This window comes from Mytilus edulis, chromosome 2, assembly GCF_963676685.1.
Source record: "Mytilus edulis chromosome 2, xbMytEdul2.2, whole genome shotgun sequence".
Taxonomy (NCBI): domain Eukaryota; kingdom Metazoa; phylum Mollusca; class Bivalvia; order Mytilida; family Mytilidae; genus Mytilus; species Mytilus edulis.
In genome coordinates, this window is record NC_092345.1 from 99,228,166 (window position 1) to 99,286,230 (window position 58,065).

General features: G+C 32.1%; 3 protein-coding genes and 1 long non-coding RNA gene across 5 annotated transcripts; 2 read left to right on the forward strand and 2 right to left on the reverse strand.

The window, feature by feature from the left end:
- Positions 1-12,101: 12,101 nt before the first annotated feature.
- LOC139513620 (UV-stimulated scaffold protein A-like) lies at positions 12,102-25,317 on the reverse strand. Of its 2 annotated transcripts, none has more exons than XM_071302281.1 (15): positions 25,166-25,317; positions 23,497-23,649; positions 22,672-22,847; positions 22,052-22,206; positions 21,157-21,277; positions 19,759-20,624; positions 19,186-19,321; positions 18,469-18,552; positions 18,036-18,213; positions 17,304-17,465; positions 16,943-17,009; positions 15,412-15,534; positions 15,080-15,179; positions 14,292-14,499; positions 12,102-13,741 (listed from the first exon to the last, which is right to left on the reverse strand). In XM_071302281.1, exons 2-15 carry the CDS (start codon positions 23,625-23,627, stop codon positions 13,639-13,641), a joined length of 2,610 nt encoding a protein of 869 aa, XP_071158382.1. In that variant the 5' UTR covers positions 23,628-23,649; positions 25,166-25,317; the 3' UTR covers positions 12,102-13,638. The 2 variants fall into 2 exon arrangements, with proteins under 2 accessions (XP_071158382.1, XP_071158383.1); XM_071302282.1 differs by lacking the exon at positions 25,166-25,317 and adding an exon at positions 24,527-24,574.
- A 3,128-nt stretch (positions 25,318-28,445) lies between these two features.
- LOC139513621 (uncharacterized) lies at positions 28,446-32,041 on the reverse strand. The gene is made up of 3 exons (XR_011662485.1): positions 31,938-32,041; positions 30,923-31,119; positions 28,446-28,840 (listed from the first exon to the last, which is right to left on the reverse strand). It is a non-coding gene; the product is annotated as an uncharacterized lncRNA (long non-coding RNA).
- An 849-nt stretch (positions 32,042-32,890) lies between these two features.
- On the forward strand, positions 32,891-38,516 carry LOC139513622 (uncharacterized). The gene is made up of 6 exons (XM_071302283.1): positions 32,891-32,968; positions 33,624-33,986; positions 34,313-34,450; positions 35,839-35,940; positions 36,880-36,954; positions 38,302-38,516. The coding sequence occupies exons 1-6, from the start codon at positions 32,929-32,931 to the stop codon at positions 38,466-38,468; spliced, it is 885 nt and encodes a 294-aa protein (XP_071158384.1). The 5' UTR covers positions 32,891-32,928; the 3' UTR covers positions 38,469-38,516.
- Positions 38,517-43,334: 4,818 nt separating this feature from the next.
- LOC139513624 (uncharacterized) lies at positions 43,335-50,990 on the forward strand. The gene is made up of 3 exons (XM_071302284.1): positions 43,335-43,550; positions 49,202-49,665; positions 50,144-50,990. The coding sequence occupies exons 1-3, from the start codon at positions 43,434-43,436 to the stop codon at positions 50,640-50,642; spliced, it is 1,080 nt and encodes a 359-aa protein (XP_071158385.1). The 5' UTR covers positions 43,335-43,433; the 3' UTR covers positions 50,643-50,990.
- The last annotated feature ends 7,075 nt before the right edge of the window (positions 50,991-58,065 follow it).

Genomic DNA, 58,065 nt, shown 5'->3' on the forward strand with positions numbered 1-58,065 from the left:
GACCGAATCACCAGCACAGGACGTTCTCTCGCAGGACAACCATACCCACCGTGATTACTGAAAAATATTATACAAGGGTTTTCGATATCACAAACTAGTCAAAACATTTACTAAATTTTATCATCGGCACAAGGACATCATTCGTAAATATAAATCAACATGCAGACATTTTATACTTTCAAGTATTTCATATCCAATCTTTTATGGTAGCATTCTTTACAAGGCCCAAAAATGTCGGCGTTCACCTCAAAAGCTAACCAAACATTTGAACAGACATCTATGGCTTATTTTGGTATAAATATTGATTCACTCATAGGGTCTTTGCATCGGACTAGATACATTTATTCTAAAATCAGTTGTTGGTATGATACGGTTGTGTTCTTCTCATATAATATTTAATATTTAATGATGGTATGATATTAAACTCCTAACGAGAGGGATTGCTTTATTTCATATGATGAAGACATACTCTTTCAATCAGATTGATCGAGGTCTGGAGCTGGCATGTCAGTAACTGCTAGAAGTCATATAATCAGGATTTCATGAAACTCTCTCAGAATCTGATATAATTAGATTGTTCACCTTTTATATTGTTTTTATGAAAAGATATCTTTTGTTTTTCTCTTAGCAAATCATTTTACCAACTTCAAACACTACTATATTCGGGGGGGGGGGGTAATTTTATTAGTCTTGTTTTCACAGTACAAGATTACTTTAATTTATGTACATCAAATACAAAAAACTCAACTTTTGACAGACTTTCGGCAAATTTTGTAAATTTTGAAAGTTATCGAAAAAAAGTACGATGACAATCTAAATAAACAACAAATAAAATCGTCGGCAATAAAGCAATGTTATGCTTTAGGAAACATTTTTCATTTTGAATATTAAAGATCCTCAACAAAAATCTGACAGAAATAAACAAGATTATTTTGCAATTTTGTATCAATCTGTTGAGAAAAAAACTTTTAACATTTTATTGAAAAAAGGTTCTAAGTACATGATACAATATACTCTTTTATACACGAATAGGATTTGAAATCCTTTACTTCTACCAAGGATTTGTATAGCAAGGATTTGTATAGTATAGTCTTACTATACAAATCCTTGCTTCTACTTCTAATCTACCTCTACTTTGTAGACCACCATCTTCAACACTTGTACCGTGCATTGCTTTGTGGAGACGTATATACAGTAAAAAATTTAACATTTTTATTTATAATTAAAAAAAACCAAAAATTGATTGTCACATATTTACATAGTGGTAGTGCATATTTTTATTTCATTTATTTTTAATATTAAGATAAAACTATTTACACATGATGAATTTACTGGCTGTAGGTGTAGGTTGATATGGCTGTTTTGAACGACTCTAAAGAGTCGCTCTTACAATACTCAAAGGAAGGCTGTTACAGATTTTTAATTGTACGTGGAAAGAATGATTGTTGGCGTATTTGTGTTGTGCAGGATGGAATCTGATATGAGAGTGCGTGTATGTTCCTGGACTGTCTGAGCGGTTGTGTTAGTCTGTCTGTTTTGTGATGGCGATGAGGTGGTAAGTGATTTTGTAAAACATGACAAGGCGTCCATCAGTTCTTCTGTATGCTAGGTCTCTCCATTTTAAGTGATCAATCATGTCAGTAACACTTGATGTGTTTCTGTGTCGGTAAGTGACAAATCTAGCAGCCCTTCGTTGTACCTTTTCTAGTTTGTTATATCCACAGTAAGGTAAGGATCCCATACTGGACAGGCATATTCTAGTGATGGTCTGACTAAAGATTTATATGCCTGTTCCTTTTTCCTTCTTAGAAAACCTAGTGTACTGTTAGCCTTATTACAAATGGTGTTTATGTGACTGTGCCATTTTAGGTCTGATTGTATTGTCAATCCTAGGTATTTTGCCTTGTTAACATGTTCTAGAACATGGCCGTGAAGAGTGTAATTGTAAGTGAATGGATTTTTATTTCAACTGATGGACTTAACATTACACTTGTCAGGATGAAAAGCCATTTTCCAAGTATGTTCCCAGATGCCTATTGAGTCTAGATATTTTTGTAGGGTTTCGAAATCGCTGTTAGATTTTATAACCAGATAAGCAATAGTGTCGTCTGCGAATATGCGTATGGTGAAATTAAACCCAACTGGTATATCATTAATATAACATAGAAACAGACTTTGGCCCAGAACTGATCCTTGAGGCACTCCTGATTTCACAGGGACATACCCTGAAGTCTCACCCTCTAAGATAACTGCATGGGTGCGACATAATAAAAAGCCCTGCATCCATGCATTAGTTTCCCCCTGTATCCCATAGTAATTTAGTTTATGTGTTAATAAGTTATGACTCACTTTATCAAAAGCTTTGGAAAAGTCCATTATAAGTACATCTGTCTGTTTTGAAGTTTCAATATTTTTAGTGACAGGGGCGGATGCAGGAATTTTCGAAAGGGGGGGTGCTAACCCAGGGCAAAGGGGGGGTGCAGGGGGGGGGGGGGGTGCAAAACATATGTCCCGATACAAATGCATTGATCGGCAAAAATAAAGGGGGGTGCGCACCCCCGGAACCCCCCCCCCCCCCCCCCCTGGATCCGCCACTGTCACACATCGTCTATAAATTCCAAAAGCCGAGTTTCACAAGATCTATTTTTTCGAAAGCTGTGTTGTAGGGGATACATGATGTTATGGTTGTCTGCCTGTGTCATGATTGCGCTAACTACAACATGTTCCATAATTTGTAACATATGCATGTTAAAGAAATAGGCCTATACTTCTCTGTATTATATTTGAACCCTTGCTTGAAGATGGGAGAAACATGTGCAGTACGCCAGCTTGATTTCTGATATATGAGGCACCGATACAGTTACAGGGGAGGTAATGACGTTGCTAACGTAAAATGTTATTTTCGCGACGTCAAACTATGACATATCGGGAAAAGATGCATTTTCGACTGATTTTTATCGTTCAAACTGATTTAATTTGAAAACGAGTGCATGGACCCCTATTTTTTAAAACGACATTTTGTTTCATTTTGCAGGGAGATTATGTGGACCAAATTTTATAAAACTGTAAATAGTGCATTTTTTTTAATTTTGATAAATATACGGCACAAAATTACGTTTTTTTCTCAATTCATGACCATTTGATAAATGTGAGTTATTTTTGAATAAAAAATTGCATAAATTTTTAGGATACTTATAAAATACAGAAATTACAAATTATTTATCAAAAAACAATTTGTGTTTATCTTTTCATTGGCAATCATACTATGTCCTGTTTTATATATAATATAAAAGTGGAATTTACCCTATCTGTTTAGATGGAAGTTGAGTCAGTTAAAGTCGTACACTAGTATACATATATATAGACGGACAATTTATATGGAATGACAGTAGAAATCCATTTAAAAAAAAACTTCTTTTAAAGATTTAGTGATGTAAGTTAAGCTAGATTAAAGATTATTTTAATTAAATCATCAATGTTATTGTTAAAGCAGCTAGTTTCTTTTCCTTATTAACCGCTCGTCGGTTTCCAAAGTTTCATGTAACAAACTATTATAACGTATTCTCTCCAAGTTAACGAAACACTGAAACATGTAAAAACATAGGCAAAGATTATTCACAAAATTTATAACAAGTTTTAAAAAGTTATCAAAACATATTTTCGTGATTTAATGTTACATTAGGAGATCAAATGTGTAAACCGATGCCAATTGTCATAAATTAAACTATCGTCGACATAAGTCGATCGCAAAACCTTTTTACATTCCAAAATCCATAAAACGTGCACGTAGAAAAATATTTCTAAAACTAATATTTGAACAATTAAATATTAGTCGTACAATTGAAACTAAAATAAATGTAATTAATCTATGGGATCTTTTACTTTTTGATTCTTTTGTTGAGTACCCTTTAAAGTATTTTTTATGCTTTATTTACTTTTTTCTTATCCATTGAAATTGTAAATCTTATAGGTTAGAAAAATAAATAGAAAATTGTTCAAATATTCGTTTACTTAACTTTTATATATATTATACATTTAGAATAGTCTTTTTGTTTACCCAAAATGAACACCAAACGTAATTGACATCCTAAATGAAATTGACACATTTAATTCACAACAAATGATTTTGAACTTTTGAAACACATGTTTGTTTTCCCTCGTTAAAATCAAATACGAGATATGAATAATCTCAATGTAATACTTTGTGGAGGAAATGGTCTTTCTACGTGTAACTTGGTCTACAATATTTATTGAAACTATAATTATAATATATAATAACACTTTCTATTTTTTTCTTGCTAAAATGATATCAAATAATAAGACACGTTCTTTAAAACTTTAAAATGTATATAATGCTAGGGGCCGTCTTAAACTTGCAGTGAGGTGAGAGCTTGTCCTGCTCCGTATTAAAGGCCTCTTTGTGACTTTGAGATGAAGAACAGCAACAAAAGCGCTGTTCCTTAGCATTTTGACTGGGTTTTTTTTTGTGAGCATTAACTGATATTGTGTCATGAATGGATACTCCATATCCTTTGGTTTTTTTTTTATTGTTTCGTATATAAATCAGGTCGTTGGATTCTGGTTTGAATTGTTTTAGACTTTCCTCGAAGTTCAGTAATTTTGTGAATTTACTTTTTTTTTGTCACGCCTCTCAATGATATCTATACTGTATGGGTTGTGATCACTGCGGAATTTACGGTTACTCTGGGAATAGAATATCAACTGTAATACTAGTATTGAAAGACAAACAATTTAAAGGTCTTTCCTGTTAAAGTGATGTTTTCGTAATGTACTTTGTATGACCTTTCGTTTGATATACGACAAGCATACCTTCTGAAACTTTTCGCTTTTTACACTTAATGACCACAGCCGCCTTCATTTTCGAGTTGATATATGTAACATATATTTGATGATCTTTCATTTGATATGCGACAACGCCATGTTCTAGAAAGTTTTATTTTTGTACTAAATAACCCCATCCAACTCATTTGTGGAGGTCAGGAATTTGATATTTCAAATGTACACATCATGACCTTTCATTTGATATACAACAACCTTATCTTAAAAGAAAATATATTTTTTGCACTCAATAACCCCACCCAACCATTTTTAGGGGGACGTCAACTTGATATTTGAAATGAACGCTTTGTGGACTTTCATTTGATATGCAACAACCTGACCATCTGAGAAGTTTGAATTTTTGCACTAAATGACCCCACCCTGCCCATTGGGATGAAAAGGGGGTTTAAATTTTTCAATTTTGAGTAGAGCTCATTAAGACCTTCAATTTGATATATCAAAATACCCCATTTTACAAAGTGCCAAAAATGACGCAATATCAATTTAATAAATAGAACTTAGGCAACTTACAAAGTCAATGCAAAACATGAAAATTTCATATTGACTTTTTGATCTTTTTTCCATGGAATGTTTTTGGTATTTGGTCAAACACATCACTATGTTAACTTCTTTAATTTCTAAATCATTTTAAGTGGTAACCTGTTGTTGATTCAGAAATGCATGCCTCTGCTCGCAAAATTTCAAACTGCAATTTCTCTAAAACGACAACAGATATCTCAAATCTGTTAAGTGATAAATGATCTGCAGTTGAAGGATAACATTGTAAAGTTCATCAAGGTCACAACAAATCATCAAATATATGATGCAATACAAAACTTGAGAACTGGAAGTGGTAGAGACATGGGACTACCACCATTCAACTCAAGACTACTTGACCTTTCAAATGTCAAAAGTTCAAGGTTATGGTTCACATTGAAGGTCAAAGGTTAAATTTCATCATGACCTGACATTGACCTCAAATTGAAGGCCTTGAATTACTGATCATCTTTGCAGTTTATAGTAGGTTGATATCTGTTACCCTTTCAAAGATATACACATGTTAATATACTTTTAAGAATTATGTTGATGTATCTTTTGAACAGACGGTCAGGCATTTTTGAGCTCGATTTATAAAATGTAGAGCTCGTCGAGAGGAACATTTTATACACAGTATGTATGCAGCAAACTCATGGTTTTCTTAATATGCAAGCTTGAAATTGCAGCGTAATTTATTTTTGCACTCAGTGACCTTTGACCTAGGGTGCAAATTGAAGGTCACGTGAACCTAAGATTGTTGGTGTAGGTCCCAAATCTCGCGTAGAGGGAAGACCTTAATTATATGTATATGTTTTATGTCCCAGGGTTACCTCAACTCCATTTGATTGTCAAGCATACCACATATACATAGTCTGTATGACACTGATAAACACTAAAACGTCAGTAAAATAGATTAGAATATTTTCTTTTTATCAAAAATGAAATGTTGACGTTTATCTTAATATTCGCATGTGCTACATGTGGAGAAGTTTTATTATAAGCTTGATCTAATATGATTTCATAAAAATTATAAAATAACAGTTATAATTATTAGTTAAATTTGCCTATATAGAAATATGAAATTAAAATTTATTCTTCTACGCAAAAACGTTGGTTGGATAAACAATCTTCTGTTTTTAAAACGAGGTTTTTCAATAAAACGTTTAAGATCGCAGGGAGTATTGTTTTGAAAGTAGAAAGATTTACAAAAGTTGGATCAGAATATTGACATTTAAATCTAATTTATTGATCGGACCAATCATTTCTTATTTTAAAGGATAAACTCCAATATCTGACTTTGATTTTAAACACTCTGCTGATGTGAAATACATATCGTGTAAGCTTTATAATTATTGAAGGACCTTTCAATAAAAATATGATAAATTTCTCACGAATATCTTAAACGGCACAACGTGAAGTTGCAGAAATCCTTATTAATTACTGATAAAGGACCAAAACTGATTGAAAAGTTTTGTTTTGTCAAATTCAATATTTGAAAATCGATGGACTTAAAGATATCAAGAAGTTCAAACAATAAGTTAGGCTTTTTGTTTGTAAGAACCATACACGATAGATATAAAGGATTTATCAACTGACACAAGTTTTAATATTACATTGTTTGTAACAAGGAATATATCGGGAAAGATACAACATTCAAGTGTGGCAAACTTTTAATAATTCTATTATTACGACGAAAGTTAATATTAAATTTGTTGTAATCTTTTCTTTTTGAAGATAGAGTTTATCAATTGTTCCACTTTAATCTAAGTTATTGGAACTGGCCGAGATCTGAGTGGAGACAATGGAACTACGTCTATGATTCTTTTGTACAGGAGATTTCTGGATAAGAAAAGAGTAATTAAAAAACGACATACATAAATATTTATATCTGTGACATTTATTCTAAAAGATTAAGACGGAACACTGTGATATTTTCTGATAGAAATATAAGATTGAATGACTCAACAGCTTCCGAAATGTAAAACGACACGAGTTACCTTCTGTAATTGTGAAGTTCCGTACGGTCAGATAACGTCAGTCTGAATCAAAGCTCGCAGAAAATTGGAACATATCCGACCGTGTGATTATCAAGATCTCCGAGTTTAAATGTAATACTTTTCAGATTGTTCAGGTTGAGGAGGGTTTATTACAAAGTTGAAAGTTTGTGACAATAAATCACTGTTTGAAGCAATACCTGCTGATTTAGTAATGGGGAGACATTTTTCTGAAAGTGAGGTGTCTGCTATGAGCAGAAATAAAGTAGAGGACAGAGGGTTGAAGGAACGTCTGTTCCGATTACACGAGGAAAAGACAATGACTTATGATAACTATGCCAAAGAGAAGAAAAGAGTAATGGATCTGTTAAAACTAAATAAGCGAACATCTGGTAACATTGAGGCTGAGTTTGACGATTACGATGTTCCAGAGGAAAGTTTTAAGAACGTTTTGTTATCACGTCGGCCATGGTCGTGTACGCCAAAAGAAGCAACTTTTAATGTGATCTTTAGAGAGGCTACAGACCCAGCTATCTTAAAGGCTTCATACCTGATGAAAGAAAAAGGTAAGAAAGCTCATTCAATTTCAAGAAGAAACTCTACCAAAAGTGCCCAAAATGGGAGTAGGTCGCTGGCAGCTAGCCGACAATCAACACGGAGTGAGCCATTGCACAATCGACAGTTTTCTTACGGTACACCTAAAGTGAGAAATTCAGCTAACCGACCTATAACCGTCGGAAATTCTTTTAAAGCAACTGTTGTAACTTTTCATAATCAAGAACCAGAATTAGAGTTACCAAAAGAAAATAGAAATCTGAAACCGACAGCCACCGTTTGTGTGGAGGACAACAACACGGAAGACCAACAAACGAGCCTGGAGCCAGGCAAGGGAATACTGAACTTGGGGAACCTTACACCCAAAACCGATGAAGATACAACACAAGGTAGCAATGACCCAATCTATTACGAATCACCAAGACACAATAACTCCACTACGATAAAAGTATGTGTAAGTCCTACTAGTATTAGGCATGAACCAACGGAACAAAGAGGAGACTCTCCAACAAAAATTAGAATTAACAAACGTTTATCCATACAAGAACCAACGTTAAAAAAAGTTGAAGAAAACAAATTAGTTTCTATAACAATTCATGAAATTGGAGATACTCGTTTTTCACTAAAAGAACCAATGAGTTCTCAGGAAATCTGTGACAAAGACTTGGATAAGACTAGGGTAACAGAGGAAAATACCACTGAAAAAATTAACCAAGCAAGTAATTCTGAAAACCTTCAATCGGAATCGGGTACCACATTGAAAAGGGAAAATGGAAATGAAGCTGGGGAATCACAGCCAGAACTAGCAGATCGTCAGATTTCACGAATTAGTACTACAGCAGGAGCAGATTCCATTGAAGTTGTTGATTTTTGTTCGGTGCAAAACGAAAGTATAGACAAAAACTACATAAGATATAAAGGAAAAGTAATCCACAACTATGTGAAACCACAGTTAAGATATAAATACGACCCGTTTGTTGCTAAAAGTCGGGAAAAATTATTACGCAAATTGACTTCTGATATTCCCGTTTACTTCGAGGAAGAAAAGAGTAGCTCAGTCAAAATTCACAGGATGTACTCAAAAGGAGCAAGGAAAAGAATGTTAAAACAACTCATCGAGGACAATAATTCTCAAAATAAAGGCGCAGGTTTTAATTTGGAAAATGGTAAAATAGAGGATAAAATGAAGGACTTTTTTTATTCAATATCTGAATTCTGTCGAGAAAATTGTTCCTGACTTTTACTTATTATCAGTAAATAACGGTAAAATAAAAGTGATATATTAACTGTTTCTATGTATATTTTTTTATGAATCCTCTTTTTAAATTTTTAGTGTGTTTTTATTTCACTTAAAAAATGTTCCAGTAATCATCCGGCGCTGAGGTCATCCATCATGAGTAGAAGAAATGGAGCGAGTATCCATATTTGCTATAATGTATACATGACTAAAGACTTCGTTTTTATTCCAATTATCTTGTATCATGTATGCCTAGCACATGTATTTGCACGGAAGTCACAACTGTTGATTTAATTTTAAATTCACATTACGAATCTATATCAAAGTAACATCCAAATGCGTGTCTTGTCAACATACCAAGCAATCATAGACCTACATAGTATGGAAAACGAGGAGAAAGTTACACACATTAAAAGAGTCTAAAAACATGCATACTAGTATACAATATTCACTTTTAAGAGAGTGTGAAGAAATACTTCGAAATGATATTTTAAAAGAAATGGATACAGGTATCTCTTCAAACCTGGTTTTGTTGTAAAACTTTACCGCTGTTTGAAGTGTTTGCGGCTTATTATTTTCATAGTTGTTGGGTGCTTGTCACAGTCTTGGGACAATTTCTTTTAGTTACAAAACTTCATCGTAATACCGATATAAACAATTACTGTCAGAAACGTTATTTTGTTTTTTGAGTTTTGGGTCCTCTGCCTTAGAACTCTTTAAAACAACACATGGTGGGTTAGGAGATGACACGCAATTTTGCCAGAGAGGAAAGAGCTATGATCCAGCTAATAGTAGGAGGACCGGATCGTAACCATTGCCTGAAGATGTTTGAAACGTTTCTTTCTTTATTTAACATACCTTCTTTTTAGTAGCAGTCCTAATTTCTAGTCCATTATCTTAAGTCTAACGACTCTGAAACCCTATCAACTGGTTTAGTTGTTCCTCCAATCCTATTTCTAAGTATTTTCTTTACCCTATTCCTCCCTTTGGATAATTTCTATGCAGGCCATAATAAATATTAATTTAAGCCTCAGAAAATACAAAGAGAACAACTAAAAACAATAAGTCGAAACCCACAAAGACTAAAAGAAACAACGATCAGCACAAATCTGAACAGGTGCTTCTGGAAAATTGAAATTATTTCTTTTTTTGAAGTTCTCAAACAACCCTAATTGTCAATTTCCAAATGCAAGTCAAGATATTAGACAATCTTTGCTGTATCTTTGGTTTATTTAGTTGGATCAGGATAGATGTAACATAGTCTGCAAATTTTGAATTATTCATTGATAGAATATCATTTTTATAGAGAAACATTATGCTATCTTCTTTTATTTTTTTCTTGAAAGATTGCTGTATGGTTTCTTCTATACACCTGGAAAAAAGTATTGCAACACTTCTATTGAAAACAATGTAAAATGACATGATTGTAGAATGTGTATGTTTTGGGTTTTACCAAATACTTTTGGTTCGTTTATGGTTTAAAATTGAATGTGTTATTAATTTACATTCAAAAGTTCTGAATGAGTTTAATGCATAAAAATCTGTATTTGTTGCAGAACCAATGTTTTGGAAAAAATGAGTCCTGCAAATTTGTATTTTTGTGAAAAGCACGAAAAACTATTTCACTGCAGCTGCTATTATGTCATAACCATGTAGCATTAATATTAGATGAAAAGTAAGTTAATACAATAGAATTCAATTTAGAATTTATGCATAAAACTCATTCAGATTTTTTGAATGTAACCATAAACTGACCAAAAGTATTTGGTAAAACCCAAAATATACTCATTCTACAATCATTTTACATTGTTTTCAATGAAAGGGTTGCAATACTTTTTTCCAGGTGTATAGTTGATGTGTTACCTCGGTTATAGTCACTTTAAGTTTGTAACCTGGATTTGTTTTCTCTCAATTGATTTATGACTTTTGAACACCAGTATTCTACTGTTACCTTTATTTAAGATATTTTTCCACTCAAGAAAGTTTAATTTTAATATTTTAAATGCAGGCTTGTCGAGCCTTTAAATAAGTAAAATGTAACTGTTCATTTGTTTTTACCAATTTACCATTTTTGACAACTTACTTGAAATCTAAATGGGACAGGTAGTATGATTGCCAATGAGGCAACTATCTATCTATGTTCAAGTGAAATGGATATCTGCTAGAAAGACTTAAAATGTAAACAGCAAAACTGATACAATGCATACACAAACAACTGCTTTATTGCAATCCATCTTAAAATATAATTTGAGGAAATTACGGTTATTTAGATTACCCCCTCTCAAAGAATCTTTGAAATATGTCTTGCTTAAAGTCAAACAGTCATCACATACAATAGATGTTGCTAGCAGCTATACCTAAAAAGTAAAATTACAAAAATACTGAACTTAGAGGAAAATCAATTGGGAAAGTCCATAATCACATGGCAAAATCAAATAACAAAACGCATCAAAAACGAATGGACAAGAACTGTCCTATTCCTGACTTGGTACAGGCATTTTCAAATGTAGAAAATGGTGGATTAAACCTGGTTTTATAGCGCTAACCCTCTCACTTTGATGACAGTCTCATCAAATTCCGTTATATTTACATTGATGCGTTAACTAAACAGACACAATAAATAAAATAGTCAAAATATGGGTACATCAGTCATCATTGTATAACAATTTTAAAAGGAACAATTTAACAGAACACAAAAACATCTATCTACAAACACATTCATTGATTTGTGTGTCTGACGTCAAAAAAGTTTATACGTCACATAGATTTGTCGTTCAATGTGTAAACAAACAATTTAACTGACTGTCCAAGAGTACAATTCAAATAGAGCTTCTTACAGAGGAATTGCTGGATAGGGACAATCTGATTAATTACAATGTGTATGATGAGATCACAACAGATGTCAACCATGGTGTATAAAAAAGGAATACAAAGCAAAATATAGGTAGACATCTTTTATTACCTTTAAATGAATAAGTAAAATTAATTAATATTGATCTCTTCATTACATAAATTATATAAATATGGAATATCAACATGATCAATTCTATACTGTAATGAAAGCACATATTTGTGGTGAGAAGAGTTTGACTCTGATCTTTAATGATAAAGATTCTCAGTGTATTTTGTTTTCTCTGAGTACACCAAATTCCATCACTAACATAAACTGTTTGCCATCATACAGCCAAGGGAATATAATGAAAGAGGCATTAAACGGACTTTCCGAATTGATTTTCCTCTGAGTTCAGTATTTTTGTGATTTTACTTTTTAAACACCAACAAAAAATCTAATTTCTACAGTCCAATTTTTTTAATGAGGTGATTAAAACATCTGAATATCATGACAATTTTAGAACCTTTAATATTTTTCTTTCTGTCTATACTAAAGATAGATTTTACTGATGACAAAGTGACAGGAAAATACATGTAGAATGCCTAATTGTTTAACACTAATGCTGAAAAATTTAACAGATTATTGTAATCACTAACAACATTTTTCTTGGTAAGGAAATTTCCATGGTGTGCTTTAAATAAAATCTCCTAAATAACATTTCCCTCTGTTTTTGGATTATCATAGATATACTTTTGACCAAAGCATTTAATTTAGGTACATAAAGAATTAGGTACTGAACATTTCTGAAATTTTTATTGGCATTTTTTCACTGGCTTGGAGAAATTTGTTGAAATGAAATAGACCAATCCTCAGAGAAAGACAGACAGGGTAAATAATGCTATCCTCACAGTTTATATGTATAAATCATCTAAAAGACCATAGAATGTATCTAATGGACAAATACAAATTATGACCAATAAATTTGTAAAAAACACAATTATGGCACTATTATCAAATATAACAGTTTATAAACATTTTCATATCTTGATATAAAAATTCTTTCAGTAAAATCTGAACCAAATAAATAAAAACAAATATTATACAATGAACTATAGTATTGAGCCATCATTAATGGAACAACTACTATAACTTCTGTGAAAAGGATTGTCTGCAATAGTATTGATTTTGTATGTATCTTACAAGTCTTTTTTCAATTTAAATTGTTATATTGATTCATATTCACAAAGTCATTTCTTCCTGTTTTCCTTTTTGTCTAGACATCTGTATTAAACCTGAATGTGTGTGGCACCAGGTAAGTGGTATCTATGGATATAGTTACTTGTATAATATAACTCTTAACAGAAGACAAAAATGAAAAAGAATAACTCAGCATAAGAAAAGGGTGGACTGTTGCCCAAATTGTATGCATCCATGATTAGAATTACAATTGAGGGGAGTTTCTCGGTCATTCATCTCAAACCTTTTCTGCCAAAAGCATTTCTCAAGTTTCAAATCCAACATAACACACAGAAGTTTGAACAATGGCAGACTAAGAGTAGTCTATGGTATATATCATTCATCCTTGAGACATCTGATACCATGGTTAATTGTTCATCTATGAAACAAATACTTTGGTATTTCATTCAACGTTGTGACATCTGATATACAAACTGATTGCCAAATTTATCTCTTGCCTTTTTATTGTCTAATTCATCCAAGTCAGCTGCAACTCTTTTCATTGTAGACCTAAAAGGGAAGCACATTCATATAACATTGAGAATGGAGAATGTGTCAAAGAGACAACAACAAGTATGTTATATATGTAAATACAAATGTACTGAAATAACACATTAAATCACTAATGAGTATAACTTAGCCATAACAATATCCTTAAAACCCCTCCTAACTGAAAGATCAACTCTTTAATCATTGTAAAAAGTGCAGACACTGAAGCATGACAAAGTGACTTAATTGTTACTGTTTTACTTTGTAAGTATGTTGGTTGGTGTTTAACACTACTTACAGCAATCTTGGCTGTATCATGTCAGCCAAGTTTTATTGAAGGAGGAAACAAAGTGTCAGAAGAGAACCACAAACCTTTGGTAGGCTATCCTTTAAATGTAATATATCAGATTCTGATTCTGTATTATATTATATCATTCAATGTATTATATTATATCATTCAATGTATTATATTATATCATTCAATGTATTATATTATATCATTCAATGTATTATATTATATCCTTTTGTGTACTATATTTTTCTTTTTACTGTATAATATCATGAATATTACCTTTTAAATATCTTCTTCTCCAATCTATTCCTTGATGTATTTTTAACCTCTGTAATATCTGTTAAGTTTGGATATTTTTTCTGTTTACCTTTACCTTTGCCTTTTCCTTTCTTTTTACCTTTACTAGAGCCTAGGTCTATCCCTAATGCTGCTTCAATATCGGCTTCTAGTTCTGGATCTCTCCAATAGGACTGGTCATTGCTTGTTACTACAATTACACAAATAGACATGAGGTCACAGCAATATATTTCTTGTAGAACATGTGATATTCATATCTTCTTTAAGCTCCCAATAGATGCCTTCGGTAATGACAATAACAATATTAACTAAAAACATGTCAAGAATTGTGTAAATGTTTTAAGGCCGAAAAAGGTGAACAAGAGAACGCATCTGTAACAGCTAATTTTTCTTCTTCAGTTTTGACAATTTTGTTTTTACTATCATACTGCTCTAAACATTTTGACAAGTAATCATTGATGTGAACATCAACCTATTAAAATGAAGATATAAAACAGCTTGATAGTCAACTTTAGCAGGAGGTTAGAAGTGGCAAATTACCGTAAATATTTTGCTAAATTTGAAACTTCTCCCTCTTGAATATTTCCATCACCTATATCTATATGGATACATTAACGTTGCAATGATATGAAAAGATAAAATTATGGATAAATGTGCATTGGTGGAAATGTGAGGGAAAATCTAAGCAATTAACTGTACATTAATTTATTATACAGTGATTCAAATAAACTGAAAATAGTCTTTGTCATCATTAGATAAACTTATCTTACTATCAATATCATCATGTTGACTAGACAGAGAGGCTATGTCTTTTGGATCAGTCGGCTGTCCTGAGTCATTTCTGGCTATTATCTTTCCATGGAATGGACACTACAAAAAATACAAACATACAAAGTTGTTTTAGTTCAATAATCTATTGACAACCAGTTTTTAAAACATTTCTGTTAATATGTTTACTTATGTTAAAAACTTTAGTAAAGGTATCAAACGTTCACATATTTTGAAAGAATTCCTTCAATAGAGGTACTTTGTAATACTTTATACATCATTCAACAGTGATACCAAGTATCAGCAAAGATTTAACTACCCGTTATAAACGTACCTTAAATCTATCCATTCTTTCACAAAACTTTCCATTAGGCATAGGAGCTCTACATTTCCACTTTACAGCTTCAAATTTTCCTGCAAAACTTATGCTTCTATTCTTAAGTGCTGCCAAGCCATCCTGTTCAAAACATGTGAAGATTTTATATGTTAGCAAATTACATTTAAATGCGCTAGTGTACAATTGACAAATATAACTACATTTATGTTCAGCATACACCACATATAGTTCAAAGTAACAGAAAACAGGAAATATGTGTCTGACAGATAAAATAGTAGCACACACTTTACAATAAATGTATTTACACTATTATTTAGCTGAATTTTGTCTCTGAATGACCTTAACCTCCTAATAACCTTATGACGTCAAGCAACAGGAACTTTCTCTGAATGACCTTAACCTGCTCCTAATAACCTTATGACGTCAAGCAACAGGCACTTTCTCTGAATGACCTTAACCTGCTCCTAATAACCTTATGACATCAGGCAACAGGCACTTTCTCTGAATGACCTTAACCTGCTCCCAATAACCTCATGACGTCAAGTAACAGGCACTTTTTAATCTGAATGACCTTAACCTGCTCCTTATAACCGTCAGCAACAGGCACTTTTTAATTGTGATACAAACTTATAAAATTGTGATGTAAAAGTTTAAGGGAACTTGTGTGATTTGACGTAATGGCGGACAAATTTGTATACAAGTGTAAATACGTCTATTCATCTCTATTAAGTTGCTGAGCAGATGTAAAGTTATTCTGTCAAGTATTTGATAGGGAACAAAATTGTCAAGGTGAGGGCAAAATATGAAGTCTATCTATTTAGCAATTTTTGAGAAAAGAGTCATTTAAAAAATATTGAATGGTCTTTCAAGGGCAATAACTTCTAAAAGGAGTCTATGACAATTTCATTATGTTGTCTTATTTGTATTTATTATATACTTAGCATTGATATGATAGCTTTTGCTATGTGTAATGAACAGAAGTACACAAGCCATAATTTCGAACCAGGGCTGATAACCCATATCAGTGGCATCTCGTGCACAAAACCATAACAGTGCCCCATGTGCAAGTTACTTTCGATATTTCCGGTATTGTCTGTTTCATTTTCCATTGTAACGTCAGATATTTTTTATTATGATGTCAACATTTTACGGGAACTCGACTTCTTCTTGGGCTGATATGGGGGTCTCTGGACGATACCTGGGCCGATATGAAAGGGCCATGTATTAATCTCTATATATCTTATTCTGCTGATAATTTTTACTATTAACAGTTTCAATCTACTGCAAGATTATCGAACACATTTTTAAAATAGATATCTGAAGGATGATTATGATCATGTGTTGTTCAAATTGGACTGGTAGTTTCATAGACAGTTTTTGTGAAAGTTGCAAGCAATACGACTCCAAGTGATGAAAATATGTTGCATGATCCTTTAGGCCAAGTGAGCTAAAAAGGAATTGCTGGCGAAATAAAGCAGCTTCCCCAATAACAGAAAACATTGACCTCTACATAATGACCTCTACATACTTGGTCAGCTTTAGATTCCCCATTATCACGTTCCGTATACGCCCACACTGTATTTAGCCAATCATAACTGTAAATAAAAATTTAATTCAGAAATTATTGCAATGATTTTATTTATGCAAAAGATGAGAAATGCATAAACTCTCATTCATAATTGAGAAGCAATATTTTTTTCACAAAATTGGTCCAAGCAGATTGATAAGATTACAATTTTTTGACAGTGGTGCAGGATTTGCAATTATAAATGCATGAACTAATTTCTGAATTGACAGTAAAGAAATATATTCTACAAGTGACTGAACAAAACATTATTTCTTAAATTCTGTTTTGTCTGGGCTCTTCCAGTGTTTGTAAAACAACTTACTTAACAACCATTGGAGCCTCCATTTTGTCTGGATTTTCCCAGTGTTCTAAGTCTACTCCATATGGTACTACTGGTGCCTTCTCCAACAGTTTGTCTTTTTGTGAGTCTCCACTGACTTGTAATGGTACTTTAGGTTTGGACTGGTTACTTGTTGCTGATGTACTACAATTACAAAGATGTCAATTTTTACTTAATGTACAGAAATAAAGTTCACTATCTTTAAGTTATTATAAATTCTTTTACCCTTTGCTTTGAACAAATATATGTGAATCAGAAGATTATTTATATGCCATTAAATGCAATGCTGGAATGTCAAATGGAAACCACAAGAAAGAAAATATAATTAATGGTTTAATCTAAAAAAAGACCATTTAAATGGTTATTATTACTGACCAATAACTGATTGCTTGGATAGAAAGATAAATGGTGATAATTACTGACCAATATATAACTTATTGCTTGGATAGAAAGAATAGTTTTTTTTTTAAATATCTACTTTATCTAACAAAGTTACAGCTGTATGTTGACATATCCTTTAATTTATTTCAAGCTAGCCATATATTATCATACCTAGAGGTTTGTTGGTGTAAACGAGCAAAGTTAGCTAGCCATATATTATCATACCTAGAGGTTTTTTGGTGTAAACGAGCAAAGTTAGCTAGCCATATATTATCATACCTAAAGGTTTGTTGGTGTAAACAAGCAAAGTTAGCTAGCCATATATTATCATACCTAGAGGTTTGTTGTTGTAAACGAGCAAAGTTAGCTTTCATTGTGGTTGGATCACTTTCTGGTTTCTGTTCTATTGTTTTAGACAGACTCCAGAAACCAGAGGTATTCTTGCTTGTACTGGCTTTGGGTTTTTGTGTAACAGTCTCTGATCTTGTTGATGTTGGCAATGGGTCTAATCCTAAAAAGTAAGTAGGAAGATCTATAAACAAGTAGTTTAATTGAGTACTGGATATGTTTAAAAAAAAAAAAAAAAAATTAATTGGAAAGATTTTTTGTTTTTTTGTTTTTGTTCCATTCAGTAATTCAACTGTTATGTCAAACTATCAAAGTACTGGTTTATGTGTTTAGAAATTTGTTAAAGTAAATTATGTAAACCTATATTTTAGATAAAAAATATCTATTGTAAATTATGCCATATTTGTTTCAGAAATACCATATTCAGCTCTTTTGTGTGGAGGTATAGTTGGTTCATATCCTTCTTTCTCAGGAACATCTTCAAAGTCATCATCACTATCATCTATAAAACAAAATATTCATTTTAATGGCAGTTATCAGATGCATGTATTATCTAAGGAAGAAGTCAACCTTTCCAGACAACATAATAATATTTTGATAATACAAACTGTTTCCCTTTAGGTTAATTATTTGTGTTTTAGATATCTGTCAAAAATTTCAACCTTCTTAAATAATGTAAATTTAAGCTTGTCATTAATGAAATATTGCACATCTGTTCCTTTGGAACAAACAGTGTCCATTTGGCTCTGCTGTATGTATAAATTACAGACTTGTTTGGTGATACTGATAAGAATATTGAATCTGATGCCTTGAGCAGAGAGTGACATGCTCTCTGTTCATTAAAGAAGCCTTGCAACAACTCTTTAAGGAAATGGTATGGCCTGTTACAACCATTTAAAATTTTTCTCCTTCTGAAGATGAATGAAATATTTCCCCCTGATTATAAAGCAAATAACAATCAACCAATCAGTTAGCTGAGGTGACCAGAAGTGTATGGTCAAGAATTGATACCTTATACTAGATGAAGAAATTCACAGTTTAATCTTTCTCATTTATGCATAAAGGAAGTGTTTCAATGAAACCAAAACTGGTGCATGTAGTCAATCAATGATTTATAAAACGGTGATTTGATTACCTTCCATCTCTACATCAGGTTTATCATCAGGTATAATGTTCATCTCGTTATACTTAGACAATAAACTATCCAGGTCAGTTTTAACGTCTATCACACTCTTTGTTAGATCTTCTTTATCTCCATACTTTGTCAGATTCTGTACAATATTATAATAAATCAGGAATTATAAATATTTTTAACAAATACTGAAATGCAATAAGAACAGATAAATGTGAAGTGCATTCATTCATTGATTTATTCAAAACTAAAATTAAGCAACATCAGAACACAGTTAACAATATGTTCTCTACTTTACATTTGTAGAACTATGATTCCATTATAACGTTTGCTTAGTTACACTTAAAAATATACATGTATAGCATTCACAATAAGGTATAACGGCATCACAAATGATACATAACATTCTAACTTTACCATAATTCACATAGGTGAATTAATTATAGGTGAAAAGCAATCTCAAAAACACGAACATAGCTACTGTTCTTTATAATAATACATTAAATACTTGTACAATTATCCCAACTGATACAAAATATGAAGGTAGCAGCTTTATTATCATAATATTAACTTTACCTGTATCCATTTATTGACAATTGGTTTATATTTAGTAACAATCAGTCTATAATGATCTTTAAGTGTCTGGAGTAGATCTTTGTTATCGTCTGTTTCCTGCAGCGACACGACACCTGGTGTCATATCTATAGATAGATTATATTTAAAACTGTGTAGCCCATGTTCCTGTAGGACGTTCTCTTCCTCATCACTTTCACTATCATCGTCCATTTCATTCTCGGTACAATTTTCATCACTTTCAGAATCATTATAGACAGAATTACTTCCCTTGATGGAAGAACTGTTTGTTTTATCATCCGTAGCTATATCCTCACTACAATTTTCACTTTTAATTTTACTAGTTAATGTACCAATGGGTTTATCATTATCATTTTTACTACTAATACATGTGGATATATTATTAATTTCCAAGTCTGATGAATCTTTCACCTCACATTCTGGTTGATTACTGTTTGAACCAGAAGTCAGATCATCGTCGGTTGTTGTAGTCACTTTATCACCATCTGTCTCTGTACAGGTTTTTGATGATTCACCATCTGTCTCTGTACAGGTTTTTGATGATTCACCATCTGTCACTGTACAGGTTTTTGATAATTCTCCATCTATGACTGTACAAGTTTTTGATGATTCGCCATCTGTCTCTGTACAGGTTTTTGATGATTCACCATCTGTCACTGTACAGGTTTTAGATGATTCGCCATCTGTAACTGTACAGGTTGCAGTTCTACTATTCTCAACACATGATTTTGTTATTGAACTTGTGTCATCCTCTCCTGTCTCGATGAAGAAATCATCAGGACTAGGTAATATCAACTGGAAACCAGTTTTTGCTTCTGTTATAGTATTCTTGATGTCTTCTAGCATTTCTGTAAGATGATTTAATAAAGGGTTACTGTTAAAGTAATGGTGAAAATATACATTAAAGTGAGTACTGTAAATTCCAAAATAATTGTGTGCAAAAATTACTTAATCATTGATTCTAGACAATAATCCTGTTTAATTAATGTAAAAAATTTAAAAATGCAACTTTAAATTATTTCGATCATAACTCTGTCACTAATTTTTTTACAATAATAAAACATTGCAATATTTTCTGATTTTACATTATATGTTTGAGAATGAAAAATAATTTTGTACAGCGTTTAACTTTAAAGATTTATGTAAAGTATAAATAGTCTATAGTACAAAATCATTCTATAAACTTTGGATTTTATTCTTCACCGGGATAGGTTTGAAAGGGGACATGTCCCTCTATGAAGCAAATATGAATAATGCATATATTTGAAGAGATAAGATCTCAAGCAATTCTAAATTAGTTCATAATGGAAGAGGATGCAATTAATAAACAAAAAACTAGATTAAATCAGTCAAATGAAGTAGAAATTTCCATTTACTGACCATTCATTTGTTCTAATGTCTTCTCCATTCTTTCTTTGGCAATTTTCTTCAGTTTCTCCTCTTTCTCCTTTTCTTGTTTTTGCTGTAGTTCAGTTCTTGATCTAATGCCATTAAAATCAATCTAAAACATTTTGATTATATTGTAATTATCTTATAAAATACTTGTATAAAATAAACCTATAAACTTAAATTTACAATCATAAAAGTTGTTAACAAGAAAACATCCATTAAATCATAAAACCCTTTTCAATATTGAATTACTTATCAAAATTGCTATAGGATTTGGTTTATTGATATGAATGCTGCTTACATGCATTATTTTGAACCTAGATAATTATAAAAATTAATCAAAAATTTATAAAAGATTAATTAAACCATCAATTTTTTTTATGAAACATTACAATCAACTGTTACAATAATACTTTTTTAATATACCTCTTTATGGTTTTGTGTTTTTAGCATTTTACGAAAAGTTTTCAACTATGTATAACTTGAGGTCGTATTGAGGAGGAGTTCCTCCACCATTTTGCATTATAAAATGGAGAAAAGAGCTAGATTTTCAATGAAAAAAGCAGGACTGCAATTCATTTGTTACTTTCATTAAATTGAGGAAAAGAACATGATTTTATAATATTATTTTGACTATTCTTCTTTAAATAATTGATTGAAAATTCTTTAAACTTTTCCTTATAAGAGGAGATAACCCAGATAATCTTAATATTTAATAAAGGAATAAATTGATTTTTTTTGGAATTACAGCAAGAATTAAATATATTCTAATAATACAAAGCATTCTATAAGAAGCTATATATATCTTCTCATATTTTATTTAAAATTTCTGTCATTTAGTTTTCTTTTTATTCACATAATAATACTCTTCACAATATAATCCAACCTTTTTGCAAGTTTTGAGGAAATTGAATCCCAGAGTGAGTCTTTTGTATTCCTCCCCAAACTTATCATACCACTTCTGTATGGCTGAGTAAGCACTAGACTTCAATAAATCACTGGCGGCTTTAGGTGGAGGTAAAGGATTATCATAATCTGTTTCTGTAATGTCAGAAAAACTCATCTATTATAATAATACAATAACAATATCCACGAAGACTAAATATTACAAACATCATCAAAGAGTCAAGTTTTAACCAAGTAAAATAAACAAAAGTTCAATGCAACAATTTAAAGTACAGTCTTCATAACATAATCCAACTAATCTATCATTTTGATGATGATGGGTGTTTATGACCTTGACAGGCTATCCAGTCCTCGCATGGTTGGTCAGTCTCATGTTAAATATGCGAGACCATTTTTAAGGTGTACACAGCATTTTTGGTTATGTCTATCACTGTGTTTAATTTCCCCAAATATAAGTGGTCAGTTAAGGTTGATAAATTAAAGGAGGGGTGTATGCCAATGAGACAGTAACTTAACAACATAAAATACCAACATGTAGACAAAAACTTTTTCTGATGTGATGAAAGTAGATTTGAGATGGGACGCAATATTAGTACTCACCAACTGTAAGTTCTAAGAAATGTTGAAAGTTAGAAATAAGTAGTTCTCTGAAGCAGTGGGATCTGTTGAATAATTCCTCTATCATTTGGAAAGCTGATAGTCTTATCTCTGAATGTCCTTTCTCAAGCTGAGTAATCAAAAGGTGATATGCTTGTTCACAATACAAAGATGATACTCTGAAAAAAAACCAGGTGAAACAAAGTATATAATTTTATCTGCTTGTATTACACATTTTACTTGTCACAAAGAAAACACTCATCTGGTTTTAAATGTTTATTGATATCTTGAAAGTGATACCTATCATTTGTGAACAATTATGTCATACTTATAGCAGGACAAAAACTGTTTCTCATATTTGTCTTTGTAAGAGACTATTTAATATCAGCATACAAACAATCTGAAGTATGCGTCATGGTTATTCTAAAAAAAATGTGTCCTAAACAATAAAACTGGTATCAAAGTTTATAGCTATGCATTTGTACATTATTCTCAAAGTTTAGGAGGATCTTGCAAAAACACTTTATATTTCTCTTAAATATATTTATGAAAGCTGCAATTGAATGTTCAATTTTCTTATTTGTTTTCCTTTCTCTCTTTGGATATAACTTTGCATCTAAATTAAATGTATATCATATCCATGTATCCTCCGGGTGCGGGAATTTCTCGCTACATTGAAGACCTGTTGGTGACCCTCTGCTGTTGTTTTTTATTTGGGCAGGTTGTTGTCTCTTTGACACATTCCCCTTTTCCATTCTCAATTTTATATGTACCTATATCTATTGTATATTGTTCATTGTTAAGTAAATATAATGCAGAATATCCTACCTGCAAATTTTCTTGAAACTTTTCATGATATCAGGATTTAAGGCTGGTCTTCCACTGGTTGTTAATTCCTCAACATATTTGGCCATCTCCTGACATAAAGTATGGTCAAGCACCTCAGATTCCTTCGCCATGCTTACTTTTTAATGCACACAGCTAAAAATAAATGAAAACTCTATTTAAGCACAAACTTAAATGAACATACATTGTACAACAAAATGAACATGATAAATTCTTATTATTAAATAAACATTCACAGCTAGGATGTAGCTATCATAATTAGCAGGACACAAATATGAATTAAGTTTTCTAAATAAGGTAGAGAATTTTGTTGCTTAAAAGTAAATTGTATGATTTTACAATTTGTAGGCATTCAATAAAAATTGAATTTAACAATAAGGTACATTTAATTAAACCAACAAACTTTATTTTTATTAAACCTTCTTGTTCATGTTTTTGCAATTGGCTAGAGGTACAAAATGTATTTTACATGATTAATATTCAAAAAATTTCTGAGCATTCACAAGTTTATGCCTTCTTGTACTGTTTATATTTGCTGAATGAAACCTACTCATTTTTCATCTATTTGGTTATACATTTGTACTAAGACTACTAGTCTCAGATTTGTATGAGCTCTTGTCAGGAGCTTGTAATTATTTGGTTGTTCTTCAAACTGATTTAACCACACCACATTTTATCTGTGCCTATCTAAAGTTTTGCCTGTTTCAGTTTACAGAATGAAACAGTAGATGCAAAAGTCACTGTTCTGAAGAAAGGTAGTAAATATAAAATAAGCAATTTCTGTGGACAGTCATATCAGAAAATCACTTCAGATCCAGAATTTCAAAAGAGATACACCTTATCGCTATTTCTCCGCCATTGCTGGATATCACACAGGTTCCTGTAAAATATTGACGTCATAAAACAAAATATCTGACGCCACAATGGAAAAGTGATTGTTGTTGTCAAAAGTTCAAGCGGCCGGGTCAGCCGGGATTAGCGATAAGGTGTATTATAAATAAAGGTGTCTTACCTTTTTCCTTACATAGTTTTGTTCATAGCACATCACTAGATGTTCATGAAGTTCTGTCAATAGTAAAATAAATTGCTAATGGGAAGAAAATAGTGTATGTATATATAATAGGGCTCTTCACGGTTAGTTCGGCCATATTGGATAGGGGGCAGATTTTTTGGAAGGAGGTGAAAATGGTATGAAAGTGTGGGAAATCCTATGTGTGTTTCCAAGCAACAGCTCTGTTTTAATGATGTTTTCCCGTATTTTTCACACCATTTTTACCTCTATTATGAAAATCTGCCCCCTATCCAATATGGCCGAACTAACCGTGAAGAGCCCTATTATATGGATACTATTTTCTTCCCATTGCCAATATTTTATTACTTAGTATTGACAGAACGTATAGTGCCTGTGTTCATAGTTTGAAAAGTTGAGCTTAGTAATGTAAGTCAAAACATTTCAAATTGAGGATGTTTTCATAGATTGTTCTGCTCCTGTCATTTAAAATGGCAATAATCAACATACAGTCAAACTGAAAATTAATGCTTTGACTTTTTTTTTTTTATCAAATCACGAATGTTTAACAAAGAAAATAACAGCTGTGTGATTTTATTTAATTCTTGATTGAATTTTGGACTCTCGATTTATTTTTCTTACTGGAAACCAGCTTGTTAAAAACAGCCTTGATTTGTCAGTTATTTTAAATGAATGATAATGCTGTCCGACTGATCTGGCTCAGCATTTTGATATTTTTGTAAACAGGAAGTTGTGAAATGTTACTAGTATACATATAATTCCGGAAACGTTGTGAATTTCGGCCCATAACATTTTTTTTCTCAGTTCGCCACCTGCCCAGTTACATGATTCCGATATTTCCATTTTAACCAACCAGTCAATCATTCAATCAATTAGTGTGAGTTCGAGGTCTATTGGTTAAGAACGATGGCTACTGTTGATGATACCTTTGTAAATACGCGTGATTTTGACCAAGCGATGGTAATGTTTTTTTAAGAGAAGTAACGGTTTTAATTTTTATTTCGCTAATTTTATTATGAGTATAGCAAGATTTAGTATCTATAAAAGAAGAAATTCCGTATTTTTGAATACCCAAGTTAAACTGATTTTAGTCATTAGATATCTCTCACTAAGTAGTTTTTCCTTTTGTGTTTTGTGTTTGTTTTTGTTTTTTGTTTTTTGTTTTTGTTTTTGTTTTTGTTTTTGTTGTCTTTGTTGTTGTTGGTTTTTTTTGTTTTTTTGTTTGTTTTTTTTCATCTTATTTATTTATTAATTTTTATATATATATTTTTTATTTTTATTTGTCTTTTCAAAAGAAAATGAAAAATATTTCCAATTAAGATGTATTTATAATAATGACCGGTTGTATATATCATATATGTATTATATTGTAGGTATGTCACGTATATGTCATGTATATGTTGTAATTGTTGGAAATAAAAATATCAAAAGTAAAAAAACACAAACAAAAAACAGGGTAAAAACCGTTATGTTTGATCTATAACAAGATAAATGTTTCTCTATATCTTAAGCGCAAAACAAGACATACATATACATTGTCCAACTTATAATTCATTAGTGTTGATTTCAGTCTTCATTTTTTCAATAGTTCTAATGTATTTTGACTTACTGTACATATCAACTTTTAAAAACCTTGTATATGTATAGAATTTATTCTTTTCCTTTGTATTTTTTCAATAGCGTCCTTATATTCGACAAACCATTGTTGCGATCTAAAGACTGGCAAAACAAAAGATGTTGGTATTTGTAAGACTATATGGAAAATTAAAAACATTAAATTCCAAGATTTAGTTCAGACAATATAGTTCCATGAAAAGGACAGGGAATATTGATCAAACAATTATTAGACACAGCAAAATTTTACTTCCTTCCCATAAAGAACCAAAAAAGAGTCATAATAAAGGCATGAATTTAAAGACCCGAAGATATGTCAGATATATACCGTTATAAGATTAAAAATAAAAAATGCAACTGAAATAATCCAAAATTTTGGACAATGCAACAGACTACAGCAACCATCAACACAACATTAAAGAAGCATCAACGAACAACAAATCTTCCAAATAACCTAACTTGGTATTTTGGACCTTTTGGATTATAGCTCTTCATCTTTTATATAAGCTTTGGATTTCAAATATTTTGGCCACGAGCATCACTGAAGAGACATGTATTGTCGAAATGCGCATCTGGTGCAAACAAAATTGGTACCGTTAATTTTATTGGTACCGCCACACAGGTATTTGTCTCTGATTTATTTTTACCTTGTATATACCTTTATGTTATAAGATCTATATACTATAGGTTGAAACAACATATGAGACAAGTGCTTGTGTAAAGCCACGCAAACATGTGGTGAGACAAGTGCTTGTGTACAGCCAGGCAAACATGTGGTGAGGTTATTCCAGTTTTAACGTGAGCACTCACAACCTTTTTGCCTATCTATAGGCCGCATGTTTTAAGTGTAAATAAACACTACATCGTGATATGTCGTGTACAAGTTGCAATTTTGTACAGGTTATAACATGTACAAAAATATTGTACATGTTATAATTTTACAATGCTAAAATACAAGTTATAACATGTACAAAAGTACCCCGTACATGTTATAACATGTACAAAATGTTGCTTAAAAGTGGTTTCAACCTGTACAAAATTTGAAATAGTAATAAAGCAGAATATACATGCACGATTGAAATTTACTAAATAATAAAGAACGATAATCAAAAGCAAAAAAAAGTGCATTATTTACAGCATGCATTAAATACTACATGTTCATACATTTCAGAAACAATTTTGTTTTACTTGTTGCTACGAGACAGATAAATTTGAATCCTTGAGTTGCACAAAACGTTCATTCTCCTACATTTACACCTACCAGACTTACAAATGCCTTTCTTACACTGACAATGCACAATGTCGTGCCCTCCACTCAATGATAACTTACAAACTATTTTTCTCACACTCATATGTGGACTTCAGACACATATGAAGTTGCATTTGCAAAAAACTAAACCGGGTTTCTACTCAAGTATCCCTTTATTTGTCTAATTGTATAGCTGCCAATTGTTCATTCACATTCATCACCACCCCTTTTATGTTTCTCTCATCGGCCAGACCCCTATCAATGAACGGCCTGAATAGGAACGATAACGCTATCGCCTTGGGGTTTGGGAGGGAACGAAGAAGTATACCAGTAGGTTTCATGCTGAAACTTGCGTTATCAGCCATGTTGGCATCACTTAATTCAATTACCATTGTGTCTGTGTCTAACTCAATGGTTTGTTTATCTGGTGAATCATGACCATTTGCAATTGTAATGATGAATTTACCATCAGTTTCAGTGTTCGTGTCAGTAATAATGTCCGTCTCTGACATTGTTTTCTCAGTGTCGGTATTATGTTTTGTCTCTGTAAAAGGGTCTTCACTATCAGTATTATTGGCTACAGAACTTGCTTCAAAAATTGCTTCTAAGTCTTCTTCTGTTTGAATATCAGATGAGAATACCGAATAATGTTTATTGACTACATGTGTATCTTAAAAGCCTTTAAGGTATTAATTAAATATTAAAAGTATTTATTTGGTCATTAATTGTATCAAAAAGGCAGCACACTAACATGAATGGAAAATAACAAAAATATTATTGAAGTTAATGGCATGTGTTGTAAGAATATAAACATATTTTGTTTTCAAATTTTGTACAAGTCAAAACCATTTATAAGCAATATTTTGTACGCAATAAGATGTATGAGGTACTTTTGTACATGTTATAACTTGTATTTTAGCATTGTACAAATTATAACATGGACATTTTTTTTGTACACGTTATAACCTGTACAAAATCGCAACCATTACACGACATATATATAGCTAACAAACAACTTAATATATTAAAAAGACGACAAGACTCAAGCATGATTTATTGTATATTAAAAAAGATTTAATCTAACGGAATTTCTAAACTTTCAATAGCTATAAGGACAATGATCAGTCTAGAGTCAGTCTAGAAGCCAGTTTAATTGTAGATAAACAGACAGATTAATACAAAAAATAGACAACATAGTAAATTCAAGAAAATTGTAAAATAAATATAAATACAAATCAAGTTTTTTTTATCGTTATTCACATAAAAATTAAAAGGAATAATTCATGCCTAATTCTATTGGCACATGCAACAGATAGCAGCCAGATCCGAATTGTCACAGACGGAGCTTTTGGCATCCAAGCTCTTGAAATACTGGTCATATTCTGTACATGGTGTATTCAAAACAGAGTCATAGCATACTGCGTCTGTCAAATCTTTAGAAAATAGAAAGAAAATACAACTAACAATATCTCAATATGTAAAGATCGAGAAAGTGAAAATTAATATTTTGTTATTTATTGACGAACGAATCGACCTGACCAAGTCTTACATTATATTTTGCTGCATCAGAGACATATATAGTACAATACTCTTGTTGTATAATGAGCAGATAACGAGTAAACTGGTATAATAGAAGTGCATGTTTGTTAACCATCTGGTTTTTTTTTTACTCATTATGACACAAGTTAAAACTCGTTCAGTGTAGGTTATAACAGATTTCATGGGACGGTATAATCCTCTGCAATTACATAAACCATCATAAAGGTTTGTTGTCTCTATTACATATTCCACATTTTACTTCTCAATTTTACTGGAATCTAATAAATTATCTTGGTTAACATGTGCGAACCCATGGATATCTTTCCATGTCTTGACTTAAAAGACACAATTGTTCGATTATTGATGGGCGTTTCCATAGGAAAATATTTACTCCAATTTTCTTCTACACGCAGATGTCTTTTCTCGTTCATAATATCCCGACGAAACACTTACATTTCAAAACACATTATTACATCTATCAGACCTCGTCCTTACAGAAAAAAGTTACAAATATTCTATGTCCTCGATTACCAGTTCTGTGTAAAGTGTTCTAGTAAAGGAACCTAAAAATCAAAAGGATCCTATATGTTCGTGATAAGGCTAAAACTACTTTAATACTGTTGCCTGTATATACCAACCAATAAAGAAGTGTGGAAAACTGATGTGCTCTATGTTTTTAGTCCATGCAAAACAATCGTTCAACCAGAAAAAACTAACTATTAAAGGATAAGACAGTATACTATTTTATCTCATCAACTGATTCAGACCAACGTATTACTTACATGTTACAAGAAGGAGTCCAAAAATTACAAACAGAAATAATTTGTTCATTTTTTTTTTATCTGTTTCACTAAACTCTCAAACTTTAGAAGACGTAATGAATCAAATAAATGTTTGCTTGTTTATACATCCGAATTAATAATGAATTAGAAATCACATATACCAATGGCTTAACATAATACACTAACAATTCCCAAACGAATAACCCAGCTTTACAAAGAAAGCGGGTATTAATAAAACATAATCCATCGGATTTCGTATTTGCATGATACAAATGATTGAATGGTCAACATATCACGGTTTATGTCAAATGGTATATACTAATTTAGAAAAAGGGGGAGGTACATCTCCTAGCAGTCCTTTGTAAATTTATGTTGATAATTATCATTTTGCTTAGTTTCCTCCAAGACCAATTCTAAAATCGGACTCGGACTTCTTTTAAACCGAGTTTCACTGTATGTAATGCTGTGTTTGTGCTTCTTCCATATCGGCTAGAGATATGGAGGAGGTTGAGATCTAACACAATATATATTTAACCCCCGCCGCACGTATGCGCCTGTCCAAAGTCAGAAACATATAGCCTTTGTTAGTCTTGTGTTGTTGTTTTTTTTAATTCAATTACGTGTTTCGGAGTTGAGTGTGGCCTCCATTTTCGCTGAACTAGTATACATTAATTGTTCAGCCTCCGCTGTGTTGAGGAACCATTGATGGCCTTAGTCTGTTTTCTGCTCTCTAATCGAGAAATTTCTCTTTGACACATTTCTTGTTTTTATTTACATTTTGATATCAATTACAATGAGATGTTCGTCAGATATAACTTGCTATGGTTGCTTTTTTAAAACAAGTTTTATATAAACCTAACACAATTTTGTAAAATTTGCATCGAAGAACTCACCAGTAAACTGCGATAATTTTTATCGATAGATAATGAATAGTTTTCTGGTAACGGATGTCGTTCTTTTGATTTTTTTAAAAACACACAATTTGCCAAAATCTTGCAAATTTGCCGTTTTAAGTTATGATTTATAGTACTTATAATTAACTTATCTGTTTAAAAATAGCCCATGCAATAGACTGAAAGACTGAAAATGACCATAGCGTGAAATAATGAGGAAATTGGCCCCCTCTCTTTGTGGTACATCTAAGATTCATTGCTTTCTTAGGTGAAAATCATTAAAAAAAAAAGAGCCCCATACCTTAATGTGAGAAGGAAAGGCACTCTTCTTTTACTTTCTTCCATTGGTCAAACATAAGCAACACGTATGAGGTAGCTGGTCATTGTCACATATTGATTGTCCATACATTTCACGCGAAGCATCATCTAGTTCTTGGCACGAACTACTAAATATATAATCTACACATTCAGAAAATTCTACCTCACTGGACGCAACATCTGAAAAAGAATCAAGGGATTGCTAATTTGAAAACTAAAAAGCCTATTTCGAAACTTTTATTAGATTGCTATTGAGACAGCATATACATATAATACATGTACATTGTATTTCATTTTTCTCAAAGAGGTGTATATTAATATAGTTATCAAAGGTACCAGGATAATAATTTAAAACGTCAGACGCGCGTTTCGTCTACATAAGACTCATCAGTGACACTAAGATCAAAATAGTTAAAAAGCCAAACAAGTAAAATGTTGAAGAGCAATGAGGACCCAATATTCAAAAAGGTTGTGCCACATAAGGCTGAGGTAATCTATTTCTGGGATAAGAAAATCTTTAGTTTTTCGAGAAATTCAAAGTATATCCGTCGTTATTTGTTGAAGAACATACAAAAGACTTTTCATTGCATTGAAAAGGGTATGCTTGATTAGGGCTAAAATTTTGCCATGCACAATAACACACATGGACCACTCATATAGTTGTTGCAAGCTTTAGCGTGGTGTTTACCCTAGGCATATACGAGAACGGTTGGATTTGATAACGTCTCAATATATCCTGCTCACCTATAACGTCCACCTCTATTTAGCATTGATTTTTACCATCGAATTGAAGGAGACTAGGAATGACTTTTGATGTGATCTCTAATGGTAAAATCACACAATAATAATAAGCCATATATCAAGAAATATTGAATATCAATTTTAGAAGCCTTTTTCATAATCGCAGCACATGTAAAAACTATTTAAGGTGATCAAATAAGGATTCCACCACCAATAATTGCTTATTAAACTCATTGAGTAATACTGAAACTACTTACAGTTAAGAATGCAAATTCCAGTAAAACAAAGAAGAAATGCGAAAATTCTATTCATTCTAACAAATATTTGTACTCAAACAATGAAAAGCAATTATTTATGTCGTTGATAAAAATCTTCAAATATTTTTCAATATATATACTTTTTAAAATACTTAATCTATCAATTCTTTTACAATCGTTTTGTAACACATTTGAAAACAAATTTTAATTCTTTATTTAAACGATAATCCGCTTTTACTTATATTACGATTGGCAAAACAATAACAAAAAAAAAAGGAAATACTTTTTGTAAGATTTTTAAGTCACAAAGTCACAAATTTACCCTATATACTAAACAATTTCAACTTTTTTTTATGTAACTGGAAATTTCGTTTATCAAGAAAAATCAGCTTCATTAAGCTGAGCGTTACATAGAAAAATGGAAATATGTATGTTAATGAACAACTCAACGACGAATGAGTAACTTTGCCTTGTATTCAAAAGGCGTAATATCGAAATTTAGAAATCGCTGAATGAATGAATGAGAGGAAGGCCTGGATCAGTGTCATACAGTTTTACGTTTACTGGTTTTTTTTTAATAAAGAAATACATGTATTGAGTTCACTCAAAATGCCAATATAAAGATGACAAGAACTAATTTCGAATCAATAATATCACTCCTTTTCGATGACATAATTTTGATTCAACAGCTGTCTTATTCAATAATGGCGTTGATCATTGATATTTTGCACTTTTCAACATAAAATTAGCTAACAAAGTATTACAAGTTAAATTGTTTTGATTTTGTTGTTGTTGTAATTTTTTGGTGAGTTAATGTCGTCCATTTGAAAACTGGCTGTACTGAATATTGTATATACACATGACTTTCTAGTAAGTTGAACTGAATGTAGTTCAGTGGCAATTATACGACATAAATAATACGAACTTATCTACATATATATGTGTGATAAGATTTTATAGCCATTAATATAAGGCTGTACTTTAGTAAACAATGAGAATTTTAACTATTGTGTTCGTGTGTCTTTACACGGGTAAGTTGTTAAACCAATGGTAAAGTTTTACAATATAAACAACAGGCAAAGGCATATACAATAAATACAACACAACATAGTACATGAGATAGATTTTAGACAACACACAAGTTCCCAAAAACTGTCTTAGGAATAGGCATTCATTATTGGAACAGCACGGTTTCACTTCTGTGATTCTTCTCGACAAGCATTAAAAAAATTAAAAACCCAAGCGGCGACTAAAGAGATAACCATGAAAATATGCAGATGTTGTTGTTTCATTGCTTTACGATTACAATATCAAGTCAGGAAATTATCAGGTTGACAGTTGTTATCCATTCGTTTAATGTGTTTGGGCGTTTGATTTGCCATTTTAATAGGGACTTTCTATTTTGGGTTTTCCTTGAAGCTCAGTATTTTTGTGAATTTACATTTAAGAGTGTTTTTCCCCTTGTACTTGCATTCCAAATTTTGGGCTTATTTGAAAAAGGTTTGAATTGTTGCACATTTGATAAAACTACTACTTTTACGTAAAAAAAATATTTTCAAACGTTAGGAAACTTTATAAAGTAGGGATCTTCTTTTTTTATATTTTCGCGGCAGAGTATTTGTTCAGATGCGTTCAAAGTATTATTGATTATATTTATATGTAAAATGCCATGTCAAAACATTTCAGTCGTTGCGGAGGTAAAAAGAAGAGATGTTGAATTGTTTGGATTGAAATTCAAAAACCCAGCTAATATGCAAACAATGCTTGGGACAAGTGGAAATACTGGAGTTCAGAACCCTTCAAACTTTGCTGGATCATTATCCAGTTCTGGTTCAATTAGTACGGGAAGTGTAGGGATTAAAAATCCATCAAACATGGCAGCAACATTATCGGGATCGGGATCTCTAAATCCAGCCAACATCGGAACGCAATCTGGACAAAATCCGCATAAACAGGTCCCTGGAGATATGACTGGCTCTTTGGACCAAATACACAGTAAATATGGTATTCAGGGAGGATATGTCCAACATCAGATCCACGAAAAACCAGGTGAACATATGATCGTTGGTAAAGTGATGCAGTAGTTTAGTATGCACAATATATATTTGATTCGTTTCAATGTATAGGTCAAATATGAAGGAAGACTAACTACGTTTTTGTAAAACATTTATTGTTATTATAATTCAGAGTTCGTTCTTTTCCTTAAATATACATTTATGAAGTTGATAGGAAGCTTATTGAACAGGAAAGCATTAAAGATAAATTGTATTGTAAAATCATCAGTTTGGCCAGGTTTCATATATAAATTACTTTTGAAAAAAAATCTTTAATCGGCTGATCACAAGTTAATGTACTTTATTCAACATTTATCGCAGGAACAAGTTTGAATGGTGGAGGTGCTGGTAACAGCCATCTTCCCGGCAGATGCATTAATTCTCATCCAGAGAAATGTCCCATGTCTTGTGAAGAGGTTGATTCGGTCACAGGCTGTATTGTTTGCATCAGCAGCTGCCGTGAGTATACAAGAAATAAAAAAAAAAAAAAAAAAACAACAACATTGCTACTTTTGAACTAATAAAAGTAAAATCACAAAAATACCGAACTCAGAGGAGAATCCAATCGCGGAAAGTCCATAATCAATACGTATAATACACAAATATAATAGTGTGCAAACATTTTGATATTATTAGCAACGAACAAAAAATACCAACACATAATTTACAGACAATCGGCAGTCAACACAGCGAAAATTCCGAACAGACAATCGGCAGTCAACATCACCCTACACAGATAATACCGAACAGACAATCGACAACACGCTACACAGATATACCGAACTACAGACAATCGACAGTCAACATCACCCTATACAGATAATACCGAACAGACAATCGACAACACGCTACACAGATATACCGAACTACAGACAATCGACAGTCAACATCACCCTATACAGATAATACCGAACAGACAATCGACAACACGCTACACAGATATACCGAACTACAGACAATCGACAGTCAACATCACCCTATACAGATAATACCGAACAGACAATTGACAACACGCTGCACAGATATACCGAACTACAGACAATCGACAGTCAACATCACCCTATACAGATAATACCGAACAGACAATCGACAACACGCTACACAGATATACCGAACTACAGACAATCGACAGTCAACATCACCCTATACAGATAATACCGAACAGACAATCGACAACACGCTACACAGATATACCGAACTACAGACAATCGCCAGTCAACATCACCCTACACAGATAATACCGAACAGACAATCGACAACACGCTACACAGATATACCGAACTACAGACAATCGGCAGTCAACATCACCCTACACAGATATACCGAACAGACAATCGACAACACGCTACACAGATATACCGAACTACAGACAATCGGCAGTCAACGAAACATTACATAGCATAATAATACTTTTAGTTGACAAACAACAATCATTATGATCAAACGTCGAAATACCGAACCACACACACACTACCAAACACACATACAATGTGGATGTTCTAGCAAATTAGACAGTCACCAAACCATACATACAAAAATAAGATTCAATAACAGATACCCTACTTATAACTGGACATGAACTCATCTAAACACGACAATTGATAGATTTATCACTTCAAATTCTAGTGGCAAAACAAAAGCCTTATATCTCTTCTTTATCAGTTTGAAATACTTATTTTGTATGGATTTCAATTTAATATATTTTAATTTCAGTTTATATGCTAGGGTCTGCATACATCTTCAGATTCTATTTTTTGTATTTAAAAATTGGTTTCGTATTTACTAGTTGTGTGTATCGTTTTTTTGAGTGATATTCTTAAACCCAGTACATTTTTTTATTTTACCAGAGACTGCCGGGTCCGTAACATCTGCTACGACAACATCACAACCAAGTGTATCTACAATAGGTGTTCAAAAGACTACAACATTGAAAGCTTCACACATCACAGGTAATAAATTCAACGTTATTATTACAACAGAAACAACCGCGAAGCTGAAAGATAATAAAGCCAAGTCCTAATTTTTACGGTGATGTTGTTTATAAAGACTATATATACATTTAAACACGACCCGTGCAAACTAATTGATTCTTTAAATAAACTCAACACGGATTTTGTTTTGAAAAGATAAAACATATTTACTAAATATGTATTGCTATACGTGTACATTTACGAAAGTTCATGATCCTACATTCTGTCGATACTGTTTATTTTTATTAAGGAATTGCACATGTCCATACGTTATCCAGACTGTTTCTAACGTCTTTACGCTAAATTCTTGGATGTGTACTAATTGATACTTTTGGGAGAATATGAATAATTTATTTTAGTTATTATGACATTGCACTCTGAAACGGAAAGATTTCTTTTTTCGATGCTTTGCCTGACCCAAATCAGAAGCATTTATTACAGTGGTTTTCGTTGGTTATGTTGGTCATATTTGTTTTTCACAAATTATTTTGTTCCCCTGGGTCAAGTTATCTAAATAAAACACATTATTAATTAGCAGAATACAAAATGGCGAAAACGGAGAGAATCTGTTTTTGGATTTTATACAGATGTTCGATCTTTTTTTTTCGTGGTGAAGAATAAAGAACGATTCTTTATTGACACTGATACTAAGTTTGTTTATATTTGATGTGTATCACTGAACTAATATATATTTTTGATAAGGGACCAAGTGAAAGCACGTCTCCGGGAGCGGGAGTTTCTCGCTGCATCGAAGACCCATTGGTTGCCTTGTGGCCTTCAGCTGTTGTCTGCCCTTTGTTCGGGTTGTTGTCTCTTTGACACATTTCCCGTATCCATTCTCAATTTGTTAGAATTATATCACATCTCGAAGTCTCGCTTCTCTGTTAAAAAGGTAAATTCCCAGATTTTCCGTTTCAGGCATTTGTCAAGCATTTCCTGTCAACTGTCCAAGAGGAAGTTTTGCAATACAAAATGGTTGTCCAGTGTGTACAGGTAATTACGTATTAGATACATTACAAAGGTAACAAAGGAACCGGCCTATAACAATGAGAAGTCAGGTGACGGTCCGAGGCGATAACCGAGGACCTTCAAAATTCACCTGACTACAAGTGCAGATCGATAAACGGCGTTTTACGTTTCCGCATATTGGCATTACCAGAAAATCTACACGACAGCTTGTTTCCAGTCAGTTATTTTTGTTACCTTTGTATTGATACTGAATGGTATGACGTTTCAAGAAAGAAATAGAACATTTTGCATGTAGATACGATCAATTAAGAATTCTCAAAACGATATAAAAATATAGAATGGGCGTAAAATCGGTGAAACAATGCATGTTTGTTTTCACATCACATTATTTCCTAAGGAACCTATATTAATTGCAACATATCATCAACAATTCCGTTTTAATCATATGCAATTTTTTTAAAGGGCATCAGAATATTTTTTTTTTAATTAGAAATCAATTTCCTTTTAAATGCAGCGTGAATAAAAAAAAAAACGTCAAAACGACAACCGTGATTCATTGAATTGTAAATTAATTTTAATTTACGATTAGGATAGCGCTTTATATACTAGTCAACAAAAGTAACGAGACACAAGTTTGAACATCAACTGATCAAAAAGTATAATTAATAGGAAAAACTGTTAAATATTCCAATGAAAAAAATATACGTTTGCAAAGCAAAAGCATATGATTTAAAAAATCTGACTAAATTGGAAAGGGATTGAACACAAGGGGGGGGGGGGGGGGGTTAGTAGTCGGAGAGGAGAATTTAGTATTCAAATATATGCCAAGGCATTCAAAATTTTCAGCAGATCATGTTTATGAAATTTTTGAAATAACAAAAATTGCAGCTAAAAAAAATCTCGAATTCAAGACAACACTCTGAAGATATTAGACCAATTGGGCCTTATTGACCTTGGTATACTGTGTATCCAATCTCAGTATATATGGAATATTCAATTGCCTTGTATCGTTTCTTTTGTTGACTGGTAATATATGAGCTCGGTAGAAAGTTTTGTCAAATAGAATTGTTCATCCTATAAAACGTATTTGAACAAAACAAATCGATATGCTTCATTTTAAAATATGAATCTTTTCGTGACTGCATCAGATGGATTCAATCAGAAATACATCTAACAAAAACAGAGTGGACATGACCAGTTACTTGACATCCCAACAACAAAAAGACACTTAGTATATATATGAGAGTATTCACAGTTTCTGACAGCTAGTTCAAAGCCAATAACAACCAATAAAAGGCAACATGCAACTAGAAGACTAAATGCATCTAGTAAATCGTAATACAGGCAATAATATTTGTAAAACATCTTCAGCTTTACAGAAAACAGTAGCGCCCTCTTCGACACAATCGACTGTTACAACTACATTGGCTCCAAGTACAACTCACGCACCTGCCACGTGTGCTCCTGTTCGGTGTATTGCACCGTGTAACAAAGGAATCAAATTTGATGCGTCAAGATGTCCCGTTTGTGTTTGTTAAATGTGTAATAAATTTTGGTTTCCGGGTGTTTTGCCCAGTTCATTTTATCAAAATAATGTATGATTATTTTTTATTATAATGGCATTAGCTACCATTCAGTCAGGATTCTAAATTATCTCCCCATTACGCCAGTTCATTTTCACAATCGTAGAAATGGAAGCCATTGTAGGGATGACGCGCTGCCAATTTTGCTCTTGGAAACCGATAAATTTATCCACATAGCACCATTACAATCCTTATATGTCAGTTGTATTTTAAAAGACAAATGTATCTACTAGCCAATGAGCACCAGTTAATGATCTTGTCTGCATTGATTCAACTTAAAACTATTGTCCGATCGGTTGTCAGGTGGAATTTTCGAAAATTCATAAACATTTAAAAAAAAAAATCTAATTAATGATTTTGTGGAAGGGCAAACTAGATTTTTTTAGTGGTTGAAGACTATCAACCCTAGTAATCACACACAAAAAATCTAATTTTTCGAAGATATGCATTTTCATCATCCAACTTGAAAGACTGTCGTCAAGTAAACACACCTACTCTGTTTTTGTGATTCATTAGATAGGTAAAACCGTATTTCACTTGACCCATATATTTCATCTTTTAGTACTGACTGTAATGTTTGTATGTTATAAAGTCAACATGTACCTTTGATATATAAAAAAGGATAGAATCTGAAGCGAGACGATGTATGAAATATTCTTGCTTTGTACGATATCAAGACAAAATATTTAACTCAAACACGTCCTTACATAAAAAGGTGCACTCGATTTTCTCTTTTCAATACAATTGTTACCAATTTTTTGGGAATATATTCTTGAGTCACATAATGGAAGGGCAGACACGAAAATTACTGAACTTGATATGTTTTCCGTCCGTGGTAATTTTTCAAAAAAAAAGTCGGAGGTTATGCATTTTCTACATCCAACTTGAAAGATATCCATGTCGTCGACTTGATATCTAAATGCTCTGCATAATTATGTACTAGATAAATTGAAAACATAATGCAAATGGTGTTTTTAAAATAAAACACTTCGTAATTGAGAAGAAAATTGTCATTTTTTTCGTTTCTATTAACTTTTAAATTTGTTAAACTTGAAAGACAATAATTCGAACTAATTTAGGTCATCTTTTTTTTTAGTCACGTTTCTCCAACATTTGATAATTAGACGAAAACAACATAAGGGATTAGGGGGTCCTCATAAGGACTGGCATCGTGATAATTACCTGTAATTCACCTATATCAGGTCTTAACTGAAATATTGTAAAAAGGGAAATTGTAAGAAGATATTTATATCAAAACATTAACAAACCATATATTTTTGGTCGAGTATAACCAGAAACGGTTACGTAATTATTTTCATCCGCCGTATTTGATTTACAAAATTAATAAACAGCTGCGCCATGAGCGCATGATACGCCCGACGTTGTGTGGAAGTTTTATGCAATAATCATAAATAGTTTCAGAGAAAGTTTTAAGCAATAACCATATATTGTTTTTGAGACACGGCGGGACATGTGAAACCCCCAACCCTGTTTTTTTTTTGTTTTTTTTTTACAAAAAACTAAATATCACCAAAATAAAATTTTGAATCATAACCAAAAAGTATACAGATCTTTAGATTAATATAACAAAAAAGTGTGTAAAGTTTTAAGAAATAATCATAAATTATTTTTGAATTACGGCACGACATGTAAAAAAAAACCCTCCCCTGTTTAACAAAATACTCAATAACTCCAAAATAAAGTTTTGAATCATCACCAAAAAGTATACAGATCTTTAAGATTAATATAACAAAGAAGTGTGTAAAGTTTTAAGCAATAATTATAAATTGTTTTTGAGATATGGCACAACATGTAAAAAAAACCTCCCCCTTTTTTTTTACAAAATACTCAATAACTCAAAAATGAAATTTTGAATCATCAACAAAAAGTATACACATCTTCAGATTAATATAAAAAAGACATGTGTAAAGTTTTAAGCAATAATCATAAATCGTTTTTGAGATATGGTGCGACATGTAAAAAAACCCTCCCCCTTTTTTTACAAAATACTCAATAACTCAAAATAAAATTTTGAATCATCACCAAAAAGTATACAGATATTAAGATTAATATAACTAAGAAGTGTTTAAAGTTTTAAGCCATAATCAAGAATCGTTTTTGAGATACGGTGCGACATGTGAAAAAAACACCCCCCTGTTTTAGTTACAAAGTGCCGTAACTCAAAAAGTTTTACTCTTATTTTCACCAAAAAGTATACAGATCATTTGACCATCATAAGAAACAACTATTTTAAGTTTCATGAAATTTGGATAAGTCGTTCTCAAGTTACGGTGCGACATGTTTACGCCGGACAGACAGACGGACGCACGGACAGACGGACGGACGGACACCGGACATTTGTATAACATAATACGTCCCGTCAAAATTTTGACGGGCGTATAAAAAGGTTATTCAACAAAAAAATCCTTAAATAAACAAGGGAAATTTTAATCAAACTAAAAATTTCATAAAAAATTATGAAAAAATAATCTCGAAATTATTTTTTTTAAAAGATTATTGAAAAAAAATAACATGAAAAATCGAAATGTTCACTGACCGTACCTCATCTTAGTAATTTATTCTATTACTTGATATTTTTTTGTATTTGTGTTACATGTAGATGTTAAAATCTAAACCGATGCAAAACAGCCAAGTTTTATTTATGTGAAAAGTCACCAAAAGCGATTGTCTTCTAGTGCGAAGAACCATATATCTACCTAGTCGTTCTGTCTGTATATCGCTAGAGCCGAATCCAGTTTTCGTGGTATGCTGTCTTAGCAGATAAAATAGTCAGTCGTATATTTTCCACAAAAACAGAGCTGATACAAATTGGGTACATCACGTCGCGTCGTGATCTATATAGTGTTTAACTGTGGGAACTGGCTTGGTGAATATTGTGCACTACTAGTATTTTCGATTTGTTACTTAAGCTTTGGACAATTAATGCAAGATGACTAAGAATTTTGAATAAACTGTATCGATGATAATAAGCTGCGTTTTGTACTTTTATATAAGATTAATGACTCAAGATATATAAATTCTTAATAGCTCTCAAAATATAAAATGTTAATTTTTATTCAATATCGCAACATTGTAATCTAGAATACATTGTTATGAAAAATAGAGAACAAAATTATGAAAAAAAGCAAAAAATTGCTTCCGGCCGTACGGTAACGGATACTGGATTTATAGTGATTGATAATTTAGTCTTAGATTATTTGTTGCTTGTTTATGTATGTTTTTGTACAGTTTTTTTATTGTTCTGTTGCACCAATGTCTCAAGATAAGGGGGAGTGTTGGAGCCTGTAATTCTGTGGTTGTCGTTGCTGTGTAATATATTCGTTTTTCGTTCATTATATTGTACATAAATTAGGCCGTTAGTTTTCTCGTTTGAATTGTTAAACATTTGTTTTCTCGGTTCCTTTTAAAGCTGACTATGCGGTATGACTTTGCTCATTGTTGAAGGCCGTACGGTGATCTATATTTGTTAATGTCTGTGTCATTTGGTCTCTTGTGAATAGTTGTCTCATTGGCAATCATACCACAGCTTCTTTTTTATGTATAATTGTTAACCTCTGTTTCATTTGGTCTCTTGCAGAGAGTTAGACTATATGGACTTTTACAATTTTGGGAGACTATTAAAAAATATATATATCTTTAAAAAATATATACCTTTTTAACAATATTTTGGCCAAGAACGCTGAGGTGAATTACAGGTAGATATCAAGATCCAGTCCTTAAAAGGACCCCATAATCCCTTAATATGTTGTTTTAGTTTAATTACCAAATGTTGGAGAAACGTGACCACACCATATGATCCACATGTTTGCGACTGATGTTGAGCCGATGAATCACATGTGCTCAAGTTTTCTAAAGGTCGGAGGTCATATGTAAACGAAGTCAATTATTGACTTAAAGTTGAGGAAAACCATAATGGACTTTTAGTTGCAAAAATCCGCACCAGTTCTGACTCTGTTGGAAATTTGTTTCATAGGCAAGTGTACCAAATCTCCCTATTTTATTTTAAAGTAGTTTTCCTGAAGTGCGAGTATTCTATGTTTGGTAGACTAATTTAAGTGGTTTTGTATGTTAGTGGTTTTGGTGCTTAGTTCCGATCTGATGAGCCAAGCCCTGTTCAATTGGTGTAACCATTTGTATTAATTTAGGGCTGGTATACGACTGTTTGAGGTTAGGAAGAGAATTACCATGATTGCACATTTTGTCACACATGGACCTTTTATAGCTTAATTTTCACTAGGAGCCAGCTAGCTAGCTGAACAAAATCCTCTTCGTATAATAATACTCCTATACACATTTATAGAATAGCCACAGATTAAAAGAAATCAGTTGAAAACCTTATAAACTTTATAAATTCTTCACTATAAATATTAATACAGTCGTATATATATATTATACAAGTTGTCAGTCCTTGCAACTTTTGCAAAACAGCTTAATATTATGCATGGTTGTATTTAATAAATTGTTGCTTGATTCTGAAATGAAAATGAGTCACCTCTAGTTTCTGGAGGTTTTTTTTAATGTGTCTTAAAAAATTTAGTATATTTCTAAATCACATTATCATTTAAAGTTGAAGTTTCTTCCGCTAAATATTTATAAAGATGTTTTATATTAACAAAAATTATTATGCACATATAATATAACTTATTGTATTTAATAATTTAATCCATTTCACCGGTAAATTTATTATAATTATAATTTGAAAATCTAAACCCAAGTCCCAAACCAGTTTAAAAACTGAATAACGTTTATAAATATCTGAAAGGGGAATCCCAATGGAGCCTCTTTCATTCTGGTTTTGTTGATCTGGGTTATCGCCACATTATCCGGTTTATAGTTTACACACTACTACACACATAAAACCAGGTTACACATATTTAGTCGGTCAGATAAACAACATCGATGAAAACATTAGAAAGAATGGAATATATCAGTAAAATGAATATGCAAACATCGCATGCTGCACTTGTGTATCAAATTAAAAAATCCCGTGGTATAAACTGGACTCCAAGTGAAAAGGTTAGTAAATTATTGCAGGTTTTACATTTCTTTGTCTCCTTGTCATGTATAAAGTTAATATCTATCCAACGTATGTTTACATTAATTTTATATAGAATTTGATATATATGTATATGTCACACAATTATATTTAATACACTTAAACCCGTACTAAAATACTGAGGTTTAATTCGGGGAATTTGGAAGGGGTAAGATTAGGTATTCGATACTCATTAAATATTTGTCAATAGACAATATTTACAATATGTCAGTATTATGGATTTTAGTTATAATTGTACAGGAATCTTAGTTATGTTATTTACTAGAGGGTGTTGGCATTTTTTATCTATAAACGAGATGTCAAAACAGTTGTTTGTATTTGTCGGTTCATCGATCAATATGACAGTGGTGATGGCCATTGTGAAGTCCGGGGAATAATTTATATATAATAGGATTGTGTTTGTCTTTCATGGGATATATTGTCAGATTGAATATGCCATTATTTTAATTTTTATATAAATTCTAGTGTATGCCCACAGATATTTGTCTTGGATTTTTTTGTACGTTATTATTAATTTTATTATTTTATATTTTTAAAAGTATTATATATCATGTATATTTGGAACAAGATTTCAGAGACAAGTTACAAATGTAAGAGATAAATTTGTCCTGGTAAAATATGTCCGGGTAGACTGGCAAATATTACTAGTAGAAAACCATGATTTCAAAATTTACTGGTATTTTTAGTCCGATGTTAATAGTAATTTATGTCCCCAAGGTGAAATGGTCCGTCCCCTTTAATTTTACTGTTACATATGAACTTGTTCACAATATAAGAGCTGTATACATATAGTTCATCAATACGTTTTATCTTTCATGCTTCTATTATTTATATGTTTACATATTTACTAATGCTTTAACAGTAAAACCTATTTAAACATATCCGGTGTTAGCTGTAAGCTCATTATGGCAAGCTTTCTCGTCTTTGTGTTGTTGCATTGTCTATTTTGATAAACGACAACCACTGAATTACAACCCTCCGGGCTCCCCTTACCTGATACAGAGGTGTACAACATAAGAACGAACTATAAAATTCAGTTAAAAAAGACAACTCATAAGATGGATACAAATAGAAATACATCTAAATGACACAGGCACAGGGTGGACGTGGCCGAGTACTTGTACATCCAAACAACAAAAGACACTTGGTATATATATAGACCCGAGAATACTCGAAGGTACTGACCGCTAGTTATGGTTTACGACCCCTTCTGTGGCCTGTCAATTACGAAATTTTCAAACTGCAATAGTATCAAAACAGCAAAGATAATTAAATGAATAATAGAGATGGACCATTTTGTACATATATCATGGGGAAACTTCGTGCAAAGTATTATTGTGTATAGTTTAATTGCATTTAGTAGAAAAAGAGAATTTGGTGAAAATAAAACCAAGATTTTTGTGGAAAATCCACAGACCTTGATACAGAGTTGTGGAAAATCCACAGACCTTAATACAGAGATTTTTTTTATAAAATTTAAAACATATTACTCACTTGTTTTTCGATGATCAGGTAGCGTTTCTTGTTTACAAAAAGTCATAAACAGCCTTTAAAGGTGTACACTTGAATTGGTCTATATTTATATTTGTTTTAACCAATGTCTAAATTCATCAACTTATTTTAAGGAAATCATTGCTAGCATAGGCGGATCCAGTGGCTCGGCCCCCTTTCGTGGAAAAAATTTGGTTGATTATATATGGAATCGCTGAAGCATGACTGGAGCCCCCTTTTATGAAAAGTTCTGGATCCGCCACTGGCTAGCACTGCATGTAATAATCCTCTATCTATCAAACACCGAAGTGAAAAATATGGGAGTATAAGGGGAAAGGCTGTGGATTTTCTATAACATTTCCATATGTTTAGCATTGAATCAACAAAAGGGTACATAATCCTTAAAAGCCACACTTGTACTAAAAGTGTGGATAGTTATATTTTAACCCCCAATTGACAGAAACAAGTGCCTGTGCCAGCATCACAGAAAACTATTCTTAGTTGGAGTAGGCGTCATCTTCGTCGGATAGCATGCGAGTCCAGATTTAATCTTAATTCGTCTTCTGTGATATCGTGACATGCAAACTACGTCCGATCACACATGACATGAGTATATGTCGCATAATTATCGGCATAAATTGAACTCGGACAATGAGTAGAATAGAATTCCACAATAGTTCAAATTTAAAAGTGAAATAATCGCTCTGCAGAAGTTATATTGGAAGCATGCATGGACGTTGTGAAGTATATGTATTTAACACCAAACTGAGAAAAGTAAATTAAAAAAAAATACTGAACTCCGTGGAAAATTCTAAACGGAAAGTCTAATCAAATGGCAAAATGAATAGCCCAAACCCATCAAACGAATTGATAACAACTGTCATATTCCTGACTTTGTACAGAGATTTTCTCATGTAGAAAATGGCTGATTAAACTTAGTTTGATAGCTAGCAAACCTCCCACGTGTATCACAGTCGCATACAATTCCATTATATTGACAACGATGTGTGAACAAACCCACGTGTATCACAGTCGCATACAATTCAATTATATTGACAACGATGTGTGAAGAAAACCACGTGTATCACAGTCACATACAATTCCATTATATTGACAACGATGTGTGAAGAAACCCACGTGTATCACAGTCGCATACAATTCCATTATATTGACAACAATGTGTGAACAAAACCACGTGTATCACAGTCGCATACAATTCCATTATATTGACAACGATGTGTGAACAAAACCACGTGTATCACAGTCGCATACAATTCCATTATATTGACAACGATGTGTGAACAAAAACAGACAAAATAAGGGGCCAAGCCAGCTCAGTCAACATTGTGGATAAATTTAATCACTATATAAACACAAACAAATATGTAACAAAGAAACACAAAAAGGCATATAGACCGTGCTTAAGCAAAAATGAAAGACAAGAATACTAAAATTTACAATAACACAATGACGAGAATCGCGGGATGCATGAGAACAGATCCACGTCATATGTAACGACAAACCACAAAGGGCATATAGACAAATCACAGTAGCAAAAATAAAAGAAAAGAATACAAAAATTAACTAAATCACAATAACGGGATGTGTAAGTACCGAGCCACGTCATATGTAACAAAGAAACACAAAAGGCACATAGACAAAGCACATTAGAAAAAAATGAAAGACTAGAATACAAAAAATTACCAAAGCACAATAACGGGATGTATAAGTACCATAATGAGTACAGAGCCACGTCATATACATGTAACAAAGAAACACAAAAGGCACATAGACAAAGCACATTAGAAAAAGAAAGAAAGACAAGAATACAAAAAATATACTATAGCACAATGACGGGATGTATAAGTACAGAGCCACATGTATATCACCAAAGACAGAATAAACAGTAAAAGTAATATTCATAAAGACAAATACAAAAATACTATAACGCTTTATTACGATGATAAACAGTACCCAGAATATATTATACTGTGGCATAACTGTTTATTTTGTTATATTCAATTCGACCACTGCGTTATTTTGAAGCCTAATTCAAAATGGATTACAATTTTTAATGCAGACTAGATGAACAGTACCGCATTAATGACTGTATATTTTGATATATTAATTATATTGATTATGTTGATATATTGAATTATTTATAGTGTTAGTGTTGAGTAGTATATTAGGGGATGATGCATATACAGAACGCCACCATAGTAAGAAATCCTAAAGGAGTAGGTTCAGTAAGACCCCATTTTGGCACAAAATATAGCAGTTTTGCAAAATTGTGAAAATGTAATCCTTTAGCTATTTATTGGAAAGCAAAATGCTTCTGCTACACAAATATGGTCTGTTTTTGACAATACAATGCACATATATCGGGTACTTACATCATTAAGGTATCACAATACAAAGATTTTATAACTCCAACTCCAAAGTTTTAAAATGCTGTAACTTTCTTAATTATGCTTGAAAATTTATAAAAGTGGTAGTTTTGGATAGCTAACAGAATACTCTTTCAATTTAATGCAATGTTAGTATTATGCAACAATTATGTAGCCAATTATAATGTTAACTGTGTCTAAAATATTTTTCACCAAATTTCCACTTTCAAATGAAATTAGCTTCTGCATAGGTATCCCTAGAGGGTTGATTTTATTATATGTTGTTCCTATGGCCATTATCTACAAAAGGGTGTCTCAGATTTTAGATAGAATGTATAGAACAAATTTTACACCTAATTAAACATTATCTTCTTTTATGTGGTTAGGATGTTTACACTAATTAGAGATTTATGAGAGAATGGAATCCCATAGGGACAATTTGAGACACCCTTTTGAAGCCCATGATGTGTTGATTAAGATTTCGTTAAAATTTTCTGTATAGTTAAAGAGAGGATAGAGCTAAATTTATTCAAGTGAACTTACCCAGATTTTGCCACTAATTACATAATAATTGATTACATAATGATTGCATAATACAAATATTGCATTCATTTAAAAGATTAATCTTTTATCTATCTATATATACCTCTTTTATTATTTTCTATGCATTCATAAGAAAGTTACAGCATTTCAAAGGTTAGTGATTGGAAGTAAAAAAATCTTTGTATTGTGCTACCTTAAGTCAAGCTAAATTACTGAAATTTTCACAATTTTAGCATTTTGGTTAAATTTTATACGGTTTCCGTCTCAAATGATAGTGGCCGCATTCGTGTTCATTCATAATATTGAAATGTAAGTTGTATTTAATGATAACACATGACATATATAAAGGTTGAGGATGAACACGGATGCGGCCACTTTCATTTGTGACAAAAAAACACCTGAAAAGTGACGATTTTTTGCATATTTGATAGATTTTTGATATTTTTGCTTGAATCGGAGGGTTTTTATGACTTAATCGGCTAAAATCTTTCACATATATTAATTGAATCAATTGAAATAGACACTTAAGTGTTTAAAAAGTGTCCAAAATCTTTCCTTAGATGAACTTGAAATTTGAGGCCAAAATCGGCCCTTACCGGACCTACTCCTTTGAAAAAATAGTAAAATGGCATTTTTCTTGCTGAAAATCTTCTTATTATATAGTCATTGTACATTAGTGTCGATGTACACTAGGCTCCTCAGCTAGGCTTCGATCTTACTTGGCAAGGATTGTTGACCAGTGTTCCTACCAAAAGTCGATGGGTCTGTTCGATCTCGGGCTGTTTCACAACATGGATGGGCATCCACTATATAGATGTTCTTCAGATTTAAATTAAATTGTTTAGATTTAATTTACATCTCGGTAGTTAGTCTTTTGTTTTAACTTTTTTTTTAATAATCCGTGCACTGTCATACATGTACGTAGTTACCATCTATTCTAATTTATTTATCAACAACTTCCTTTTTAAAAAGTAAGGTCACCTCGTGTTGGGTATTCGCGTATTTTTTCTCTCTCAAGAAACCAGTTTTGGGGCATTCTCCCACACATGATGAAGAAAATTCTAATTAACATCACAAAGAATAACTAATTAAAAAATACATATATTATTTACAAACTTTATAATAAACGAATTTGTTTATTAGTCAATATGTTTTTTTCTTCTTATAGGAGTATTTGTTTCTTCTTATAGGAGTATTTGTTGGAATTATGCAGCCAAAGAGTTGGTGTAATTGAAGACAAAAAAAGCGATTTGTTGACATTAAGCAAAAAGGCTGCTGCATGGAAGTTCATTCACAATAAATTTTGTGCAAGGTTTGGCAGAAAACGAACACCTATTCGAATAAAAGAACAATGGAAAAGAATGAAAATTGCAGCACGTGCAGAACTTCGAGACAGAGGTATTAAACCGGAAGTGGGTGCAAATCCGGTTGACCCAAACACATCTACAAATAAGTATTATGGGGAAACCTTAGACATTATATCGAAAGTACAGGAAATCTTGTTTGGCAAAAGTCAACCATCTGCTACAATTAACTTTGAAAACGAAGATAATGAAACGGAAAGCATGGAAGTACCTTTTGTAATTAAAACGGAACCTATGGATGACATATCGACTTTTGTTCCTGGACATTCAGAATGCAGCTCTCAACACGGGTAAGCATTACACATTATCACATGCATATAAACTTTAATCAAAAAGATACATTATACATATAACAACCTTTATGTTATGATAACAAGCGTTACAGACATGACAGATCACGTATTAACAAATCCGTTTTTTTTTCTCTCTCAATAAAACCCTTTGCAAAGACCTGTTTGATCAAACTATTGGCGTTTGACCTGGTAGTTTCCGTCTAAAACCTTTGTTGTGCTGTACTTAGGTTAGGTGTTCTTTGGCCAGATTTTTATTTGTACTGTCTTATTGCATATTGGGAAGAATTGTATTTTATTTTATATCATGTAGTTATTGAACATGTTCCATCTGTAAAAGATATATCAAAAATGTATTCTAAATTAGGCATATTTACAGCTTTACCATAAAGAGAAAATTGATCCGATGTTTTGAAAACTCTGGAAACTTTGATTTCATTTTTATATATTTTCATACAAATAATTTTACTTTTTTCAGAACCAATAAACTTGTGTCTGATGATTCACTCCCTAGTACTGACAATAGTGCAATGTATTTATTGTATGACAGGCGACCGTCAAATGCATATCCACACGAATCTACTTCTCCGACCGATGGGCATTTTAACAAGAGACCTAATAATAGTCAGCACAAGATTTTGCAACACCATGGTCAACCCAAGGTACCGCTGAAAAAATCGAACAACCAGCCAGGATTAATTGTAGGAAACAATAGTCCTTCACATGAAGAGGTTGAACAACTTCCACCAACACGAGAACATAACATGTCTGATCATTTCCAAAGTAGTGCAGGACAACTTAATGTTGATAAACATTTACTGGAATTTGCTCGCATAGAGCATGAAAGAAAAATGCAAATAATGGAAGAAGAACATTTGTTACAAATGGAGGTACTAAATATGCAGAGAGATATAGCGGCTGCGAAGTTAAAGAAAGCAAACTTTAAACTTACAGCAAATAGCTTGAATTACTCATAGTTACTTAAGAGTAAAAAATTCTGTAAGAGTAAAAAAAAAAAACAAATACACGTTTTCTAGTCTAGCAGTTTGACATTGCATGAAAAATTTCCCAACAGAATGCATAGTTTTACTAAATTTACATGTGTTCATTGAAAATAATGCGAATATCTATTCTGAGAAGCATTTGTGAAACTGTTGATATACACGATAAAACTACCAGCGATATAAACTAGTTTAAAATATGTTCATAATGTTGTCCGTGCGTCCGTATTATCTGCATCCTTATTTCCCCGTAAACTATTATATGTAATTCAGAATGTCTTATATTATTTCGTTTGCTAATAAAATGGATTTAAGATATTGTGATATCAGCTTACGTAAAATGTATTTTTTGTTGCCCGAACTTTAGTTTATCTAGAAAGGCGAAATGTCAAGAGAAAAAAATGCATTTGGTCCCTATGTGTAGAGTACAGAAAATTCTGGGACAGATGGATCAAGTGATTGATACCTTTAAAATGATTTCAATTTACATCTAATAATATAAGTCTAATTTCTAAAATAATATATATGTTAATTATTATATAAGGCAACTAGTTTGCGATAAACAGGCAAACATTTGCACTATTTGGAACAGGTATAAGATGTTGAAATGCAGAATTCACAGCACATGAACACTTTAATACCTTTTAGCTTTGCATTCAACACGACCCAGAATCATCGACACTCCCAGTTATCACAAGTCACGATTCGAATACAACACAATTACTCCTAGTAACTTTAAGTTACGAAAAAAAGCTATTCATAAAACACAATACACAATCATGATGGACCTACAGTTGCATAAGAGAATAAGAACATTGAAAATAAAGACATCTCTACGACAGGTCCATGCATTGGATTACTATGAGAGCTGTGTTGTAGTGGTTAGCACCTCGGACTACTAACACAAAGGTTTCTGGTTCGATCCCCACTACGAGGAGAAAATGTCAGGGACTGAATTTTCGGCTCACCCTTGACACCATTTGTGAGTATGGTCTTGAGAAACGGTAATAGTCCGTTAACCTAAAAAAAAATGTGTTTAATTTTGTTATCAAAGGTACCAGGATTATAATTTAATACGCCAGACGCGCGTTTCGTCTACATAAGACTCACTAGTGACGCTCAAATCAAAATAGTTATAAAGCCAAACAAGTACAAAGTTGAAGAGCATTGAGGACCCAAAATTCCAAAAAGTTGTGCCAAATACGACTAAGGCAATCTATTCCTGGGATAAGAAAATCCTTAGTTTTCCGAAAAAAAAATCAAAGTTTTGGATGTGTCTACTTTTGCGTTTCAAATGTCTGGTTATGTAAATGTATTTCAGTTGTTTCCTGTAATTAGTTAATACTTCAGTTTTATCATGTACATCTTGAATATTCATTTTATTAAATTTACTGTTTGCAAAAGTATAAATTACTCTAAATTATAGGGATTTTCTGGTAACTTAACAGAAAACCCTTGCCGTTTTTGGCACAACCTTTTTGATCTTTTGGTCCTCGATGCTGTTCAACTTTATACTCGTTTCGGCTTTCAAACTTTTGTATCTGTGTGTCACACATAGGTCTTGTGTGGACAAAATACACTTCTGGCGTATTAAAATTTTGAACCTGTTGCCTTTTGTTGGCTGTTGTTCGTGTGATTCTTTGTCAATTGTGTTCTCCAATTTATTTATATTGTAGTCCTGTGTTGTCATTTTGATGTTATATTTCACTTGGCCATAAAAGTGCGAGGTTTGGCATGCCACAAAACCAGGTTCAACCCACCATTTTTTCCTTTAAAAATGCCCTGTACCAAGTCAGGAATATGGTCATTGTTATATTATAGTTCGTTTCTGTGTGTATTACATGATAACGTTGTGTCGTTTGTTTTCTCTTATTTTTGAGTGTAAATTCACATTGCGATAAGACGTGTCACGGTACTTGTCTATCCCAAATTCATGTATTTGGTTTTGATGTTATATATATATATGTTATATTTGTTATTCTCGTGGGATTTTGTCTATATGTGTTACATTTTAGTGTTATGTCGTTGTTCTCCTCTTATATTTAATGCGTTTCCCTCGGTTTTAGTTTGTTATCCCGATTTTGTTTTTTGTCCATGGATTTATGAGTTTTGAACAGCGGTATACTACTGTTGCCTTTATTTGTAACAGGAAATTTATAAAAATGTCCATATAATTGATATTCATGTCAACACCGAAGTACTGACTACTGGGCTGGTGATATCCTCGTAGACGAAACGTCCACCAGCAGTGACATCGACCAAGTGGTGGAAATTGTTGTCAAAGGTACCAGGATTATAATTTAATACGCCAGACGCGAATACGAATCAATGACGATCAGATCAAAAGGTTATTAAGCCAAACAAGTACAAAGTTGAAGAGCATTGAGGACCGAAAATTCCCAAAAAATTGTGGCAAATACGGCTAAGTCAATCTATTTCTGGAATAAGAAAATACTTAGTTTTGCGAAAAATTTAAAGTTTTGTAACAGGAAGTTTATAAAAATGACCATATGAACTAAACCAGCGAATAAAGATGACCATATAAACTAAACCAGTGAGGGTAATACACGACTGAAAACACATTTCATATTCAGAACTCCTCTAAATAGCAGCACAACAATGTTGCAAATTTTTGTTCTTCCCTCGCCGGAACTCATGCTATTGGGATATCAAGAAAACACCACCTCTACTGTATCCATGAACTATAATTTAACTTTTGGTGGCCTAGTGTTAACTCACCCCTTCAGAAGAAGCTAGAGATGTAACACAATACATGATATATTAGGCATGAGGATTGAATTGGTTTCAGATTATCTGAACACCTATCTGTGCTGAAATGAATTATCATTGATATGGTCATATTTATAAATTAACTGTTTACAAAACATTTTTTTTGAATTTTTAAAATTCTAAGGCTTTTCTACCGTATGAAAAGATTACTAGTACCTTAAATGTCTTTGGTAAAACTTGAAGGAATTTGGTCCTCAATGCTCTTAAACTTCGTACTTTATTTGGCCTTTTTTACTTTTTTGGATTCGAGCGTCACTGATGAGTCTTTTGTAGACGAAACGCGAGTCTGGCGTAAATACAAATCCTGGTATCTAACCGAGCTGTCTAGAGCAATGGACATAGCTCACGAGGTGTTGTCTCTATATATAGGGAAGAACAACAATTTGCTTACGCAATTTTGCAGATTTAACATTGTTGTGCTGATATTTAGAGAAGTTATGTTCTAGTTTTGTTTTAATTCATAGACAAAATTGCTCTTTCAAAACTTTCAATTGAGAGCCTCCATGGGGGGAAATCCCCCGCAAATAGTGACAGTTGGCAGGTATATAACTTTTTATTTATCATTATCAAACTGCTATTTATTTGGCATGTTTAAATACGCAGCATCTGTTGTCAATACTCTGACATATTATAACAGCCTAAAATAAACGGTCAGTGCTGTTTATTGGGAAGGTATTTCCACGCAATCGTGGGTTAAAACAGCAAAAACTACTCTGGGTACAGACTAACATGTGCAGTTGGAAAAGTTTTAGGGCCTGATATCCACTAGATATACAAAAGTTAAATGTATTTTTTTCTAGGAAGATAACATCTTGGTAGTATTTTGATGAGTATTTTTTCCCGTTCCTAATGCCTGTGGTTAAATATATAGTCTCATCTTTATTTTTTTTATATAAATGTATGCTTAGCAATGTCCTATTTAAATCTTTTGTCATTAATACGGTTTTCAATAAACTCTTATAACGTTGATCTGCATTGTCTACATTATTTTTTACAATTCTCTATCATCCATGGTCTGTCAATTTTAATTACTGGCTTTCTGGCAATATTGTCAACACAATACTCGCATTGCTGTTTTACCTCAACTTTTATATTCTGTTAAATATTGCAATCAAAAGTTTGTTCTCGTGTTCCGTCAAGTTTAACAATATGTCATTAGTTTTGTTAAGAGTTTACTACCAATAATTCGCGCATGATGTCATCCTTGACCATTGCATTTCATCTGACAGTATTTTAAGGCCAGACGTTAAACAGATTCAAAATAAGTCTTTAAAATCAGTAAATGTTTTGCTTAAAACAGTTTCTTTAAACTTTTCATAATTATTATTTTGTATTCAGTTTAAATAATTGAATAATTCAGAAATTAAATTAAACTCTCTTATCTTGGAAATTTCTCATGGCGTTACACACGCAATGCTTGTTGAAGTTCATTTCTTTCAGACTCGGAAAAGTTTCGGTTAATATTTGCAAAAAGTAGAAGTCAACTATATGAAATATAAATGCAGTATACCGGTGTTAAGTTTACATCTAGTAGTTATCTAGTAGTTCAATAAATACGGAAATGTATTTATGGAATCCCACGTCGCACAAGTAAAAAAACAACAAAAAAACGGACTTTTTTTTGGGTAATGTTAAAGAGGCATTATCTATTAATTCATGTTCACCGATTTTACTGAAATTCCCATATTCGACTTATTACACAATAAAACGTATATCCAAGGTAAAAAAAGTCTAAAACACACAATTTATGATGTATAAACTCGATAGATTGTATAAGCATTTCGTGTTTATTTCTGTCTAGACGCCATCTAATTAACCATTGATGCGACCTCTCAAGAATATCAATGGTTATACAATAAACGATCGTTTCAATTTTCTTAGAATTCGTAAAGGTGTGTTCATTTCCTGTGAAGAAAAACATGAAGATATATCAAAATATTCGATTTTACATCGTTTTCACACGTTTTGCATAAATATTCCTATCCAATTGGCCAATATATTCTAATATCCGATATTTGATTCTCGGATGTTATTTAGCTAAAATATATATGGTATGGTTAAGTGCTTTGAACTAATATTACACTAGTTCAATCCACCATTTTCTACATTTGAAAATGCCTGTACCAAGTGAGGAATATGACAGTTGTTGTCCATTCGTTTCATGTATTTTATCATTTGATTGAGACTTTCCGTTTTGAATTTTCCTCGGAACTTAGTATTTTTGTGATTTTACTTTTTTCTATATATTCGTTTAACAGATTTCCGCTTAGGTGGAGTCTACTGTATAGCCCGATATAAACAAAAACATAGATATATATAGATCGCGAACTCGTGCAATTGTGTGGATATTTATGGTTTTTGTTTTTAGGTCTGTTTAATTTCATTATATAAGGATTTTAGTAGATCGAATCAGTCAACCAAATGGTTTACCCTTGTTTTACTTAAAATGTTGGCATTCGTTTCATTTTAATAGCTGAACACGCCTAGTTCATGCGTTACCCATCTCTAACTATGGGTTCAATTGAAGTTCATATGCATATTGATTTGAGTTCGAATTATTCACTTGCAAGTGATTAATTCATTAGCGATGTTTCTTTGTTTAATTGACAAAACTGAGGAGAAAAAATAGCTGCTGAAAGCGAATTATTATTCCACTATTTCACTTTGTAGAAACGGTGATCTTCATCTTATATCGCCAATTTCTCTGTAACTATATCATTTGAGGCAAAATTACGATGAATTTTGTAAACATGTTCTCTATTAGAATTTTTATTGATTACAAAAAGCATAAAGATCATATAAAACACATGGCTTGTTATTAGACATTAATGAAATTTATAAGACAATGAACTTCTATCATTAGAATCTTATATGTTTTATTACTTACATAAAAACAAGATTATGATATAAAATATACACGACGTCGCAATTAAAATCTTCAGATTCTTGTGAACAAATGATATACGAGGAGCTTATAGCTTATTGCCGTGTGTAAACAAATTATACATTAAATTCAGCCAAACAAGAGGTTAACACTCTTTATAGAAGCTGTAAACAACGAATAAGGATGAACAATTCTTGCTGAAGGCCATAGTTACATAAAAATAAAGAAATGTTGAACGATTGCCAATAAGACAAATCTCAACCTCAAGACAAAAGGATCTTGATATACACAATAGTACACTACACCTGAGCAACGGTATCAATGTTGCGGAACCAGATGTTCACTATTTGAAACCAAAGGGACCAACAGTAATGCCAAACTGGACAAGATATTCAATAAGACATGAAATAATAACTTTCTATAACTTTTCAATCATGCGTATCTCTTTTTATAACAAATCTTAAGAAATTTATTGCATGTCATTGTTTCAAGAGTTGATGATGGAAATAAACCGTGCATAAGTGTTCTTTTAACTAGAGCGTGCTCTTCTTTTTTCACATCAAACGCTGGATATTAAACCATACAAGGACTTTAATGCCGTAACAATGAAGCATGATTATCTTTCAACATCACTTCTGTAAAGGTTGTATATCAGATTCTATGAAAGGGCTTGTAAAACAGTAATTTATTTTCTTTAAATTACAGTGAATATTAAGATCGTTTCATATTACAAAATCGATCCGGAAAACTACAACATGTCATATCAATTTTGCCTAAAGGTAATATTGTGCTTTTTATATGAAAAAGAGTTATTTTAGACTAAAAACTACAGAAATATCTCGTTTCCTGTTAAATTCTTGAACTTGCTTCACAACTATATCTTATTGTAAACCAAATCACGATTTCTCTTTGTTAAAGCTAGATTGGTATCTAATGTACGCACATGATTGAGATGATTACGTACATCCTTCATATATTAAGTATAGATGGTGGTGGTTTAGTAAACAGTTAACATTTTACACGTTCAAGGAACAATATCTCTGAACAGACTTGATTTGGCGCCCTATAATTACCCAGTAGTAGTATACTTTACACGCTATAAGTAATTGAAACAGAAACCAAACACAAATACTATATAAAGACATATCCATGTTCAATCTGATTTTTCTAAGATCACAAATATTTTCAGCCAGCAATGGAGAACCATCATCCATTTAGGTGTAATACCACCAAATCATGGTACGTCACATCCGGTTGTATATGAAAATAGGTCGAAAAAAAAAATTCCTTTGAATTTGACAGTTTTAGGTAATTAATCCTACATTTTATTGCAGTGAAACATTTCTAGGTCATAAACATGTGTCTTCAGTATTTCAAAGCACGTTAATTTTTTTATTTGGGGTTTCTATAGAATATGTTGGAAACTTGAGGTTACATGGTTACTAAATTTTATACACTGGTTAAATAAGGGGAGGAATTTGATTGGTTAACTTCCAGTGATGGTTATTTTCTTATAAGCAATAAAATGTCATGTGAAATTTTTTTCTATAGTACTTGACAGGATAAAACTTTACTCATGCCAAGTATTTTTTTATTTGAAACAAAGATACATTCTACACAATTTTTTGAAAGTGCAATTTTAACAAAGATTAATATGGGAAAATCAACGATGGTGGTGAGTCTTTTTAGACGAAACTCGCGTCTGGCGTAAATACACAATTTTGA

Bases quoted from the DNA above. Each gene is read 5' to 3' on its own strand.
- LOC139513620 (XM_071302281.1), bottom strand. From the start codon at position 23,627: ATGGCGAAGGAATCTGAGGTGCTTGACCATACTTTATGTCAGGAGATG. The intron at 21,278-22,051 runs GTTGGATTATAT...AAAATGTTTTAG, and splicing joins TCCTCAAAACTTGCAAAAAG to ATTGATTTTAATGGCATTAG. The intron at 14,500-15,079 runs GTAAGATAAGTT...GTGTAATTGTAG, and splicing joins TCAACATGATGATATTGATA to TAACAAGCAATGACCAGTCC.
- LOC139513622 (XM_071302283.1), top strand. From the start codon at position 32,929: ATGAGAATTTTAACTATTGTGTTCGTGTGTCTTTACACGG. The intron at 34,451-35,838 runs GTGAGTATACAA...TTATTTTACCAG, and splicing joins TGTTTGCATCAGCAGCTGCC to AGACTGCCGGGTCCGTAACA. The intron at 36,955-38,301 runs GTAATTACGTAT...AAACATCTTCAG, and splicing joins TGGTTGTCCAGTGTGTACAG to CTTTACAGAAAACAGTAGCG.
- LOC139513624 (XM_071302284.1), top strand. From the start codon at position 43,434: ATGAAAACATTAGAAAGAATGGAATATATCAGTAAAATGAATATGCAA. The intron at 43,551-49,201 runs GTTAGTAAATTA...TTCTTCTTATAG, and splicing joins ACTGGACTCCAAGTGAAAAG to GAGTATTTGTTGGAATTATG. The intron at 49,666-50,143 runs GTAAGCATTACA...TACTTTTTTCAG, and splicing joins GAATGCAGCTCTCAACACGG to AACCAATAAACTTGTGTCTG.